Source organism: Sciurus carolinensis, chromosome 8 (genome assembly GCF_902686445.1).
Source record: "Sciurus carolinensis chromosome 8, mSciCar1.2, whole genome shotgun sequence".
Lineage (NCBI taxonomy): Eukaryota > Metazoa > Chordata > Mammalia > Rodentia > Sciuridae > Sciurus > Sciurus carolinensis.
Window position 1 is genome coordinate 128,337,237 of NC_062220.1, and position 62,281 is coordinate 128,399,517.

At 41.5% G+C, this 62,281-nt stretch overlaps 1 protein-coding gene and 1 non-coding gene across 2 annotated transcripts; both read left to right on the forward strand.

The window, feature by feature from the left end:
• Positions 1-18,577: 18,577 nt before the first annotated feature.
• Positions 18,578-20,850, forward strand: LOC124990919 (kinesin-like protein KIF2A). Its single transcript, XM_047561460.1, is given in 2 exon segments — positions 18,578-18,632; positions 18,635-20,850. Coding segments are annotated over 2 exon segments (2,118 nt in total). The 3' UTR covers positions 20,698-20,850.
• A 38,630-nt stretch (positions 20,851-59,480) lies between these two features.
• On the forward strand, positions 59,481-59,563 carry Trnav-uac (transfer RNA valine (anticodon UAC)). Its single transcript has one exon. It is a non-coding gene; the product is annotated as a tRNA-Val (tRNA).
• Positions 59,564-62,281: the final 2,718 nt, after the last annotated feature.

Sequence of the window (62,281 nt, forward strand, 5' to 3'; positions counted from 1 at the left end):
GTGTCACTATTGCATTTATGGCTTCTTTTCCCATTAAGACCGCACGCAGGCCCGACGCAGTGAGGCACACCTGTCGTCTCAGCGGCTCAGGAGGCTGAGGCCGGAGAATCAGGAGTTCAAAGCTAGTCTCAGCAACAGTGAGGCGCTAAGCAACTCAGTGAGACCCTGTCTCTCAATAAAATACAAAATGGGGCTGGGGAGGTGGCTCAGTGGTTAAGTGTCCCTGAGTTCAATCCCCAGTACCCGTCCCCCCAGAAAAAAAGACCCCACACAGGTGACCAACTGTTTTGGTATGTCCAGAACTGAGGGGTTTCCTGGAGTCGGGTAGTTTTAGCACTTACAATAGGACAATGCTAACAAGCCAGGATGGTTGGTCACCTCTTCAGAGAAAGAAGCAGGGAGCCCATCTTAGGTACCTTTGTCCCAAGCCACTTGTGAGCACTCAGTGAGTATTCTTGGCTGACTTTGTCTCTTCAGGCAGAGCACCTGGCGGGCACCTGGTACCTCCCTAATCAGATGCACTTCTGAGGCCCAGAAAGGATAAGAATGGCACAGCCGGACACACTGACCAGTCCCTAGGGCTCCAGCACCAAACCTATCAGGCTTCTGGAAGACCTGCGTGGTCCATGGCCACCCACTGAGCTGCCCAAGATTTGAGGTCCCTTTGAGTAGTTGATACAGGCTCATTTGCCTAAAACCTGCTGGGAAACCCAGGTCTTTTTTAAAATTTTTTTTTTAAGACACTCAACCTTTGGAATGTTTTTGTGTTGTGCTTTGGACATAAATGATCATTTTGCTTCTAGAATCATTATACTATGCCTTCTGGGAACTGGGAACATTCTAGGAAGGTCACTAACTAGGCTAGCTCTGTCACTTGGGTCAAGATCCCTGACTCGGTACAACCACAAGAATGGGACCCTAATTAGAATAAGTTGTAGTCCACGTATATATAATATGTCAAAATACACTCTACTGCCATGTATGTCTAAAAATAACAAATTTAAAAAAAAGGATCCCTGGCTACTTGGGACTCTGGTTCCTCAACCTCCAAATGAAAGGCTTGGGCCTCTGTGTTCTGGCAGACAGCAGGGTGCCTGAGTGACCATCAGTGTCTCATTTGTAAAATCAATAACATGATACTTTTTAAAGTAATTGTAAATATTGAGGGTGGGGGGTCATGCATATAAACAGACCCTTAGGGGAGCTCACTTATTAACTTATTCTTTTTTTTTTTCCTTTCCCTTTAGTTCTCAAAATACAGTGGCTTTATGATTCCACTTTCAGAGCCGGTAATAATAGATTTTTTTTTTTTTTTTTTTGAGGTAGGGTCTTGCTTTGTTGCTAAGGTCTCAAACTCCTGGGTTCAAGCAATACTCCTGCTTCAACCTTCCAAATAGCTGGGACACAGTGTGATACTGTGCCCAGCACTCATTCCAAAACTTTTTATTGTTCACCTAATATGTGCCAAATATTACATTTAGTAGAGGCTAAGGATATGGTGCTGACCAAGAACCTGGTTAGAAATGTCAGAAATTGTCCCAAATGCACCAGCAATGCAAAAGAAAGAAAGAATGAAGGAAAGAAAGAAAGAAAGAAAGAAAGAAAGAAAGAAAGAAAGAAGAAAAGAAAAGAAAAGAAAAGAAAACCTAGCAAAAGGATTCATGAAGCCAGGCACTATCATCCCAGTTGCTGGGGAGACTGAGGCAGGAGGATCGGAAGTTCAAAGCCAGCCTCAGCAACTTAGCAAGGCCCTGAGCAACTTAGCAAGACCCTATCTCAAAACAGAATATAAGAAAGGGCCGGGGGGCTGGGGTTGTGGCTCAGGGGTGGAGCACTTGCCTAGCATGTGTGAGACCCTGAGTTTGAATCTCAGCACCACATCAAAATAAATAAAATAAAGGCCTATCGACAACGAAAAAAATATTAAAAAAGAAGAGAATTCACAATAATAACACCTTCAGAAATCACATGTTTTATGATTGTTTCAAATGAATTCTGAGTAGGAGTCACTTCGCAGCTGGTCACAGTCCTCCCTGTCGCTGTGCTTCTTGTGTTTGAAACACCTGCTGCTATTTCCCGGATGCTAACATTTACTTTGGTCTTTATGTCAATGTCACTGGTAGAGAAACGCCAGCTGCGGGGCCTTTCTTTTCCAACATTGCCCACGAATTGTGCTTTGTTGATAAGAACACACACACACACACACACACACACACACACACACACACAGAGCTCACACAGGGCCAGAGCAGCCTTCAGGACTGGCGTTAGCAGGGCCCTGTGCTGAAGATGAGAGGAAGCTCCTCTTGTCCTTAGGAATGTTTTTCTTCTGGGCGTGATCTCCCGGCTGCTTTGTACCTCCTCTCCCTTGGCTGTTTGTCTTCCTCCCTCTCCCTCTTCAGAGCCGGAGCCCCTTTTTAATACTTCCTCTCTGCTTGTGGGATTTTACCAGACAAGAAAAAAACACTAATGACCCATAAAAAGGAAAAGATACATGGAAAGCAGACCGGGGGTGGCCAGGTGCTGGGGTCAGGGAGACGGGAGAACCACAGCTTCATAGGGACAAAGTCTCCTTTGAGCAATTAAATTTAGGAAAGTTTATTTGAGCAAAGTGAATCAAAACAGATGAGTTGTGATTTGGGAATTCCCGGGACCAGAGAAGGTTCTGACAGCTCCAGCCAACAACCAGCCCAGGCAGCCTTTGTAGGAAATCAGGCGAGTGGGGTTGGGGCTGGGGCTGGGGCTGGGGCTGGTGCTGGGGCTGTCACTCGCCTCTCGTGGGCCATAACCTGACTGCAGCCCAGCAGAGCAGAACAACAAAAGGAAAACAGGTGAAATAGAAAACAGCTGAGTTGGCTACTGCTCAGTCAGGCAACCTGTCAACTGGTTACAGCTTCATGAGTTCATTGCTTCCAGGTTCATTAGTTAATTGGCCTCCCGGTCTTCCACAACCAACTGAAGCTTAATTACTACAATGAAATTCTATGTTGGCTTGGTCTTTTGGGCACAGTGCAGGTGCCCAATCCAAATTTTTGGCTTTCTTGCAAAAGACCACTTAATGAGATCAGTGCCACAGCACATGCCTGTAACCCCAGTTGCTCAGGACACTGAGGAAGGAGGATCACAGGCAACAGCCTGGAGAACTTAATGAGACCCTACCTTAATTTCTTTCTTTCTTTTTTATTTTTGGTACCAGGGATTGAACCCAGGGGTGCTTACCCACTGAGCCACATCCCCAACCCTTTTTATTTTTTATTTTAAGACAGGCTCTCACCAAGTTGCTTAGAGACTTACTAAGTTGCTGAGGCTAGCCTCAAACTTGGGATCCTCCTGCCTCAGCCTCCTGAGCCACTGGTATTACAGGCGTGCTCCACAGCGCCCAGCTGAAACCCTATCTTAAAATAAAATAAAAAGGGCTGGATACTTAAACTCAGTGATAGAGAACTTACCCAGCATACACGAAGTCCTGGGTACAACCCCTAATACTGCTGAAAAAAAAAAAAAAAGAATGTCCTGGAAAGAGGACATTTTACTTAACAAATGTATCTGGGCTCCATCTGTTTTATTATTTTAGTTTTTTCAGTTGCAGGCAGGTTCCCCCCACTTTAAAAAATGTTTAAAAACATATAAAATTTGTGTTTACTTACCATGTGATGCTTCAATATATGTTGGTCATTCATTTTTTTTAAATATTTTGTTGTTGTTGTTGTAGGTGAACACAATACCTTTATCTTATTTTTTAAGATATATTTTTGTAACTTTATTTTTATTTTTTTGCGTGGTGACGAGGATGGAACCCAGTGCTGCGCATGTGCGAGGAGGTTGCGTTACCACCTCCACGTGGGGCTCTTCTGCGTCCACTTATTTCAGAGCATTTTACATGCGTTGAGCGCAAGGAGCCTCACCCCAGGCACGGTGCTGAGCCCCACCGTCTCGTGGAAGGGACTCTAACGCAGTGGCCACTCGTGGTGGTTTTGCAGTTGGCGGCCCTGGATGCCAGCCGTTTGACTCTTGCCTCATCCATCTGCCTCGGCCACTAGTTCGTTGTGTGACTTTGGTCAGGTTGCTTCACCCTCCCGGCAGGACTTCCTGCTCGACACACGCTGAGACGGGAACAACCCTCCTCAGGTCTTTGTAAGGATCAAGTTGACCCCCAGAGCCTGGCACCGGGCTCCTGCAGGTGAAGGCAGCGAGAAAGCCTGACTGTGTGCGTGAGACTGCCAGGGAGAGGCGGGGACATCCAGCTCAACGCGCATTTCAAAGTCTTGTCATCCTTAAGGGATAACGTGGGATGAAATAGCTGGTGAAACGTGAATAGATTTCAGTCCTCATTTGACTCCGTAGAAACCTTCCATATGGGAATATGCAAAAATTGGGTCTAAGAGGCTCCTGATATAGGAACCTGTGTTTGTCAGCTTCTAGTCACCATAACAAATACCTGAGATGATCAACTTATAAACAGAAAAGGTTTATTTTTGCTCATAGTTGTGCAGGTTCCCTCCATGATTGGTTGGTCCCATTGCTTTGGGCCTGTAGCAAAGCATATTGTAGAGGGAAACCACTGCCCTTACGTCCAGGAAGTGCAGGAGAGGAAGAGTCTGGGGTCCCACAATCCCCTTGGAAGGCACAACCCTAAAAGGCACAACCACTAGGCCCTGCTTCTCTAAGTTTCCTCCACCTCCAGAAGTTGCTAAGCTCCAGAACAAGGCTTCGGAGGATATTCCAGACCCAAACTATAGCAGAAGCCCAGAAATGGCAGAGAATGGAGATAAGACTCAGAATTAAGAACAAAGGGACTAATTGAAAGATAGCATGATAAATACTTAGGCTTCCAGTCCTTTTCATTTCTCCTACTTCCAGAAAGTTGATCACCAGACCAGAGTATTGAGTTTCTTTTCTAGAAAAACTGAGTTGTCCCAGATAATGACCCCTCACACCATCATTCTGGGGGTCTCCAACTGAAGAAGACAATTCTCCCCTTGACCATGTTATGGGGAAAAGTGGTCAACAAGCCCCTCTGCATATATACAAACTTAGAATCAAGTTTCTATTTGAATTCTTAAATTTGAAGTGAGGCCAAGGAACCACCAGACACTGAAGGAAAACCTTTGATATGAAGGACTGAGAACAAAACAAGAACAAACACACAAAGAAGGTCCCCAGGAAACAGACGATGCCAGAGCATGAGAAAACAAAACCATAACAATGAACAAATACTCCCAAATAGAGAATTCTTCACCTCAAGACATACGGAAAATATTGCATCCACCAAACAGAACAGGATGCTATGAAAGGAACAAAACCTAAAAGGACTTCTTTGTAATAAGAAGTATGACAGCTGAAATTAAAAATAATAATAATAATAATAGAAGGCTGGGCGTGGTGTCACACGCCTTCATCCCAGCAGCTCGGGAGGCTGAGGCAGGAGGGTCCCGAGTTCAAAGCCAGCCTCAGCAACAGAGAGGCGCTAAGCAACTCAGTGAGATCCTGTCTCTAAATAAAACATAAAACAGGTTGGGGATGTGGCTCAGTGATAGAGTACCCCTGGGCTCAATCCCCAGCATGGGGGGGAAAAAAAAAAAAAGAGGCTGAAAAAGAACATTAAAAGATGGGCTGGGGTCGTGGCTCAGTGGTGGAGCGCTTGCCTAGCATGTGTGAGGCACTGGGTTCAGTTCTCAGCACCACATATAAATAAATGAACAAAATAAAGGTCCATCAACATCTAAAAAAAATTTTTTTAAAAGTGATAATGGATCTTTAAAAAAAAAAAGAACATCAAAAGATGCTCATCGTCTTAAGTCATTAGGGAAATGCAAATCAAAAACAATGAGAAACCACTTCACTAGATAAAATACCTAGTGATGATACTACTGGGGTGGCCATAATACAAAAGACAGATAATAATAAGTGTTGGTGAGGATGCGGAGGAATTGAAATCAACCCTCAAACACAGCTGAACGGAATTCAAAATGGTACATCCAGAGACTGAGGGTAGAGCTCCGAGGTAGAGTGCCTGCCACGCGTAAAGCCCGGGGTTCCATCCCCAGCACCACAAAAACTAACCAGCATAATGATACATCTTGCTTTGGAAAATAGTCTGTCAGTTCCTCAAAACATAGAGTTACCATGCAACCCAGAAATTCCACTCCTAGGCATGTGCCCAAGAGGAATGAACACATTCACCCAAAACTTGTACACCAGTGTTCATTCTACCTTATTGATAATAACCTAGAAGTAGAACAATCCATGACTCCATCGACTGAAAAATGGATAAATCAAATGAGGTGTATCTACACAATGGAATATTATTCAGCAATCAAAAAAGCAAATGAATATATACTCGAAAGAATTTAAAACAAGGACTGAAGATATTTGTACATCCATGTTCATAGCATTGTCATCATCATTCCTATTATTATTTTGGTATCAGGGATTGAACCCAGGGATGCTTAATCACTGAGTCACATCCCCAGCTCTTTTTATTTTTCATTTTGAGATAGGGTCTCTCTAGAGTACCATGGCTGACCTTGAACTTGAGATTCTCCTGTCTCCATCTGCTAAGTAGCTAGGATTGTAGGCAGGTGCCAGCACACCTGGATAGAAGGAAGGAAATTCTGACACAAGCTACAGCGTGGATAAACCTTGAAGACATCATGCTATGTGAAATAAGCCAACCACAGAAGTTAAAAAAGATGTGATTTCACTTACAGAAAGGATCTAAAGTCGTTAGATTCAGCCAACCGGAGTGGCACATGCCTGTCATCCCAGCAACTCAGGAGGCTGAGGCAGGAGGATTGCAACTTTGAGTCCAGTCTCAGCAATTTAGCAAGACTCAATCTCAAAATGCAACATAAAAAAGAGTTGGAGGCTAGGGATGATACCGGGGCTGTAGCTCAGTGGTAGAGCACTTGCCTCACATGTGTGAGGCACTGGGTTCGATCCTCAGCACCACGTAAAAATAAAGATATTGTGTCATCTATAAGTAAAAGCTTTTTTTAAAAAAAGAGGAAATTAATTGATCATTTGGAAGTCAATTAATCAATTCTAAAAATAGATCAAGTAGAGCAATGTAAACTTATTGTTTAGACAAAAGGATAGAAATGGATCATTCTAGGCCATGTAAACTTATTATTTCAACATATGAAGTAATAGCAAAGAAGTCGCCTTTGAGGAATACGACTGTAGAGCTGGGCAGGGTGGCACAGCCTTTAGTCCCAGCTACTCAGGAGGTTGAGGCAGGAAGATCCCAAGTTCAAGGTCAACCTGGACTACTTAGCAAGACTCTGGAAATAAAAAAGTAAAAGGGTTGGAGATGTAGCTCAGTGGTAGGGCCTGGTTTGATCTCCAGTACTGAAAAAAGAAGAGGAAAAGGCTGAGGAGACCTGGTTTGTGTGTGTGTTGCTAGGGATCAAACCCTGGCCTTGAACTTGCCAGGCAAATGCTGTTCCACTGAGCTGCACCCCAGCACTGGTTTTTGCTGTCAGCTTTAAAAAAAATCTGCTTTGACTAAAGAGGACACAAACTACAGGCACATATTACTTAAATACAAAAAAATATGTTTTAGAAATGGAAAACTAGAATTAGGATGATCAAACTGCAGGCTCCTGAACGATTTTGCATGCCTATTTCCTATTTAGTAAAACTGAGGTTAATTTTAGAACTCTTAGCACCCAGAGGGAGGAGGGAAGAGAAGATGGAAGGGTTAGGTGAGGGGAGGTTCCCCACCATCTCGCCCACGGTCACTAACTCCTGGGGACTTCCAGAGAAGCCAGGAGGTTGGGTCAGCCTCTTATCCTGCAGCCCCTTATGATCTGATGTTACAGATTCTGGGTACCACACAGTGACCCCTTCTAAAATTCGTTTGCCCCTTGACCCCTGTGTCTCTGGGAATCTCTCTGGCCCTGCCTCCTGACCTTCTGGCCTGTCTTGCTGTGAGCTGCCCAGTCCCGGCTCCTAATCTGACTCTTGCTTAATATTAATTTTCTGAAACTCCACCCTTGGGTCCTTCCCTGGATTTCCTCATCCAGGGCTCAGACTCCAAGTCCTCCTTACTCTGTGCCCACACCCTACAGCTGCAGTTCACCCACGCACAGCTCAGCTCCTGGAACCCTGGCCTGGACAGAACCTGGATCAACTTGCATGACCCAAAATGGGAAAGTCACATCTTTGTGAAAAATTACTCAGCAGTCTTGGTGTCTCCTTCATTGAACACTTGGGAGGAATTATTCATATTGTGTAGACCCAAAGTGTGTGGCAATTAGAACTGTGACCAGCACATAGTAGGCCTAAGGAAATTGTTAGTTCAAGAAACACAGAAGTAGCTGGGTGTGTCGGTTCACACCTGTAATCCAACTTGGGAGAATGAGGCAGGAGGATGGCAAGTTCAAGGTCAGCCTCAGCAACTCAGCAAGACTGTCTCAAAATAAAAAAGAGTCGGGCATGTAGCTCAGTGGTATAACATTCATGGAGTCATGGATTCAATCTCCAGGACAGGGAACCGGGAGGGGACTCGGAGAAGTAAAATTTCAAGCAAGGCCAAGAAACCACAGCCCAGCTGTTGTGGTCTGTGCAAAGCAGCAGGAGTCAGTGAAGACTTATAGAAAGAAGGCCATGTAGAGCATTTCAAATTTCAATAGTTTTTTTTTTTCTTTTTTTTGTACCAGGGATTGAAGTCAAATGTGCTTAACCATTGAGCCACGCCCCCAGCCTTTTTTATTTTTTGATCTAGGGTTCTGCTAAGTTACTTAGGGGCTCACTTAATTGCTGAGGCTGGCCTCGAATTTGTGATCCTCCTGCCTCAGCCTCGCAGTCACTGGGACTATAGGCATGCGCCACCGTACCCGTCTTTAACAGTTCTAAAAACAAAGATCAAATAAAACTTCTGTGTCTGATAACTGGATCATCTTCTATACTCATCCTGGGGCTTTGATGTCTTTTGGCCACATCCGGAGACCTGGACACTTGGACACTCAACAACTTTTAAGTGCAAAACAAAAGACCATATTCATCTGGGATTCTCTTTTCCATCCCTTCCCAACCACTTTGGAACACCCCCAAACCCTGCAGCTCTAAGCGTTCTCAGTCAACCCCTCAGCTGTGCCATGACCTTTGATGCACTGAAAGATTTCCCACTTTAGTTTCTCTAGAACCAACTTCCCATATGTTGTACCTTCTTGATGCTCCAAGTATTTAATAAATGATGTCAGTATTTCTCCCTGGGAAATTCCTACTGCCTCTGAGCCTCCTTGACTTCAGGATTTTTTTTTTTTTTTAGTTGCAAATGAACACAATACCTATATATTATTTATTTATTTGTATGTGATGCTGGGAATCAAATTCAGTGTCTCACACATGCTAGGCAAGAGCTCTACCACTGAGCTATAATTCCAGCCCCATTTCAGGATTTTTTTATTTATTTTTTTTTGGTACCAGGGATTGAATTCAGGAACACTCAACCACTGAGCCACATCCCCAGTCCTATTTTTTTTTCCTTGTATTTTATTTAGAGACAATGTCTCACTGAGTTGCTTAGCACCTTGGTGTTGCTGAGGCTACCTTTGAACTCACAATCCTCCTGCCTTAGCCTCCTGAGCCTCTGGGATTACAGGGAAGCGCCACTACACCCAAATAGGAATATTTTTAAGCAACATTTTTTTCATTTTTTCATCCACAAAGGTGGGATAAGAGCTTCTAAATATGGTATCTATGTTTAACTTGTAGAGGGACCTTAGTGTGGAAGGCTGGAAATCTTTTTCTTTTAGGTGTTGATGGACTTTATTTTATTCATTTACTTATAAGCAGGGCTAGGAATCAAACTCAGTACCTCACACTTGCTAGGCAAGTGCTCTACCACTGAGCCACAACCCCAGCCCAAGGCTGGGAATCTTTAAATCACATGAAGACATTTGACTTGGGCTGGGGGTGTAGCTTAGTGGTCGAGTACTTGCCTACCATGTGCAAAGTCCTGGGTTTGATCCCCAGCATGGTGCACAACAAGAAGTAGGTACTTTACTGATACCAGACTTTCAGAATTCAGTTTAGTAATATTTTAAAAAAATGTTGGAGAGGCTGTGTCTAAGATAGATCAGTTTTGCCAAGAATATTTGCCAAGGAACAATCATCTATTACCACTCAAAAGAGTGGAAAGGACATGATCTCAGAATACAGGATTGCCTTTTAAATTCAGTACATTAAACTTTTTGGAAAGGATCCTACCTTGCCCTTAATTTTCTCATTTCTCTGTTCTCTCTTGTTTTGGCCCCTGAGAACCATCAAATCACAAAGTGCTGCAGAGCCATCTAGTGGTCAATTGTTGTCACTGCACATGCAAATGATTTCCATTCCGTAGTTTTCCCCCAAACTTTATTCACATTTAGGGTTTCTCCCCAGTGAGGATCAGTGATACCACCATATAAAATTTTTGAAATTTATTTTACAAACGTTCCCACAGTTTTGGACTCAAAAAGATCGCCTCACTATAAATCTGATCATTGAGAGGTGATGCTGAGGACTGTTTTCCAAGGCAGTTTGGCTGGAGTTGGGCTTCCCATTGAGTGACTGTGACCCCTTGGCTTCCTCTTTCAGATGGTGGTAAATAACAATGAACAGTACTGTCACGAGAGGGAAAAAAAAAAGTACATGTAATGTACTTGTCACTATTCCTGATAAATAAACCATTGTTAATGCTTCTAGAAAGATGGTGTACTAGGACAAATGAACTAAAGGAAAAGGCTTACCATGAGAAATGGAGCTGCATTTCAGAAAACCTTCAAGGCTTTTAAAAATGTTTTAGTTTCCAACCAGGTGTGGTGGCACACACCTGTGATCCCAGCTGCTCCAGAGGCTGAGGCAGGAGGATGGCAGGTTCAAAGCCAGCCTCAGCAACTTAGCAAGGGCCCTCACCAACTTAGCAAGACCCTGTCTCAAAATAAAAAATAAAAAGCATTGGGAATACAGCTCGGTGGTAAAGTGCCCCTGGGTTGAATCCACAGTACCTGCCTGCCCCTCCAAAAAAAAATTCTTAGTTTCCAGATTTTTTTGTATAGAGATCACGCTTTTTTTTTTTTTTTTTTTTTTTTTGGTGGTGCTGGGGACTGAACCCAGGACCTTGGACTTGCAAGGCAAGCACTCTACCAACTGAGCTATATCCCCAGCCCCAATGCACATATTTTTTATGGTCATTGCTAAACCTTGTTTTCCAGCACTAGGGATTAAACCCAGGGCCTTGTGCACACTAGGCAAGTGCTACACCACTGAGCTATACGTCCAGTCCTAGATTTTTAAACTTTTGATGCTATTGTACATGATGCTTTTTTACAACTCATTTTGTTCACCTCCAGGTCCACTTCCTACTCTTAACAGTGGTCACAGCAGGATGGGGGTGTGGGGTGAGGGACGCAACAACATGGGACACTTCGTTCTAAGATATCAATTAATTTAATAACTGAATAATTTACATGCAGTTAATATACATTTCTTTTGTCATCAGGAACAATAAAACCAAAGGGCATTTTAATTAAATTGATGAGACATAGTATCAATAATAAAATAGATCATTCTGATTAAATTTTGTGAAGAGCCATTCAAGTTCAAACTTTTCACTAATCCTTTCCTATCATCATAATGTTCCAACTGAGTCTCAGACTTTGCTCAGAATATTTCTTTCTAATTCACATTATGCTAAGCCCATGGCCAACATCATTCTTAATGGAGAAAAACTGAAACCATTCCCTTTAAAAATGGGAACAAGACAGGGATGTCCTCTTTCGCCACTTCTATTCAACATTGTCCTCGAAACTCTAACCAGAGCAATTAGGCAGACTAAAGAGATTAAAGGGATACGAATAGGAAGAGGAAATTAAGCTGTCACTATTTGCGGATGACATGATTCTATATTTAGAGGATCCAAAAACCTCCTCCAGAAAACTTCTAGACCTCATCAATGAATTCAGCAAAATAGCAGGCTATAAAATCAACACGCATAATTCTAAAGCATTTTTATATGCAAGCGACAAAACAGCTGAAAGGGAAATGAGGAAAACAACCCCATTTGCAATAGCCTCAAAAAAAATAAAATACTTGGGAATCAATCTAACCAAAGAGGTAAAAGATCTCTACAATGAAAACTACAAAACATTGAAGAAAGAAATTAAGGAAGACCTTAGAAGATGGAAAGATCTCCCATGTTCTTGGATAGGCAGAATTAATATTGTCAAAATGGCCATACTACCAAAAGTACTATACAGATTCAATGCAATTCCAATTAAAATCCCAATAACGTACCTTACAGAAATAGAGCAAGCAGTCATGAAATTCATCTGGAAGAATAAGAAACCCAGAATAGCTAAAGTAATCTTTAGCAGGAAGAATGAAACAGGGGGTATCGCAATACCAGAACTTCAACTATACTACAAAGTAATAGTAACAAAAACAGCATGGTATTGGCACCAAAATAGAAAGGTGGATCAATGGTACAGAATAGAGGACAATGACACAAACCCAAATAAATACAATTTTCTCATACTAGACAAAGGTGCCAAAAATATGCAATGGAGGAAAGATAGCCTCTTCAACAAATGGTGCTGGGAAAACTGGAAATCCATATGCAACAGAATGAAACTAAACCCCTATCTCTCACCATGCACAAAAATCAACTCACAATGGATCAAAGACCTTGAAATCAGACCAGAGACTCTGCATCTTATAGAAGAAAAAGTAGGTCCAAATCTTCAACTTGTTGGCTTAGGATCAGACTTCCTTAACAGGACTCCCATAGCACAAGAAATAAAAGCAAGAATCAATAACTGGGATAGATTCAAACTAAAAAGCTTTCTCTCAGCAAAGGAAACTATCAGCAATGCGAAGAAAGAGCCTACAGAGTGGGAGAATATCTTTGCCACTCGTACTTCAGATAGAGCACTAATTTCCAGAATATATAAAGAACTCAAAAAACTCTACACCAAGAATACAAATAACTCAATCAACAAATGGGCTAAGCATATGAACAGACACTTCACAGAAGAAGATCTACAAGCAATCAACAAACATATGAAAAAATGTTCACCATCTTTAGTAATAAGAGAAATGCAAATCAAAACTACACTAAGATTCCATCTCACCCCAATTAGAATGGCGATTATCAAGAATACAAGCAACTATAGGTGTTGGAGAGGATGTGGGGAGAAAGGTACACTCTTACATTGCTGGTTGGTTGCAAATTAGTGCAGCCACTCTGGAAAGAAGTGTGGAGATTCCTTAAAAAACTTGGAATGGAACCACCATTTGACCCAGCTATCCCACTCCTCGGCCTATACCCAAAGAACTTTTTTTTTTTTTTGTAAACAAATGGGATACATGTTGTTTCTCTGTTTGTACATGGCGTAGAGGCATACCATTTGTGTAATCATACATTTACATAGGGTAATGTTGGTTGATTCATTCTATTATTTTTCCCTCCCCCCCACCCCTCCCACCCCATTTTTCCCTCTATACAGTCCTTCCTTCCCCCATTCTTGCCCCCCTCCCTAACCCTAACTCTAACCCTACACTAACCCTTCCCACCCCCGATTATGTGTCATCATCCACTTATTAGCGATATCATTCGTCCTTTGGTTTTTTGAGATTGGCTTATCTCACTTAGCATGATATTCTCTAATTTCATCCATTTGCCTGCAAATGCCATAATTTTATCATTCTTTATGGCTGAGTAATATTCCATTGTATATATATGCCACAGTTTCTTTATCCATTCATCAATTGAAGGACATCTAGGTTGGTTCCACAATCTGGCTATGGTGAACTAAGCAGTTATGAACATTGATGTGGCTGTATCTCTGTAGTATGCTGATTTTAAGTCCTTTGGGTATAGGCCAAGGAGTGGGATAGCTGGATCAAATGGTGGTTCCATTCCAAGTTTTCTAAGGAGTCTCCACACTGCTTTCCAGAGTGACTGCACTAATTTGCAGCCCCACCAGCAATGTATGAGTGTACCTTTCTCCCCACATCCTCGCCAACACCTGTTGTTGCTTGTATTCTTGATAATCGCCATTCTAATTGGGGTGAGATGGAATCTTAGGGTGGTTTTGATTTGCATTTCTCTTATTACTAGAGATGTTGAACATTTTTCCATATGTTTGTTGATTGCTTGTATATCTTCTTCTGTGAAGTGTCTATTCATTTCTTTAGCCCATTTGTCAATTGGATTATTTACATTCTTGGTGTAGAGTTTTTTGAGTTCTTTATATATTCTGGAAATTAGCGCTCTATCTGAAGTATGATTGGCAAAGATTTTCTCCCACTCTGTAGGCTCTTTCTTCGCATTGCTGATAGTTTCCTTTGCTGAGAGAAAGCTTTTTAGTTTGAATCTATCCCAGTTATTGATTCTTGCTTTTATTTCTTGTGCTATGGGAGTCCTGTTGAGGAGGTCTGGTCCTAAGCCCACATGTTGAAGCTCTGGACCTATTTTTTCTTCTATAAGATGCACGGTCTCTGGTCTGATTCCAAGGTCCTTAATCCATTTTGAGTTTAGTTTCGTGCATGGTGAGAGATATGGGTTTAGTTTCATTCTGTTGCATATGGCTTTCCAATTCTCCCAGCACCATTTGTTGAAGAGGCTATCTTTTCTCCATTGCATATTTTTGGCCCCTTTGTCTAGTATGAGAAAATTGTATTTATTTGGGTTTGTGTCATTGTCCTCTATTCTGTACCATTGATCCACCTTTCTATTTTGGTACCAATACCATGCCGTTTTTGTTACTATTGCTTTGTAGTAGAGTTGAAGATCTGGTATTGTGATACCCCCTGCTTCACTCTTTCTGCCAAGGATTGCTTTAGCTATTCTGGGTTTTTTAATCTTCCAGATGAATTTCATAATTGCTTGCTCTATTTCTGTAAGGTACATCATTGGGTTTTAATTGGAATTGCATTGAATCTGTATAGCACTTTTGGTAGTATGGCCATTTTGACAATATTAATTCTTCCTATCCAAGAACATGGGAGATCTTTCCATCTTCTAAGGTTTTCTTTAATTTCTTTCGTTAGTGTTCTGTAGTTCTCATTGTAGAGGTCTTTCACCTCTTTTGTGAGATTGATTCCCAAGTATTTTATTTTATTCGATGCTATTGTGAATGGGGTAGTTTTCCTAATTTCTCTTTCTGAAGATTCATCACTTATATATAAAAATGCCTTAGATTTATGTGTATTGATCTTATATCCTGCTACTTTACTGAATTCACTTATGAGATCTAAAAGTTTTCTGGTGGAATTTCCTGGTTCCTCGAAGTATATAATCGTATCATCAGCAAATAGGGATAGTTTGTGTTCTTCTTTTCCTATTCGTATCCCTTTAATTTCTTTGGGCTGTCTAATTGCTCTGGCTAGACTTTCAAGGACGATATTGAAAAGAAGTGGTGAAAGAGGGCATCCCTGCCTTGTTCCAGATTTTAGGGGGAATGCTTTCAGTTTTTCACCATTTAGAATGATATCAGCCATGGGCTTAGCATAGATGGCCTTTACAATGTTAAGGAATGTTCCCACTATCCCAATTTTTTCTAGTGTTTTGAGCATGCAGGGGTGCTGTATTTTATCAAATGCTTTTTCTGCATCTATTGAGATAATCATGTGATTCTTCACTTTAAGTCTATTGATATGGTGAATTATATTTATTGATTTCCTGATGTTGAACCAACCTTGCATCCCTGGGATGAAACCCACTTGATCATGGTGCACTATCTTTTTAATATGTTTCTGTATGCGATTTGCTAAAATTTTGTTTAGAATTTTTGCGTCAATGTTCATTAAGGATATTGGTCTGAAATTTTCTTTCCTCGATGTGTCTCTGTCTGGTTTAGGTATCAGGGTAATATTCGCTTCATAGAATGAGTTTGGGAGGGTTCCCTCTTCTTCTATTTTATGGAATACTTTGAGAAGTATTGGAATGAGCTCTTCTTTAAAGGTTTTGTAGAACTCGGCTGAGAACCCATCTGGTCCTGGACTTTTCTTTATTGGTAGGCTTTTGATGACTTCTTCTATTTCATTACTTGAAATTGGTCTATTTAAATTGTGTATGTCCTCCTCGTTCAGTTTAGGCAATTCATATGTCTCTAGAAACCTGTTGATTTCTTTGAAATTTTCTATTTTGTTGGAGTATAGATTTTCAAAATAGCTTCTAATTATGTTTTGTATTTCAGTCGTGTCTGTTGTGATATTTCCTTGTTCATTCCGAATTTTAGTGATTTGGGTTTTCTCTCGTCTTCTCTTTGTTAATGTGGCTAAAGGTTTATCAATTTTGTTTATTTTTTCGAAGAACCAACTATTTATTCTGTCAATTTTTTGTATTGTTTCTTTTGTTTCAATTTCGTTGATTTCAGCTCTGAGTTTAACTATTTCCTATCTTCTACTACTTTTGGTGTTGGTCTGTTCTTCTTTTTCTAGGGCTTTGAGCTGTAGTGTTAGGTCGTTTATTTGTTGAGTTTTACTTCTTTTATTAAATGCTCTCCATGAAATAAATTTTCCTCTAAGTACTGCTTTCATAGTGTCCCAAAGATTTTGATATGATGTTTCTTTGTTCTCATTTACCTCTAAGAATTTTTTAATTTCCTTCCTAATATCTTCTGTTATCCATTCATCATATAATAGCATATTGTTTAATCTCCAGGTGTTGGAGTAGTTTCTGTTTTTTACTCTTTCATTTATTTCTAACTTCAATCCATTATGATCTGATAGAATACAAGGTAGTGTCTCTATCTTCTTGTATTTGCTAACATTAGCTTTGTGGCACAATATGTGGTCTATTTTAGAGAAGGATCCATGTGCTGCTGAGAAGAAAGTGTATTCGCACTTGGTTGGATGGTATATTCTATAAATGTGTGTTAAGTCTAAATTATTGATTGTGTTATTGAGATCTATGTTTTCTTTGTTCAATTTTTGTTTGGAAGATCTGTCCAGTGGTGAGAGAGGCGTGTTAAAATCACCTAATATTATTGTGTTACGGTCTATTTGGTTTCTAAAATTGAGAAGGATTTGTTTGACATACATGGATGAGCCACTGTTTGGGGCATAGATGTTTATGATTGTTATATCTTGCTGATTTATGCTTCCCTTAAGCAGTATGAAATGTCTTTCTTTATCCCTTCTGACTAACTTTGGCTTGAAGTCCACATTATCTGAAATGAGGATGGATACTCCAGCTTTTTTGCTGAGTCCATGTGCATGGTATGTTTTCCCCCATCCTTTCACCTTTAGTCTATGGGTATCTCTTTCTATGAGGTGAGTCTCTTGCAGGCAACATATTGTTGGATCTTTCTTTTTAATCCAATCTGCCAGTCTATGTCTTTTGATTGATGAATTCAGGCCATTAACATTCAGGGTTATTATTGAGATATGATTTGTATTCCCGGTCATTTGGTTCATTTTTTAAATTTTATTTATTTATTTATTTATTTTTGACACAACTTGGTTCCTCCTTTATTTGACAGTTCCTTTAGGATAATTCCTCCCTTTGCTGATTTGTTTCTTTGTTTTTTATCTCTTCCTCATGGAATATTTTGCTGAGAATGTTCTGTAATGTTGGCTTTCTTTTTGTAAATTCTTTTAGCTTTTGTTTATCATGAAATGATTTTATTTCATCATCAAATTTGAAGGTAAGTTTTGCTGGGTATAAGATTCTTGGTTGGCATCCATTTTCTTTCAGAGCTTGAAAAATGTTGTTCCAGGCCCTTCTAGCTTTTAGAGTCTGGATTGAAAAATCTGCTGATATCCGTATTGGTTTCCCCCTGAATGTAATTTGGTTCTTTTCTCTCACAGCCTTTAAAATTCTGTCTTTATTTTGTATGTTAGGTATTTTCATTATAATGTGCCTTGGTGTGGGTCTGTTGTAATTTTGTGTATTTGGAGTCCTATAAGCCTCTTGAACTTGATTTTCCATTTCATTCTTCAGATTTGGGAAATTTTCTGATATTATTTCATTGAATAGATTGTTCATTCCTTTGGTTTGTTTCTCTAAGCCTTCCTCAATCCCAATAATTCTCAAATTTGGCCTTTTCATGATATCCCATAGTTCTTGGAGATTCTGTTCATGATTTCTTACCATCTTCTCTGTTTGTTCAACTTTGTTTTCAAGGTTCAATATTTTGTCTTCAATATCTGAGGTTCTGTCTTCCAGGTGTTCTATCCTATTGGTTATGCTTTCTATGGAGTTCTTAATTTGGTTTATTGTTTCCTTCATTTCAAGGATTTCTATTTGTTTTTTTTTCAATATCTCTAACTCTTTATTGAAATGATCTTTTGCTTCCTGTATTTGCTCTTTTAACTGTCGATTGGTGCTGTCATTCAATGCCTGCATTTGCTCTTTCATCTCATCATTCAATGCCTGCATTTGCTCTTTCATCTCATCGTTTGCTTCCCTGATCATTTTAATTATGTACATTCTGAACTCCCTTTCTGTCGTTTCTTCTGCCATGCTGTCATTGGATTTTATTGATGTAACATCTAGATTTGTTTGGGGCATCTTCTTCCCTTGTTTTCTCATATTGTTCAGGAATTAGTGGATCATTAAGATATTGCAGCTCCAGATGAGGTGATGGCAACGGCCAACTTCCGCAAGATCCAGATAGGGATTTACGTGGAGATCAAGCGAGCGATGGCCGAATACACCAAGCAATGGTAACATCTTTAAACGAAGATAATGAAAGTGTAACTGTTGAATGGATAGAAAATGGAGATACGAAAGGGAAAGAGATTGATCTGGAGAGCATCTTTTCACTTAACCCCGACCTTGTACCTGATGAAGAAATTGAACCCAGTCCAGAAATACCTCCACCTTCAACATCTTCAGCCAAAGTAAACAAAATTGTAAAGAATCGACGAACTGTGGCATCTATTAAGAATGACCCTCCTCCAAGAGATAATAGAGTGGTTGGTTCTGCACGTGCACGGCCTAGTCAACTTCCTGAACAGTCTTCCTCTGCACAACAGAATGGTAGTGTTTCAGATATATCTCCAGTTCAAGCTGCAAAAAAGGAATTTGGACCTCCTTCACGTAGAAAATCTAATTGTGTGAAAGAAGTGGAAAAACTACAAGAAAAACGAGAAAAAAGGAGATTGCAACAGCAAGAACTTAGAGAAAAAAGAGCCCAGGATGTTGATGCTACAAATCCAAATTATGAAATTATGTGTATGATCAGAGACTTTAGAGGAAGTTTGGATTATAGACCATTAACAACAGCCGATCCTATTGATGAACATAGAATATGTGTTTGTGTAAGAAAACGACCACTCAATAAAAAAGAAACTCAGATGAAAGATCTTGATATAATCACAATCCCCAGTAAAGATGTTGTGATGGTACATGAACCCAAACAAAAAGTAGATTTAACAAGGTACCTAGAAAACCAAACGTTTCGTTTTGATTATGCCTTTGATGACTCAGCTCCTAATGAAATGGTTTACAGGTTTACTGCTAGACCACTAGTCGAAACTATATTTGAAAGGGGAATGGCTACATGCTTTGCTTATGGGCAGACTGGAAGTGGAAAAACTCATACTATGGGTGGTGACTTTTCAGGAAAGAACCAAGATTGTTCTAAAGGAATTTATGCATTAGCAGCTCGAGATGTCTTTTTAATGCTAAAGAAGCCAAACTATAAGAAGCTAGAACTTCAAGTATATGCAACCTTTTTTGAAATTTATAGTGGAAAGGTATTTGACTTGCTAAATAGGAAAACAAAATTAAGAGTTCTAGAAGATGGAAAACAGGAGGTTCAAGTGGTGGGATTACAGGAACGGGAGGTCAAATGTGTTGAAGATGTACTGAAACTCATTGATATAGGCAACAGTTGCAGAACATCTGGTCAAACTTCGGCAAATGCACATTCATCTCGGAGCCATGCAGTGTTTCAGATTATTTTTCGAAGGAAAGGAAAACTACACGGCAAGTTTTCTCTCATTGATTTGGCTGGAAATGAAAGAGGAGCTGATACTTCCAGTGCAGACAGACAAACTAGGCTTGAAGGTGCTGAAATTAATAAAAGCCTTTTAGCACTCAAGGAGTGCATCAGAGCCTTAGGTAGAAATAAACCTCATACTCCTTTCCGAGCAAGTAAACTCACTCAGGTGTTAAGAGATTCATTCATAGGTGAAAACTCTCGTACCTGCATGATTGCCACAATATCTCCAGGAATGGCATCCTGTGAAAATACTCTTAATACATTAAGATACGCAAATAGGGTGAAAGAATTGACTGTTGATCCAACTGCGGTTGGTGATGTCCGTCCAGTAATGCACCATCCGCCAAACCAGATCGATGACATAGAGACACAGTGGAGTGTGGGAAGTTCCCCTCAGAGAGATGATCTAAAACTTCTTTGTGAACAAAATGAAGAAGAAGTTTCTCCACAATTGTTTACTTTCCATGAAGCTGTCTCACAAATGGTAGAAATGGAAGAACAGGTTGTAGAAGATCACAGGGCAGTGTTCCAGGAATCAATTCGATGGTTAGAAGATGAAAAGGCTCTCCTAGAGATGACTGAAGAAGTAGATTATGATGTAGATTCATATGCTACACAACTTGAAGCGATACTTGAGCGAAAAATAGACATTTTAACTGAGCTGCGGGATAAAGTGAAATCTTTTCGAGCAGCTCTACAAAAAGAAGAACAAGCCAGTAAGCAAATTAACCCCAAGAGACCCCATGCCCTTTAAATTGGTATTCGCTGCTAAAGGATCCCCAGAACCCTCACTACTTACTGTAACATAAAATGGTTCAGCTGTAAGGGCCATTTGAAAGTTTGAAATTTTAAGTGTCTGTGGAAAATGTCTTGTCCTTCACCTGAATGACATTTCAATTTTGTGAAACTCAAAAGTGTACAAAATGCTTCTAATCCAGGAGGCACAAGGAAGAGTTGGAATTAGTGAAGCATTTTGTTTCTTTTACCCAAATAGTGATTTACTTTTGGAGATCTTTGCCAATTTTATTTTCTATATGATGAAGTAAGATTGTGAACTTGATCCAGAGGTGAATAGTAGGGAGAAGCCACAGCATTTCCTGTTAACTCAGTTCAATTTTCATAGCGAGATTGAGCAGTTTTAAATCCTTTGCGTGCATGAATACCTCATCAGTGATTGTACATACCTTGCCTACTTCTAGAGAGCTGTGCTCACCTTTTCCTGCTCTGTGCCTTGATAAAGGCTATTGACCCTAAATTTCTGAAGCACAGCCATGATAAATTACATTCCTTATTTGTCATTGTAAATTACCTTTATTGTGTGTACATTTCCACTGTGTTTTGAGACATTTTTTGTGTGTGACTAGTTAATTTTGCAGGATGTGCCATATCATTGAAAGGAACTAAAGTCTGTGACAGTGGACATAGCTGCTGGACCATTCCATCCTATATATAAAGAAATCTGGAATTATGATTTTAAAACCATAACATGTGATTTTAATTTTCTTAGCATTTTCTTTGTAAAAAAAAAAAAAAAACTAAAATATAAACTAGTTGGTGTATAATAAAAAGTAATGAAATTCTGAAAAAAAAAAAAAGATATTGCAGATTTCCTCTATTGACTTATAATGTTCCTGAAGATTGCTAGTATATCCCCTCTTATCCTTCAGTAGCCTGCAGTCTTGGAGGAAGTTGATAATGCAGTCCTCCACAAGGAAGCTGCCTCTCTAGGGTTGGTGACCCTCAGGTGGGGTATATTCCCTGCTAGTGGGCAGAGGTGCCTCCACTTGTTGACCAATGGTCATCCAAAGGGGAACTAGGCTGCGGGCTGAGGCAAGGCCTGTTTGTGCCTGTGTCTCTGGTTTTACCGTCCTTGTGGGAAAACCTTACCCGACAGGGAAGACTCACCCGGTGGGGAGGTCTCGCTGGTCAGTTCCCCTCCTAAAGGTTCCCCTCAATCTACAACTACCGCCTGGGCTGGGCTGTCTTCCTCTGCAACGTTCCCAGGGGCCCGGACCTACCTCCTGGGCCTGGGAGCCTCACCCTTCGCAGGCGAGTCTCCTTAGGCTGCCTCTCCCAGAGAATCTGCCCGCAGTCCTGGAAACTTCGCTCCGCCCCAGGCGTGTCTCGGTGCAGCTCTTCCAGCAAGAAGCCACCTAGCTCCTGGGACCCTGCTCTACACCTAATCACCTGGCTATGCGGCCCCTCCTCTGAGCCGCCACCTGGAGCCCCGTACAATAGCTCCGAGACCCAGACACCCGCCACACACCTCTTCCTCTGGACAGCTGCCTGGTGTTCCGACGCAGACACTAGGAGTCCAAGCAACTCACTTCGCATCTCCTCCTCCCGCCAACCGCCCGTAGCCCTAGGCAGTCACTCCGAGTCCAAGTGACTCGCCCTGTTCCTCCTCCTCCTCGGGGTAGCCCCCGGGTGTTCAGGCCCAGTCGCTCAGAGACCAAGCGACCCACCGCGCTCCTCCTCCAGGCAGGCCACCGGTGTTCAGGAGTGGTCGCTTTGAGTCCAAACAACTCACCACTCACCTCCTCCTCTGGCAACCACCTGTGGCTCTGATGCAGTCACTCCTAGACCAAGCGACCCGCCGCACTTCTCCTCTTCCTCTGGGCAGCCCCCCGGTGTTCAGAAGCGATCGCTCTGAGTCCAAACAGCTCGCCACGCAGCTCCTCCTCAGGCAGCCGCCCAGAGCCCCAGTGGTTGCTCCAAGTCCAAGCGCTGTGCAGAGCTGCCTCCTCTCCGATGTTCCCAGTGGTCCGTGTTTACCGCTCCAGCAGGGGGAAGGGGCATCTCGCCGGGCAACTCTGCTTCACAAAGTTCCCTGCATTCCAGGGCTACCGCCCCATCCAGCACGCCTCCCCAACGGGAGAGACTCACCCGGCGGCTTTGAGTTGGTCCCAAGTCTCTCACTATCTCCTCTTTTGAATCCTGTGTCCTGGAGCAACATGAAATGCAGCCGCCCTCTAGTCCGCCATCTCCCCAAAGGACTTAAAATAGCATACTACAGAGATACAGCCACATCAATGTTCATAGCTGCTCAATTCACAACAGCCACACTGTGGAACCAACCTAGATGCCCTTCGATTGATGAATGGATAAAGAAACTGTGGTATGTATATACAATGGAATATTACTCAGCTATAAAGAATAATAAAATTATGGCATTTGCAGGCAAATGGATGAAATTGGAGAATATCATGCTAAGTGAGATAAGCCAAACTCAAAAATCCAAAAGGCGAATGGTCTCACTGATAAGCGGATGATGACACACAATGGGGGGTGGGAGGGGGGCAAGAATGGAGGAAGGAGGGACTGTATAGAGGGAAAAGAGGGGTGGGAGGGGTGGGGGGAAGGACAAAAATAACAGAATGAATCAAACATCATTACTCTATGTAAATGTATGAATATGCAAATGGTATGCTGTTACTCCATGTACACACAGAAACAACATGTATCCCATTTGTTTACAATAAAAATAAATTAAAAATAAATAAAAATAAATAAATAATTCACATTGAACTGAAGTGAGACTGTCTCAGTAGTGGATGCTGTTATCTCTCTGGTAGGTAGTGTTATCTCTGCAATAGGAGCTATTGTCTCTATGGTCAATGCTGCTGTCTTGTTGATAGATGCTGTTGTGTCTGTGGTGGATGCTTTTATCCCTGTGGTGAATGCTCTTGTCTCAGTGCTAGACACTCTTGTCTCGGTGGTAGATTCTGTTGCCTGTGTGGTGAAACACTGTTATCTGCCTGTGTAGTGGATGTGGTTGCCTGTGTGGTGGACACCCTTGTCTGTGTAGTGGATGCTGTTGCCTATGTGGTAGACACTGTTGTCTAACTGTGTAGTGGACACTGATGTCTGTCTGTGTAGTGGATGCTGTTGCCTGTACGGTGGACACTGTTGTCTATGTAGTGGATGCTGTTGTCTGTGTAGTGGATGCTGTTGTCTGTGTAGTGGATGCTGTTGTCTGTGTAGTGGATGCTGTTGTCTGTCTGTAGTGGATGCTGTTGTCTGTGTAGTGGATGCTGTTGTCTGTGTAGTGGACGCTGTTGTCTGTGTAGTGGACGCTGTTGTCTATGTAGTGGATGCTGTTGTCTGTGTAGTGGACGCTGTTGTCTGTGTAGTGGACGCTGTTGTCTGTGTAGTGGATGCTGTTGTCTGTGTAGTGGATGCTGTTGTCTGTGTAGTGGATGCTGTTGTCTGTGTAGTGGATGCTGTTGTCTGTCTGTAGTGGATGCTGTTGTCTGTGTAGTGGACACTGTTGTCTATGTAGTGGATGCTGTTGTCTGTGTAGTGGATGCTGTTGTCTGTGTAGTGGATGCTGTTGTCTGTGTAGTGGATGCTGTTGTCTGTCTGTAGTGGATGCTGTTGTCTGTGTAGTGGACACTGTTGTCTATGTAGTGGATGCTGTTGTCTGTGTAGTGGATGCTGTTGTCTATGTAGTGGATGCTGTTGTCTATGTAGTGGATGCTGTTGTCTGTGTAGTGGATGCTGTTGTCTGTGTAGTGGATGCTGTTGTCTATGTAGTGGATGCTGTTGTCTATGTAGTGGATGCTGTTGTCTGTGTAGTGGATGCTGTTGTCTGTGTAGTGGACACTGTTGTGTATGTAGTGGATGCTGTTGTCTGTGTAGTGGATGCTGTTGTCTGTGTGGTGGACACTGTTGTCTCTGTAGTGGATGCTGTTGTCTGTCTGTGTAGTGGATGCTGTTGTCTGTGTAGTGGATACTGTTGTCTTTCTGTGTAGTGGATGCTGTTGTCTGTGTGGTGGACACTGTTGTGTCTGTAGTGGATGCTGTTGTCTGTGTGGTGGATACTGTTATCTGTCTGTGTAGTGGACACTGTTGTCTGTCTGTGTAGTGGATGCTGTTGTCTGTGTGGTGGACACTGTTGTGTCTGTAGTGGATGCTGTTGTCTGTGTAGTGGATACTGTTATCTGTCTGTGTAGTGGACACTGTTGTCTGTCTGTGTAGTGGATGCTGTTGTCTGTGTGGTGGACACTGTTGTGTCTGTAGTGGATGCTGTTGTCTGTGTAGTGGATACTGTTATCTGTCTGTGTAGTGGACACTGTTGTCTGTCTGTGTAGTGGATGCTGTTGTCTGTGTGGTGGACACTGTTGTGTCTGTAGTGGATGCTGTTGTCTGTGTAGTGGATACTGTTATCTGTCTGTGTAGTGGACACTGTTGTCTGTCTGTGTAGTGGATGCTGTTGTCTGTGTGGTGGACACTGTTGTGTCTGTAGTGGATGCTGTTGTCTGTGTGGTGGACACTGTTGTGTCTGCAGTGGATGCAGTTGGTATCCTACCCAGGTCTTTGTCAGTCCAGTGTGCCCGCTCCCCTGTTATTCTGGCTGCTAAAAGCTTATGGTTATGTCTTTGAAGGATTGTCTTAGCTAATGGGACCTGCCTTTCCAGGAGATGCCTGGGAGGTTAACATGCACACAACATGGCCAATGACTGACTAATGGGGTGAGGCATAAAAACCCAGCTCCCTCACCGAGACGGGAAAAACTCTGTAGTACAGTAAACACTCGTGAAATCCCTATGGGCTCAGACTGTGGTTAGACACTCCTGAAAGTGCTGTTTGCTTAACTTCTTCCCCTGCCCCACTCTACTTCCCTCACTTGCTTACATTTTTCTGCTCAGAGTCTAACCCTCAATGAGTCAGTTGCTTGAGAATGCCTACCTCAGTCTCTGCTTCTAGGGCACCCAACCTAGGCCTCTGCTGTGGTTTGGATATGGTTTGAGTGTTTCCCCCCAAAGTTCATATGCTGGAAGCTTGGTCCTAGTGTGGCATTGTTGAGAGGTGGTGGGATCTCTAGGAGGTGGGCAAAGAAGGTGAAGCTTAGATCATCAGGGGTACTACCCTACAAAGGGATAGTTCTCTCAGAACCCTGTTAGGTGGGGCATGGTAGCACATGCCTACAATCCTCGTGAGTTAGGAGTCTGAATCAGGAGGTTTGCAAGCCAGCCTCGGCATCTTAGTGAGGCCCTAAGCAACTTAGTGAGGCCCTGTCTCAAATTTTTAAAAAAATTTAAGAAAAGGGCTAGAGATGTGGTTGAGTGATTAAACACCCCTGGGTTCAATTCCCAGTACCAAAAAACAAAACAAAACAAAAAACACAAAAAAAACCCCACCCTGGTTAGCTGTCTCAAGGGTGTATTGTTATAACTGGGCACAGTGACACACACCTGTAATCTCAGTGGCTCAGGATGCTGAGGCAGGAGAATCATGAGTTCAAAGCCATCCTCAGCAAAAAGTGAGCGAGGTGTTAAGCAACCCAGTGAGGCCCTGTCTCTAAATAAAATACAAAAAGGGCTGGGGAAGTGGTTCAGTGGTTCAGTGCCCCTGAGTTCAATCCCCAGTACCCGCCCCCCCAAAAAAGGGTGTGTTGTTATAAACCAAGGCACACATGTTTCCTGGCCCTTTCTGTAAGTGGTTGTTTTCCTTTCTGCTTCTCTTCCATATTGTGACACAGCCAAGGAGGCCCTCACCAGAGGCCAAACAGACAAGGCCATCCAATCTTGGACTTTCAGCCTCCAGAACTATGATCTAAATAAACCTCTTTTCTTTATAAAGTACCCAACCTCAGGTATTTTGTTATGGCAACAGAAAATGGACCAAGTCAGCTTCTTACAAATGGGTTCCTTTTATCAGGGCTGAGCCATCTGTGATTTGGGCTGGAGTCACAGTTAAGCAGCTAGGGCAGAGCTGAGGGAGATGATTTGGTTGATGCTGGGCCTCCTAAGGAGGGGTACCCATTAAGGACTAGGAGGAAACACATCTTAGAGGGAAAGTCAAGTCTGACGCTAGATCAGTCTGACTCTACTTCCTATGACCTCCTTGTACTACTCTTCACTCTCTGCCTATAAAATTCATTTAATTTTAAACTGAGACTAAAAGCCTAAGAATCATCTTCTTTCATTGACATAGCTCCCACGGTGCTCAAAGGCCAGGATTCTGTGGCCAGGAGAGCCTCCTGGGCACCCTCAGGCCCCTACTGAATCTGCTGAACTGGCCCACTCTGACTCAGTCCAGAAAAGAGAAAGTGTTGGAAGACAAAAAACAAAAAAAACCTTCTCCTGAAAACTAACTGGGATCCCTTCCAAGGACAGGACCCCAAGGACCTCCAAGTAAGTTCCTCGTCTTAAAGGTTCTACCATGGTGGTGCACGCCCCTGATCCTAGACACCCAGGCTCTACCACTGACCTCATCCCCAGACACTTGTCATTCTGAAGCAGGGTCCCACTAAACTGCCCAGACTGACCTGGATCTTGCCATCCTCCTGCCTCGGTTGCATCCTGCCTCCCCCTGGTCTGTCTGGAACATTTTTCTAGAACTTTGGGCCTTCTGCAACTCTTCTCACCCAGGCCTCCTTCCTGCCCCTCCTTTCACAGCTGTGAGGCCTGCGTCCAGGGCTCAGGGCTCTTCCTCTGCCCCACCCACCCCTTATCATCCTCAGGTATTTCTTCCACAAAGCTCTAGCACATCTAATCTCTTCTTGGCATCCGCTTCCTGAAGAATGTGAAAAGACATGTCTGTATTTTTGGAATTTTTTTTGCAGTAGAAGTAGGCATTTCCCAGGACTTGGAAATTCTATTAATTCTTTCGGTTTCACCAGGGGATTTATGAAACCAACAAACATCAGTTGAAGATGTGAGTTGTTCCTGACTGGAGCCTAACATCTATTAGGTTATGCCCAGTATTAGAAAACCCAGGTGAGTGGGAGAGGCTATCGCCAGGGAAGCAAAGTTGAAGCAAATTCTATAAAAATGTTGATGAAGAAGAGAAATAACATCCTGAGGTTCTTTTTTCTTTCTTTCTTTCTTTCTTTCTTTCTTTCTTTCTTTCTTTCTTTCTTTCTTTCTTGTACCAGGGATGGAGCCCAGGGGTACTTCACCACTGTGTTATCTTTACATCACTCTGACCAAAAGAATAACATAGAGGAGAATAACATAGAGGAGGAAAAGTTCATTTTGGCTCACAGTTTCAGAGGTTCAGTCCATGGTCAACTGACTACATTGCTCTGGGCCTGAGGTGAGGCAGAACATCATGGCGGAAGGTGAGGCAGAATATCATGGTGGAAGGTGTGGCAGAACATGGTGGGAGGTGAGGCAGAATATCATGGCGGAAGGTGTGGCAGAACATCATGGCGGAAGGTGTGGCAGAGGAAAGCAGCTCAGGATGTGGCAACCAGGAAGCAGAGAGCAAACTCAGAGCCCCATTGCCAGGGACAAAATATAAATCCCAAAGGCACACCTGCAATGACCTATTTCCTCCAGCTACACCCTACCTGCCTTCAGTTACCACCCAGCTAATACGTGTCAGTGGATTAGGGGACTTATCTGGTCACACATCTAATGATCTAATCATTTCTCCTCTGAACATCCTTGCATGGTCTCACACATGAGCTCTTGGGGGAAACCTCATATCTAAACCATAACAACCACTAAGTCACATCCTCAGGCCTTTTTATTTTTTATTTTGGGACAGGGTCTTGCTAAATTGCTGAATCTGGCTTCAAATTTACCATCCTCCTGTCTCAACCTCCAGAGTCACTGGGATTATAGGTATCTGCCCAGTACCTGGCTAACATCAGGATGCTCTTGCAGTGAACATCACATCCATCATAATCAGCTAAAGCAGGGACTGAGTAAAAATCAAGTGCAAAAACAGAAAACTTGAACTTCAGCAAAATTTAAAACTTGTGCATCCAAAGACACCATCAAGAAAGTCAAAAGATAATCTGCAGATTAGCAGAAAATATTTGCAAATCATGTATCTAGTTTAGCATCTAAACCACACAAAGAATTCTTATGACTCAACAATAAAAGACAAATAATAATTTGTTACTAAAATTCAGATAAGGACTGCAGATCCCACAGGGTGACCTCAAACCATTTAGAGACTTTCTTCATTTTTTATTTTTGGCGGTGCTAGGGGTGGAACTCAGGGCTACATGCATGCTGGTAAGTGCTCTACCACTGAGCCACACCCACTAGAGGGCGGTGCAGCCAGGCGTGATGCACGCCTATAATCCCAGCAGCTTGGGAGGCTGAGGCAAGAGGATCGCAAATTCAAAGCCGGCCTCAGCAATTTAGGGAGGCCCTAATCAACTTAGTGAGACCTTGTCCCCCCAAAATAAAAAGGGTTGAGATGTGGGTCGGTGGTTAAGCACTCCTGGGTTCAATCCCTGGTACAAAAAAAAAAAAAAAAAAAAAAAAAAGAGTAGACAGTTCTGTAGTGTTCGTGTTAAATATGTTTACATTGCTGTGCAGCCGATGTCCAGAACTCTGTTCATCTTGTACACCTGAACTTCTGAACCCATTTAACAATAACTGTCTGTCCTCTGCTCAGCCCCTGGCACCCACCATTCTGTCCCTGTCTCTGAATTTGACTACTCTAGGTTTTTCATATAAGTGGAATGATGTGGTACTTGTCCTTTTACGGCGGGCTGACTTAGCGTGATACCTTCACGGTATCACCGGTGTTGTAACATGGGACAGGATTTTTTTCCTTTTTATTTTTTTAATTTTTTTTAATTTTTTTTTGCCTTTTTAAGGCTGAAGAATATTCCACTGGATATGTATACCACACTTTGTCCGTTCATCAGCTGATGGATAATTGATGGCTTTTCTATTTTAAAACATTTTTTTTTGTCCATATTAGCAATTGGATGCTATACCTGTGAGCTATACCCCCTGCTGTTTTTATTTTTTATTTTGAGTCCAGGTTTAGGTATGCTGCTCAGATTGGCCTTGAACTTGCAATCCTTCTGCCTTAGCCTACTGAGCAGCTGACATTATAGGTGTGTGTCATCATGCCCAGCTAAAATAATTTAAGTACCCAAGAAACACATAGATTATTTGTTCTGGTTATTTAAAAAAATTTAAGTCTTTTTTCTTAATGCTAGTATTTTAAAAAATATTTTTGGTTATAGATGGACACAATATTTTTATTTTTATATTTTTTATGTGGTGCTTAGAATTGAACCCAGTGCCTCACATATGCTAGGCAAGTGCTCTACCACTGAGCCACAACCCCAGCCCACATTATTTTTTTATTTTTTTTTATATATGTATGCTTTATTTTATTTATTTATTTTTTTAATATGGTGCTGAGGATTGAACCCAGTACCTCAAATGTGCTAGGCAAGTGCTCTACCTCTGAGCCACAAACCCAGCCCTGGTTATTAAATTTTTTTTTTCTTTTTCTTTCTTTCTTTCTTTTTTTTTTTTTGGCACCAGGGATTGAACTCAGGGGAACTAAACCACTGAGTCACATCCCCAGCCCTATTCTGTATTTTATTTAGAGACAGGGTCTCACTGAGTTGCTTAGCGTCTCACTTTTACTGAGGCTGGCCTTGAATTTGAGATCCTCCTGCCTCAGCCTCCCCAGCCACTGGGATTATAGGTGTGCGCCACCAAGCCCAGCAGTTATTAAAGTTTTCAACAACAAAAAATGACAACATAAAAAACCATTCCGTCGCATTCCCAGGCTCCTCCTCAGAGATCTGCCCTCCCTCTCCTTCTTTGCATTTATATCCAGGTTCACAAGCTGCAAACACAGGTGAGCAAAAAGACCCTTCCTCATTTTCATACAAGAGAACTTAATTGTTGTCCAAAGTCATCTTTCCACCTGATAGCTCAAAACAATCTTGTTCAATCATTGAAAATTTTCTTAGTCTTTGGAAATTTAAACCAATTCAGAATTCTCTCTCCTTTACTGCTTCTTCTGCTTACCTGAGGCTGTGACCTAGGTAGGCAAGGGTATTCAGGTTTGGATTCTGATATATCCTGCCTCCTCATTGGCCTATAAAATTCACTGAAGGGGATGGGTTTGTGGTTCAGGGGCAGAGCACTTGCCTAGCCTGTGTGAGGCACTGGGTTTGATTCTCAGCACCGCATATAAATAAATAAAATAAAAAGTCCATTGACAACTAAAAAAGTCCCCTGGAGCTTTAAAAATCATTTGAAAATGGAAAAACTTATTCTTGTAGGTTTTTGTTTTCAGAAGCCTTCATAGACACGGTTCCCACTTTGGAGCAATGTTCAATTCATATCTCTTTCCCCAAATGGGAGAGGATCCTATGCTGAAGAGACTTCTAGGAAGTGAACCATATCAAATATTATTTCACATAGTATCTTATTTTTAAATGCAAAAAAAAATATGCAGTTCTCACAATAACCAGATTGTGGAACCAACCTAGATGTCCTTTAATTGATGAATGGATAAAGAAACTGTGGCATATATATACAATGGAATATTACTCAGCTATAAAGAATAATAAAATTATGGCATTTGCAGGCAAATGGATGAAATTGGAGAATATCATGCTAAGTAAGATAAGCCAATCTCAAAAGACCAAAGGATGAATGATCTCGCTGATAAGTAGATGATGACACATAATGGGGGGTGGGAGGGGAGCAAGAATGGAGGAAGGAGGGACTGTGTAGAGGGAAAAGAGAGGTGGGAGGGGTGGGAGGGAAGGAAAAAACAACAGAATGAATCAAACACCATTACCCTATGTAAATGTATGATTACACAAATGGTATGCCATTACTCCATATACAAACAGAAACAATATGTATCCGATTTGTTTACAATGAAAATAAATTTTAAAAAAACAAAAATAAAAGTAAATGCAGTTGTAACAGACACATTGTCTAATGACTTTCTTTTAACTTAATATGTTTTAAATATTCTTTCATATAAATCTACTCTCAATCTTTAGTGGCTGCAGATCACTTTGTTTAATAGATCCCCCATTACTGGAAAAAAATAAATTTTTTTTTTATTATTTTGAAAAGAAGTGCTGCAGCAAAGATCCTTGTGCATAAATCTTTGTGGATATATACACATATATACACAAAATTCCTTAGGATAGATTGCTACACTTGGAATCTTGTGCCAAATCTTAGGTGCATTTTAGAAAGTGTTGCAGATTGTATATTCCAAGATGGCGGCAACATCTCCCACGTGCTCTTCATTATGTGACTTTGACTTTCTTCCCATCCAAACATGGGATCTGAATCCCCCTTCCATTGAAACTGGTGACCACTTGTGACTAAGTCACCAATAAAGTACAGCATTTGTGACACAACGTGACTTCCAAGGCTAGGTCACAAAAATTACATGCCCTTCTACCTTGCTGTTTTGAGACCAAATCACTTGAGCCGTCATACAACTGTAAACCTGACATGCTGTGAGGAAGCCCAAGTTCATCCACACGGGGAGATCACCGGAAGGGACCCTGAGATCATGGGAGTAAAGAGATGCCCGGACGGTCCCCCTGGATTCCAGCTCCAGCTACTTTACTGACTAGAAACACCGTGTGAAATTCCTGAGCCAGAACCAGTCAGCAGAATCCCTGACCTTTCAAAATCCCTGACCCACAAAACTGTGAGATGTAGCAAAACAATTGTTCTAAACCACCAAGTTTTTCAGTGATTTTTTAAAACAGTAATAGATAATCAGGACAGGTTCTGTCAGGTTGCTCACAACTGCTCTCACCAGTACTGTAAGAGCAAGAAGACAAATCCTTTTTTTGTGGGGGTGGGTGCTGGGGATCAAACCCAGGGCCTTGTGCTTACAAGGCAAGCACTCTACTGACTGAGCTATCTCCCCAGCCCCCAAGACAAATCCTTTACTGAGCTTTTCCACTAACCTAGAAAAGCTTCACATGGCTTTTTATTTTAAACATGAAAAAATATTTAAAGCAATTATGCACATATCATAGTAATTTTGGAAAATAAAACAGTTCTATAAAGCAAGGACCCTATCTGTCTTATCAGCATAATAGACCCTGCACCTAATAAAAGGCATGGCACATAGTAGGTGCTCAAGAAATATTTGCTGAATGATAAGCGAATTGTAGATACAGCCCTTGAGTAGCACAAATTTAAGCATTTGGGTGCCTTCCCTCCTTTTAAACATTAGTTTCATTTGTCATTTTATTACTTTTATTCTAGCTATTAAAACAATGCACATTCATTGTAGAGAATTTGGAAAATTAAAAAACAAATCAAGAGGGAAGTTAAAATCACCAGTATATTTACCACTTAAAGAAAAACTCTCTTTAGCACTTTTTGTTTTCCCTTCTAGTTTTTCTACTGGGTTTATGTATGTTTATATTTGTGCATATGTTTGGGGAGATTTTGAGTTTAAAAGTATCAAGATGAGGAGCTTTATGGAATTTAGAAGTTTGACAGGAATACAACACTGAGTTCCTTAGAAGGAGCAGCACTTTGAAATAAGGTACAAATTTATTGAATTTTTTAATTTATACATACCTGGAATTGAACCCAGGGGCACTTCTATACTGAACCACATCCTTAGCCCTTTTTATTTTGAGACAGATTCTCTCTAAGTTGCTGAGGCTGGCAGTCCTCCTGCTTCAGCCTCCCAAACCGTCTTTCTTCTTTCTTTCTATCTATCATCTATTTCTATCTATCATCTATCTATCTATCTATCTATCTATCTATCATGGATCGTCTATCTAGCCTATTGGTTCTGTCTCTCTAGAGAACCCTGATTTATACAGTGGGACTGGACTGAGGGTCCAGAATATCTGCTCTCTTCCAGATCAGTTAGGAAAGTAAAGATGAACTCGCTGAGGCTCTGCTCTCAGAATTTGGAGTGGGTTGCATTTTTATACACTATAGCATATGACAGTCTACATAAATTCAGATATTTGCTAGGGTCTGTCCTGTGCCAGCCAAAAAGCATATGGAGATCACCAAGACAACAGTCCTTGCCCTCGAAGCCCAGCCTAGACAGGGAAATATGAAATCATGAAGTCAAGGAGGACTTTGTGAAGAATGTTGTTAGGCTTTGGATCGTAAATGTCCCCCAAAGGTTCCTGTGTTGAAGGCCTGGTCCCCAGCTGGTAGGGCTCCTGGGAGGTGGCAGAACTTTTAGGAGGTGGAGCATAATAGAAAGAAGCTACATCACCATGGGGAGTGCCCTTAAAGGATATATTGGGACCCCAAACCCTCTTCTCTTTTTGCTTCCTGGCCACCATGAGGTGAGTGGCTTTCTCCACCATACTCTTCCCACCGTGATGCGCTGTGTCCCTCCAGACCCAAAACAATGGAGCCAGCCGACCAGGAACTGAAACCTCTGAAATCATGAACTAAATTTTTTTTTCCTTTCAAGTTGACTATCTCAGGTATTTTGTCACAGTGATGGAAAGATAATTAACACAAAAGGAAAGTGAACTGGAATTTTTTTCAAAAATTTTTTGGGGGGGTACCAGGGATTGAACTCAGGGGCACTCAGCCACTGGGGCCACATCTCAGCCCTGTTGCTTAGTGCTTCACTGTTGCTGAGGCTGGCTTTGAACTCGTGATCCTCCTGCCTTATCCTCCCGAGCTGCTGGGATGACAGGTAGGCGTCACTACACTGAGCTTTTTTTTTGAGGATTTTTTAAAAATAATTTTTATTAGTTGTAGATGGACACAATACCTTTATTTTATTTATTTATTTTTATGTGGTGCTGAGGATTGAACCCAGTGCCTCACACGTGCTACGCAAGCGCTGTACCACTGAGCCCCAGCCCCGGCCCCTCACCAGGAATTTTTGTAGATGGTTGAGTGTTGGTTATATGAAAGGCATTATTGCTACAAGGAACATCTTATCTGAAGACAAGGGGCCTGTGGCAGATACTGCTGGTTAGAGATCTTCTAATATCGATTTTCTTCTTTCTTACTAAATAAGAATCACATAATTCTGATTTAATTTAGGACACCCACTTGCCTAGTGAGAAAAACTCTACCTCCCAGATGTTTTTAAAAATATTTTATGAGTTGTAAATGGACACAACATCCTTTATTTATTTATTTATTTGTTACGGGGTGCTGAGGATCCAACCCAGCACCACACACATGTGAGGCAAGCGCTTCTCCACTGAGCCACGACTCCAGCCCGTCTCCCAGCAGCTGTGGGTGACCATATGACAAAGATCCCACCAATCGGACGTACACAGGTTCAAGAAGGGACTTTTGAATAAATATTTTTATTTATTTATTTTAATTAAAAATGTTTTTCATACATGTATACAGGGTAATAATGTCTGTCTCATTCTATTGTCCTTCCCATCCCCACCGCCCCACCCCTCCCTCACTCCCCTCTGCACAATCCAGAGTTCCTTCCTTCTTCCCTACCCACCCCCCTCTATGAATCAGCATCTGCTTATCAAAGAAAACATTTGGTCTTTCTCTGGGGAATTGGCTTATTTCATTCAACATGATATTCTCTGTTCCATCCCTAGTACACACCCCCCACCCCCGCCTCCCCAAAAAAAGGAATTTTCAGGGCCCTGATAAGAATTTGGGTTTATTCTGGAAATTTTGTTCTCCTAACTGAATAATGTATAAATGAAATTTTTTTATGGTGCGGGGGTACTGGGGATTGAACTCAGGGGCACTCGACCACTGAGCCACATCCCCAGTCCTATTTTGTATTTTATTTACACATAGGGTCTCACTGAGATGCTTAGCATCTCTCTTTGGCTGACACTGGCTTTGAACTCGGGATCCTCCTGCCTCAGCCTCCCAAGCTGCTGGGATTACAGGTGTGCATCACTGTGCCCAGTTTAAATGAACTTTTTTTTTTTTAAAGGAAAAAACTTCTCTTAACCTTCTCCCCACACCCAAAGTAAACACTGAAAATATATATACATTTTTTTTTTTTTTTTGGAACTGGGGATCGAACCCAGGGCCTTGTGCTTGCAAGGCAAGCACTCTACCAACTGAGCTATCTCCCCAGCCCCTGAAAATATTTTTATAGTAATGTACAAAATATAATACTAATATAAAGTCCTGACCGGACTACTTTATAAATAAGAATTACAATTATCAGTAACTTCATGAGACAGATGAGGTTGTTTTGCTGAAACAAAATAACCACTCAAAACAAAGAAATGATCCTGACTTTGAGTTTGCCCTGATGATAGACCGTGGGTCATGATGACTCTGTTTCTCTGCAACTTTTCTCTATTTGAATATCGACAACCTCTGTCTTTAGATGGTAGTATGGACCCTGCCGTCAGGCTGCCTAAGGTAGATCCAGGATTTTAGCTGTGCATCTTGGGCAAATGACTACACCTCTCTGAGCCACAGTTTCATAGGAGTAAAATGGTGTGGTGGTGAGTATACTGTAGGGAGAGGGAAGTGAAGTAATTCATGTGAAATGCTTAGCCAATGCTTAAGTACTAGTGGAAATATTGAGAGGAGGAAGAGAAGAAGGAGGGGGACTCTGTACCCTGCTGAAATGTCACCAGCCTGCACACAATGCAACTGCAAATGTCAAGCATGGAATCCACCTCTGTTCTTTCCTTATTTGCCAATGATAATCAAAACAAATGCTGTCTCATTTCCACAATGGTCAAAAACACAAATAAAACCTTGGGAGTTGCGGTGGTCATTGACTCTGTTTGCCAAGATTTCTGTTTGCCTAACTTTGAGCACCTAGAAGTTTTTTGGTCAAAGAGTTGTGAGTCAGAGCATTTTATTGCTGGCGTGAGATTTTCAGAGGTCTAACTCCCTCTGTCACGGCAACCAGCAGTATTCAAAGCGAGAGTGATCTTGGTATCATCCCAGCTTTTGGAGGGAGGTGACATGGAACAAAATACCAGCCAATGTGTGATGGATATGTAGCATGAACTAGCAATACACTCTATTGTTATAGAACTCTGAGGTTTGGGGGCTGTTTGTTCCTACAGCATAGTCTGACCTGTACTGTCTAATTTCAGGAATGGTACTTAATATGAAGAGTTATGAGGATGGTCCAGAGCATATTCATATAAGTGATCTGGAATATTAAAACAAAAATTGGAATTATTGTAAGTATGGTGCTATTGTGGTTGTGTAAGAAAATGTCCTTATGTTTATAAAAAATGGCTCAATAATGGTGAAACAGAGAGAACCAAAGGTAGGCCACGGGCAGCAGCACACACCTATAATCCCAGTGACTCAGGAGGCTGGGGCAGGAGGATTGCAAGTTTGAGGCCAGTCTGGGTAAGTTAACAAGACTTTGTCTCAAAATAAAAATAAAAAGGGCTGGTGATGTAGCTTAGTGGTAGAGGGGCCCTGGGTTTAGTCACCAGTGCTGAAAAAAAAAAAAAAAAAAGAAAAAAGAAAAAAAAAAGTTTTTAATAAAAAAAAAAGAAAAGAAAGGAAAAGTCCAGAAGTTAATAACTTGCAATGCAAAATGAAAGCTGTACATACTGTTCTTTCCACTTTCATGTAGATTTGAAACTAAAAGAAAGGAAATAAAAATTATCATAGAGAACTCAGGGGATCCCAAGAATGTTATTATTTCCTGGTTTGAGGAGTAGCTGTAGTTAGTGGGAGGACCGTATTTGTCCATTTTCTGTTGCTATTAACACAAAGTCACAGGCTGGGTAATTTATAAAGAGAGGAAGTTTATCTTTGCTCACAGTTCTGGTCCAAGGTCAAGGGGCTGTATCTGGCGATGGCTCCTTGTGGGCAGAGTCCCAGGGTGGTGCAGGACATCGCATGGTGAGAGATGAGGAGAACGTGTGTACGCATCCTCTGGTCTCTCCTCATGAAGCCACCGCTATTCAACCATGGGGACTGGACCCTGATGCCTTGATCTCTCCCTAATCACGTCCCCAGAAGGCCTCACTTTGAGAGACCATAGCTGGATCAAGTGTTCCAGCCTCTTAACTACCTCACAGCAGGAATCAAACTATGATATTGGTTTTGGAGGCAACCAACCTTCCAAACCCTCCCCACAAAACAAACATACTAAAACCCCTTAGCCGGGGCGCAGAAGTATATTTGGTAGAGAAGTCACAGGATCAGGTTTTTGACCCCAGGATCAATCTGGAAGCAGAACAACCTGAACCAGTTTGTGGCAGTAATCTAGGCACGAGTGGCTTAGGGATCAGAGGGGACACTGGATGTGGGACGTATTGGAGAAGAAGAGTGGACAGGGCTTGAGTTGGTGGTCCGTTGCTTTCCTCTAAAGTCTACCCCTGTGCAGACCAATATAGTGATCCCTTGTTTCATATGGATATTTAAATTTAATTAATAATGATTACATACGATTAAAAATTCAAGGCTGAAGGGATAGCTCCGTGGTAGAATGCTTGCCTAGCATGCATGAGGCCCTGGGTTTAACCCTAAGCATTGCAAAAACAATAATGGTAAATGAATAAAGTAATTAAAAATTCAGCCAGGTATGGTGGTTTATGCCTGTAATCCCAGCAACTCTGGAGGCTGAGGCGGGAGGATAGCAAGTTTGAGGCCAGGCTCAGCAACTTGGGAAGATCCTGTCTCAAAATAAAAAATAAAAGGGACTGGGGATGTAGCTCAGTGGTAGAGCATTCCTGGGTTTAATCCCCAGTACCAAAAACAAACAAATAAATATTTTAAGAAGAACCTAATTAAAAACTGAATGCCTCCATCACACTAACCATATTTCAAGCACTCAGTGATCATGCTCAGCATAGTAGCCTGCTTTCTGTTGCTTTTTTTCTCATAACTTCTTTTCTTTACAAAGCGCCCATCCTCATGTATTTTGTTAGAGAAATACAAAATGGACTAAGACAGCAGTAGTTGCCAAACCTAAATGTAAATATACTCTATAACTCTGCAATTCCACTCACAGAAGTGAGTATTATGTAAGAACATGATCAAGAATTTTCTTCACTGCCAAATGTGGTACTCATACCTGTAATCTCAGCTATTCAGGAGGCTGAGGCAGGAGCATCGCTTGAAACCAGGAGTTCAAGACCAACCTAGAAAGCTTAAGTGAGACCTGTCTCAAAATAAAAACGAAAAGAGATAGGGTATAATTTAGTGCCCCTGGGTTCAATTCCTAGTACTAGGGAGAAAAAAAAAAAAAAAGATCTTTGAGGATTTATATGTAATAACCTCAAACTGGAAAGAATCCAAATGTCCATCAACATCCTACAGCAGTGAATGGAATTCAAAGAAGTTAGGAAACAACCAAAATGAATCCATGCTGAAGGAAGTCCGAATAATGGTTACCATTAGGCGGGTGCTGATTGGCAGGGGGCTGGAAATATTCCATAGCTCGATCTGGTGGCTGTTTGGAGACAGTGGAAAACGTAAAAACTCTCTGGAGCTACATAGCCATCACCTTCTTAGAGAGGCCTGTCCTTTCCTTTCGGGGAAGTAGCATATCACCTTCCACTCTCCTCATGCCTGACCCTGACTTCTTTTTCTTCATGGTAATCATGACTACCTGTTACCTAGCCCAGGCTGCCATAACACAAAACTATAGGCTGGGTGACTTAAACAACAGATATTTATTTTCTTATAGTTCTGGAGGCTGGAAGTCCCAGATCAAGGTTGCAGCTGATTTGGCGTCTGGTGAGGGCTATTTTCTTGGTTTGCAGAAGCTCACCTTTTCCCCATGTGGTCACATGACCTCTTCCTTTGTGTGCTTGGAGGTGAATGGAACTGTCTGATGTTTCTTCGGTATATTTTGTCAGTGCTGGAGGTAGCAGCCCAGGGTCCTGTGCATACTGTGCACCCTACCACTGAGTCACTTCTCCAGTTCCACGGTGTTTCTTCTTATAAGGGGATTAGTTCTCTCAGATCAGGACCTCATTTTACCTTAATGATTTCCTCTTAGGCCCTATATCCCAATGTAGGCACAGTGGGAGTTAGGGCTTCTTCACTATGTGAATTTGGGGGGTCACAAACATTCACTCCACATGCCTATATTCCCAGCAGCTCTGGAGGCTGAGGCAGGAGGATCCCAAGTTCAAAGTCAGCCTCAGCAACTTAGTGAGGCCCTAAGCAACTTAGCAAGACCTTGTCTCAAAATAAAAAATAAAGTTAAAAAAGGGCTGGAATGTGGCTTAGTGGTTGAGCACCCCTGGCTTCAATCCCTGGTCAAAAAAAAAAAAATTTTTTTTTTCACTCCGTAACACCAACACAGCCTGTGTTTAGTTGTTAATATATTTATCACCCTTCTCCCCAGTTAGCATCTAGTCCCCCTGAGTGCAGAAACTCCATTTTGGCCACTGTGGTATCTCCAGCACCACAGGAGCCTGGCGTGGAGGAGAGCTCGTTGATATTTGAATGAGTGAGAGGTGGATGATAAGCGGGGAGGGGTAGTTGGAGCAGGAGAGAGTTACTAAGCCCAGCATCTGACAAATGGGAACCGGGGTGATAGTCACTGTCATTCTTTAAAACTTAAATTTATTTATTTATTTTGGGGGGTGGGTACTGGGAATTGAACTCAGGGGCACTCAACCCACTGAACCATATCCCCAGCCCTATTTTGTTTGTTTGTTTGTTTAATTTTGTTTTAGATGTTGATAGACCTTTTATTAATTCATTTATTTATATGTGGTGCTGAGAATTGAACCCAGTGCCTCATACATGCTAGGCAAGCGCTCTACCGCTGAGCCACAACCCCAGCCCCCCGAGTCCTTTTTTGTATTTTATTTAGAGACAGGGTCTCACTGAGTTGGTTAGCACCTCACCATTGCTGAGGCTGGCTTTGAACTCACAATCCTCCTGCCTCAGCCTAAGCTGCTGGGATTACAGGTATACACCACCGCACTCAGCTAAAACTTAAATTATTTATTTATTTTTTTTTGGGGGGGGGTGCTGTGGATCGAACCCAGGGCCTTGTGCTTACAAGGCAAGCACTCTACCAACTGAGCTATCTCCCCAGCCCCCTATTTATGTTTTTAAATATTGTTTTAGTTATAGATGGACACAATACCTTTATTTTATTTATTTATTTTTACACGATGCTGAGGGTGGAACCCAGTGCCTCATACATGCTAGATGAGCGCTCTACCACTGAGTCACAACCCAGCCCCTTAAATTTATTTATTTATTTATTTTTTAAATTTCTTTTTCTTAGTTGTAGATGGACACAATATCTTTATTTTTATGTGGCACTGAGGATTGAAACCATTGTCTCACATGTGCTAGGTAAGTGTACGACCACTGAGCTTCAACTCCAACCCCTTAAATTTATTTTTAAATGATATTTTAAAATGCAAAAGAGCACATATTTATGGGGTCACATGTGATGTTCTGGTACATGCATATATTATGCAGTGTTTTGTTTGCTGTTTTTTGTTTTGTGGTACTGGGGATTGAACCCAGGGCCTTGCACATGCTAAGCCAACCCTCTACCACCAAGCTACAACCCCAGCCCTTTGGGTAGTGGTCAAATTAGGCTAAGCATATCTATATCCTGAAACACTTATCTTTTCTTTATGGCAAAGCATTCAAAATTCCTTCTTCTAGCTTCTTTAACCACTTCTTTTTTTATTGAACTCAGGGCCTTAGTGCTTGTGAGGCGAGCACTCTACCAACTGAGCTATCTCCCCAGCCCCTTTAACCACTTCTTAATCATTAGGATACATGGTACCTCAGCCAAAGTTATGGCTGTAAGGAACTTACATTGTGAAAGAGGAGAGATTTTTAATGTGCATTTTAAAAGACAATTCTTAACTTAGTTATCTCTCTGTGGTCAGCATCTTCAATATGGGAGTGTGAAAGTTTAGTACTTGGTTCCAGTCTCGACTTCACCAGCAATTTGCTCACCTCCTGGTGATTTCCGTTCCTCCTATGCACTTTGCCTTCTCAACTGTAAAATAAAGGGCTGCAATTGAACATTTGTCACTGGAAACTGGTGCAACTTGCTTAATGTGCTGTTCTTCTCTCTAGCACTAGGGGGCAATATAACCAGTACATTGGAACACGTTCCGTGAGACACTTGGTGCTATTAGATAAAGGGATTGATACAGAAAGGTTATTGCTCTCTCTCTGCTTTGATTCCAACTGCTCCCCGCAACCTTAAGCTCATAAAGTCTAGCCTGCTACCTATCTAGAAACATGAACTTCCACCAAAGAAAACAGGGCTGGACTGGCCATGAGACCTAGCCTCCATCACTTCTGTATCTGTCGTGGGTAATGGATACAACGGTTGAGGAGACAGCTTACAGCTAATACATTGTCATTGACAAAAAGACCCAGAACTGGGGAAAACTGAGGTGAAGACTGAGATTTTGTTCAGAAGAAAGAAACAATTTATTAGTACTACCTTGCTACAATGTTTCACTGACAGCAGTGTGAGTTGGAAGGTCCAAGAAGGCTGTGTGTAGGCAGGAAGAGCCATGCCCTCTGCTGGGAGACTAACACTGAAGTCCCAGCTCGTCCAATGTTGGGTGACCTTGAGCATGTCACTCCCTTCTGAGTATCAGCTCTGTTCCTATGAAATGAGGAGGGACCTATACCCAGCCACCTCCAGTACCATGACAGGCAGCTCTGACCAGCTGCAGGAGCTTTTCCCACCAAGTCCCCACACACACTACCTCCGAATTCTTTTCAACACAGAAACCAGTAAGAGTTGGCCCATGAGGGGAAGTCTTTTTGCTATCTCTGTGGACCTTCTATGATTTCTGAAGTTGCTTCCAGTATGTTAATGAGGTTATAACAGCAAAGACCCCTCTAAGGTTGACCAACTTCAGCTGGTCCTGGATGATTTGGCATCAATCTTTCTTCTCTTTCTTGTTTTTGCAGTTTCGGGGGCTGAACCCTGGCTGCACCACATCCAGCTGGCATCCATTCTGCAATGTATGTGTACTTTGGGTAGAGATGGAGAAGTTCTCTGCTTTGCACGATTATAGTGGTGGTCAAGGGTTGATGGACATGATGCTCTAGCCCAATGGTTTAGCAAAAAGACTGTTTTCATGGAAAGGTTAGAAGTGAAATTCCAAAGTAATTAAGAGATACTTAACTTTGTCCTTGACCTTTAAAACTCCTTTTGGAGTTTTCAGATATGAGTACAGAACATGATTACATTTAGGCACATAGATTAGATTTTTTTAAAGTAAATGTGGATTAACTCAGACTTTGTTATGAGGTGATATCTCCATCATAAGACATAGTCATCATCCATTTTAAGTTAAGTGTAGGTGAACATGGCCTGATTAATAGTATCATTGACCTAGTAATCAGAAGACCTGGGTTTTAGTCCTGGTTTCACCTTTTACAAGCCAAGAGATTAAACCTCTCAGAGCCTCAGCTTCACCCCACCATCTGTAAAATAGGGGTAATTATACCAACCCTTCTAGCTCAGGTCATGAGGGTCAAATGAGATCATGCCTCTGAAAGTACATTGCATGGGGCGAAATACATCATACAACTCCAAGGAAATGTGATACAGATTTTTTTTTTTTTTTTTTTTTTTTGTACTGGGGATTGAACCCAGGGGCACTTAACCACTGAGCCACATCCCCAAACATTTTTATATTTTATTTAGAGACAGGGGCTTGCTAGGTTGCTTAGGGCCTCATTAAGTTGCTGAGACTGGCTTTGAACTGGAGATCCTCTTGCCTCAGCCTCCCCAACTGCTGGGATGACAGGTGAGCACCCCCGCACCCAGTTGATACAGATTTTTGTAGGGGCCTTTAGGGATATTTGCATCTTAAACTCAGTCAAGGAACTTGAGATTTTTGAGCTCTGATGCATCACTGGTACAATTGTAAATTATTGCAAATTTCTGGAAGTCTATTTAGGTGATATGAATTGAAATGTGCATGTCATATACCCACTAGAGCAGTTAAGAGGTAAAAGGCAGATGATGCCAAATGTTGTGGAGAATTTGAAACAAACTTTCATGTTCTGTTGGTAGGAGCAATGATTTGTACAACCACTCTGGAAAACTGACAGTAGTCACCAAAGCTGATAATATATATGCACCCTATGTCCCCGAGATTCCACTCCTAGGCATGGCCTCAACAGAAGTGTTTACATATGTTCACCAAAAGACATGTCCTAGAGGGTTCACTGCAGCATGCTTTGTAATTCCCCAAACTGGAAGTTGAGAGCCGGATACAGTGGACATGCCTGTCATCCCAGCTACTGAGGCAGGAAGATCATATATTCAAGGCCAGCCTCAGTGATTTAGCAAGATCCTGTCTCAAAATAAAAAGTCGAAAGCGTTCGGAATGTAGCTCAGTAGTATAGCACCTTTAGGTTCACTTCCTAGTACCAAAACAAAACAAAAAACCTGAAAATTGCTGCACAACTCATCAGCAGTAAAATAGATAAATTGGGTAATGTTCTCACCATGCGATTCTATCTTGCAACGGGAATGAAGGAAATCAAATTACTTGCTGCAGCTGGGTAAGGTGCATATATGTAATCCCAGCTACGTGGGAGGCTGAGGCAAGAGAATCACAAATTTGAGGCCAGCCTCAGTTTAGTGAGTAAGTAACTTGGTGAGACCCTAAGTTAAGTGGTAAAGTGCCCCTATGTTCAGTCCCCTGCATCAAAAAGAAAAAAAAAAAGTTATTTTTTATGTAATAAAAGATCTATGAAGCAATTGTGGAGGGCAAATAGTTTAGACTCAACAATGTGCCACTTGGCAATAGTATTGCTGTTGTTTTTTAATACAATTACTTGACTTTCTTTGTTTTTAATTTTCTCTTTGTTGTTGTTATGGTATTTGGAATTAAATCCAGGGCCTCAAACACGTGTGGCAAATGCTCTACTGCTGAGCTCTCTCCAAGCCCTTTTTATTTTTTATTATTCGACAGGGCCTTGCCTCATATTTTTTATTATGAGACAGGGTGGCCTCAAACTTGGGATCCTCCTGCCTCAGCCTCCTGAGTTGCTGGAATCACAAGTGTGTAACACCACTTCCAGCTTTGATTTGCTTTTAATTAGAATTTACATGGCTTATCTTTTTCTAATCCTTTTACTTCTTTGGTAATTTTATTTTATTGAGATAAAATATATACAACATAAAATTTACTACTTTCACCATTTTTAAGGGTGCAATTCAGTGACATTAAGTTCATTCACAGTGTTGGGTAACCATCATCTCTATCCATTTTCAGAATGTTTGTGTGTGTGTGTGATTCCCAAACAGGAACTCTATACCCAATAAACAGTAACCCTTGATTTCTTCTTCCACCAATCCCTCAGAATCACAGATGACCTTGTCTCTTTGTGAATTTGCCTATTTTAGGAACTACAAAAAAGTAGAATCACATAATATTTGTTCTTTTGTGGCTGGCTTATTTCATTTAACATATTTTCAAGGCTTATTTAGTTTGTAGTGTGTCTGAGAATTTGTACCTTTTTTTTCCCCCCGTTGGTACTGGGAATATAACCCAGGGAGACTTTACCACTGAACCACACCCACAGCCCCTTTTATTTTTTATTTTGTGGCAGGGTCTCACTAAGTTGCTTAGGACCTTGCTAAGTTGCTGACGCTGGTCTTGAACTTGTGATCCTTCTGCTTCAGTCTCCCAAATCTCTGGGATTACAGGCATGCACTACTGCTCCAGGATGAGAATTTGTACCTTTCCAAAACTGAATTAGATTCTCTTGTTGCTTACACATTCATTGTTGATGGATAATTGGGTTATTTACACCTTTTGGCTATTTTGAATAATGCTGCTATGAACGTTGCTATATAAGTCCCTGTTTTTGCTTCTTTTGAAATAGATCTAGAAGTGAAATGCATGGATCATACTGTAATTTCACATTTAACTTTTTTTTTTTTTTTTTTTTTTGGCGGTACTAGGAATTGAACCCAGGGACTCATGCATCTTAGGCAAGTGGTCTACTACTGAACTTTTACATCTCCAGCCTTCTGGTTTTTTTATTTTTTTTTGTTTTTGTTTTGTTTTTTGGTGCTGGGGATCGAACCCAGGGTCTTGTGCATGCAAGGCAAGTCCTCTACCAACTGAGCTACATCCCCAGCCCCCTTCTGTGGTTTTTGAGACAGGGTCTCCTTAAGTTGTCCAGGTTCATCTCCAACTTGTGATCCTTTTGCTTCAAACTCCCAAGTAACTGGGATTACAAGCGTGGGCCATCGCGCCTGGCTATGTTTAACTTTTTGAGAAACCGCCAAACTGATTTCCATAGCAGCTGCACCATTTTACATTCATACCAGTAAGGCACAAGATTCAATTTCTCTGCATCCTTGCCAACACTTGTTATTTTGTTTCTTTGATCATGGCCCTTCTAGTGGGTGTGAAGTAATGTCTCATTGTGATTTTGATTTGCAATTTCCTGATGGCTAGTGACTTAGGGAATTGTTTCACTCACTTGAGCTTTGTTATCACCTCTTTCTATAAAATATTTCACATACCAAAAGATATAAAAGATAATATAGGCTAGGCTTGGTGGCGCACGCCTGTAATCCCAGTGGCTTAGGAGGCTGAGGCAGGAGGATCGTGAGTTCAAAGCCAGCCTCAGCAACCCAGCAAGACCCTTCTCTAAATAAAATACAAAATAGGGCTGGGGATGTGGCTCAGTGGCTGAGTGCCCCTGAGCTCAATCCCCAGTACCACCCCCACCAAAAAAAAGATAATATAATAAATATGTGTATTCCTACCACACAGGTTAAAAACTAAAACATCAAGAAACTGGAGTTATATGTAGCTCAATGGAAGAGTGCTCTAACATGTGTGAGACCCTGGTTTGGTTCCCCAGCACTAGCAAAAAAAAAAATTTAAAAAAATGGTGGGGAGATAGCTCGGTCGGTAGAGTGCTTGCCTTGTAAGCACAAGGCCTTGGGTTCAATCCCCAGCACCCCCCCAAAAAAAAAAAAAATGGAGCTGGGATTGGAGATGTGGCTCAGTGGTAGAGTGCTTGCCTAGCATGCATGAGGCCCTGGATTTGATTCCTAGCACAGGAAAAAAAACAAAAACAATTCATGAAGCTTGGGTGGGATAGTGGCATGAAGTCCAAGCTACTTGGAAGCTGAGGCAGGAGGATAAATTGAGGCCAGGAGTTTAAGACCACCCTGGGCAATATGGCAAGATTCTGACTCAAAAAACAAAAGAAAATAAGATAAACAGCTAGGCATGGCAGTGCAGGCCTGTAATCCCAGCAACTTGGGAGGCTGAGGCAGGAGGATTGCAAGTTCAAGGCCATCCTCAGCGATTTAGTGAGGCCCTAAGTAAATTAGTAAGACTGTCTCAAAATTAAAAACTAAAAATTGTTGGCTAAGGGGTAAATCTCCAGTGGGTTCAATCTCCAGTCCCTAAGTAAAGTCGTGGGACTTGTCTTAGAGTTGTGGTTCAGTGGTACAGTGTTTGCCTGGCACGTGTGAGGCCTGGGTTTCATACTCAGCACCACATATAAATAAATAAAATAAAAGATCCATTGACAACTAAAAAAAAATATTTTAAAAAAGTAAATAAATAAATGAACATCTTCCAGACTAAAGAATTCCTGTGGGTCTTTTCAATCCTACCTCCTCCTCCCCAAAGTAAATACTATCCCCAGTTTGATTTTATTCCCATAATAAAACCTTTATACTTTTATTACATCTACATGTATGTCCTAACAAGAAGTGGTATTGTTTTGCACGTTTATACAGCTTGTTTATTTTTTAAATACTTTTTAGATGTTGACAGACCGTTATTTTATTCATTTATTTGTGTGTGGTGTTGAGAATCGAACTCAGGGCCTCACACATGCTAGGCAAGTGCTCTACCACTGAGCCAAAACCCCAGCCCTGACAACTCGTTTAAATGAAATCCTGCATTGTGTATTCTTTACCTTTTTATTCAGCAATTATGAATCAACCGTTACTGCATACAGCTATAGTTCATCCCCTTTCCTGACTCTATGCTACTTCACGGTGAATGTGCCACATCTGTCCACTCTCCTGTTCATGATCATTTATTCCCCAATTTTTAGCCATTGCAAACAATACTCCTCTGAACATTTTTGTACCTGCCTCTTTATTGGCATGAGCAAGAACTTTTTGCAGCTATACAAACGTAAGAGCAGGATTGAGAAGTTGTTGGTGTATGTATCATCAGCTTTAGCAGATACAGGTTGAATATTTGTTATCCAAAATGCTAAAAAAAAAAAAAAAAAAAAAAATGCTTGGGACCAGAAGCATTTTGGATTTTTGTTTTTGTTTTTGTTTTTGTTTTTTTGGAACAACTGCATATACATAATGAGACGTCTTGGGGATTAGATCTGAGTTTAAACACAAAGTTCATTTATATCTTACATAGAAATACCTTATATACAACATGAAGGTAATTTTAGACAATATATTTAGTGCAGTTGTATTTTTTTTTTAGTTGTAGATGGACACAATGACTTTATTTTATTTATTCATTTTTACATGGTGCTGAGGGTCGAAGCCATTGCCTCACATGTGCCAGGTGAGTGCTCTACCACTGAGCCACAACCCCAGACCCAGAGTTGTGTTTTACTGTAACCTGTCAAATGAGGTCAGATATGGAATTTTCCTCTTGTGGCATCATCTCCACACTTAAAAAGTTATGATTCCGCAGCGTTTTGGATTTTGGATTTTCAGATTGAGATGCTCAACTTGTACTGTGAAATTGCTCTCCAAACCCATCACGCCAATTAAAATTATTACATTATATTATAATATTATATTTTTAGTTGTAGATGGACACAATGCCTTTATTTTATTTATTTATTTATATGCGGTGCTGAGGGTCAACCCAGTGCCCCACATGTGGGTTCCACCCTCAGCCCCCAGTGTGCCAACTTACACACTCCCAGGGATGTGAGAATTCCCAAGACCCACGTCACATCAACACTTGCTCTAGAGTGATTTTTGCAACTTTGATGGTTGTGAACTGGATCTTACTGTGATTTTAATGTGCTCTTTCATGTTTTTTGGTACTGGTAAGGGAATTTTATGTTGTCACTGAGTTCTATCCCCAGTTCTTTTTCTTTTGAGACAAGATCTCGCTAAGTCACTGAGGGTCTAAGTTTGCTCAAACTGGTCTTGAACTTGTAATTCTCCTGCCTCAGTTTTTTGAATCGCTGGAATTTCTGGTGTGTGCAACTCTGCTGGGCTTCTTCCTTGTTTCTGAGTGAGGTTCTTTGTGCATTTATTGCCCATTTGGGTTTGCCCTTCTGCGGTTTTGCCCAGTTATGTTCTGCCTACTTTTCTATTGGGTTGCTTTATCCTATGTATTGATACATGCTCTTCATGTATTCCCAATACATGTTGCAAAAATCTTCCCATCTGTGGCTTATGTTCTCCTTTTTAATGATGTCTTTTGTTTAACTGAAGATTTTAAATTTGATTTCTCTCTTTTCCTTCATGATATGACTTCATTAAGAAATCTTTAGGGAGCCTAGTGTGGTGACCTACACATAATCCCAGGTATTCGGGAGGCTGATGTGGGAGGATTACAAGTTCAATGACAGCCTGGGAAAATTAGTGAGACCTTGTCTCAAAATAGAAATTAAAAGGTCAGGCATTGTGGCTCACACCTGTAATCCCTGGGGAAACTGAGGCAGGAGGATTGCAATTTTGAGACCAGCCTGGGAAACTTAGCAAGGCTGTCTCAAAATAAAAAACAAAAAGGGCTGGGGAAATATACCTCCGTGGTACGCACACACAAAACAGAGGAAGATGGGCTGGGGTTTAGCTCAGTGGTAGAGTGTTTGCTTAGCACATGTGAGGCCCTGGGTTCAATCCTTAGCACCATGTATAAAAATAAATAAACAAAATAATGGTATTGTGCTTCTGAGGTGGTATTCGTCTGTAATCCCAGCAGCTGGGGAGGCTGAGGCAGGAGGATTGAGAGTTTAAAGCCAGCCTCAACAACTTAGACCTCGAACAATTTAGCGAGGCCTCAAACAACTCAGCAAGACCCTGTCTCTAAATAAAATACAAAATAGGTTGGGGATGTGGCTCAGTGGCCAGGTACCTCTGAGTTTAATCCCCCCACCTCCCTCCCAAAATGGTACTGTGTCCATCTACAACTAAAAATTTTTAAAAAGAGGAAGATAAAATATCTATCAGGGCTAGAGGTGTAGCTTAGTGGTAGTGTGTGTCCTTCACATGTTAGAGGCCCTTGGATCTGATTCCCAGACACACACACACACACACACACATGCACACAACCCTAAAAAAAAAAAAAAAAAAAAAAAAAAAAAAAACCTTAACACTAAAGTCAAAACAGTGTTTGCTCCTATTTCCTTCCTAACTTTGAGGTTTGAGGTTTTGCCTTTTACATTGAGGACTTCAATCTTCTTGGAATTGATTTTTTTGTCTGTGTTGTGAGGCCCTCCCCCTCCCCCTGGTCCTTCTTTTTTCTATTTGGATAAAAAGTTGTCACTTTCTTAAATGTTCAATAATCGATGATAATTAGTTAATGCCATTCCCCTACTTAAAACCCTCCCGGGGTGCTCCAGTCCACGAGGTAGAGCCCCCATCTCTTTGCTTTGGTCTGTTCAATATTGCAGGAACCTGCTCAACCCCCACCTCACCTCTCACCTGTCTTCTTCAGCCACACGAAGCTTCAGCTCTCAGGGGCTGGGCTCTCTCTTGCCTCTAGCCTTTGCTGGTTTTATTTTCAACCCTGGCAATCCACAGTTCTCCTGGTTTCAGTGAGCACTAGTAACAGGTTGAACAGTGGAACTCTACAAGATAGAATCTGTAGTGATCTCAGTTTTGCAAAAGCGCCTTTGCATATGTAATTTGGTTAAGGATCTTAAAATGAATGCATCCTGGATTATTGCCTGGATGAACCCTGAATCCAATGTCAAGTATCCTCATAAGAGATGGAAGAGGAAAAGACACAGAGAAGGAGACAGCTATGAGAAGACGGGAGCAGAGGTTAGTGATGGAATGAAAAGCTAAGGGACCCCAGCAACCACCAGCAGGAGAGTCACCAGAGATTGGGAGAGTCAAGGACTGATCCTGTCTAGAGTCTTTGGGGAGAATAGGGTCCTGGTAACACTTGCATTTAGATCCTCCAGCCTTTCAGGCTGTAAGAAAATAAAATTCTACTGTTTTATTTATTTATTATTTGTTTATTTTGGTCCTCAGGATTGAACCCAGGGGTGCTTAACTACTGAGCCACATCCCCAGTCCTTTTTAACGTTTTATTTAGAAACAGGGTCTTGTTGAGTTACTTGGGACCTCACTAAGTTGCTGAGGCTGGTTTTGAACTCGCGATCCTCCTGCCTCAGCCTCCTGGGTCGCTGGGATTATAGGCATGTGCCACCACACCCAGCTGTTTTAACCATGGTGTTTGTAATAATGTGTCACTACAACCCTGAGAAAATACTATAGGCAGGAAACGGGAGTAAGGAGCCCAGACTAGAAGACTAGAGAAGACCAGATGGGTCGTGGGATGAAGTGTGTTCAAACCCTCAGCCTGCGGCAGCAGTCCTCTTACTGAGAGGCACGTCACTCTTTTTTTTTTGGTGGGGGGTACCAGGGATTGAAAGGGGCTCTCGACCATTGAGCCACATCCCCAGCCCTATTTTGTATTTTATTTAGAGACAGGGTCTCACTGAGTTGCTTAGGGCCTCACTTTTGCTGAGGCTGGCTTTGAACTTGTGATCCTCCTGCCTCAGCCTCCTGAGCCACTGGGACGACAGGCGTGCACCACTGCGTCCAGCTTGGCATGTCACTCTTCCAGGTCTGGGAAGGTAGACAGTGGTCATGAAGGTGCCAAACTAGAAGGACTCTGGCTCCCAAAGTCCTCCACGGAATGAATGAATCTGATTAAGACACCTCTAGACACCTCACCCGTGGTGGAAAGAGAGAGAAGGGAGTCGAAGGCGGCCCAGGAGCACAAGCCGGTGGGAGGCACATGGCTTTCCCCCAAGGGTTGCAGGCTAATCTTAAAGAGAAGGGCTAACTAAAGCACGGCTACAGGCAAGGTCAAGGGGCAATGGTGCAGTGGTGCAGTGTCGCTGCCAGCAGGCTAAAGGACAATTCCGGGACAGGGCAGTGGGAGGGCTCTGGTGTCTTTTGGTTTCTTTGATCTCTGAGCCACTTTGGCAGGGACAGAGCCTTGGGCACCAACAGGGTCATGTCTGTTTAAACAAAATTAAACACTGGAGGTAAATCATTAACTCGTGGAAGAAACAAACAGGAGTATAAGGCATATTTCCAGCACTAGGACTCCACAGGGATGTTAGGAACTGTTGCTCGTCAGTCATGCCTGCCACTCAAGATTCCCCTGAGCTAGTTTGCAAGCATCTGCACCTTCTATAAGCAAGGCTCAGTGCCGGGTTCTGAAGGAACAGGTGTATAAAGACAATCAGAATCTATCCTCAGCTCAGAGGTGGGGAAAACAGAGCTCACAGGCACTGTAAGCACCCATGTGTCAATCACCTTGCCCACCATGACCTGTCCATCATCTCGTGTAATCCTCATGCTGACCCTCTCAGGAACCTGTACTTCTTAGGCTCCTCGCTCAGAGAAAGAGAGCAATTTGTCCTGGTCACACAGCTTGTCAGTGGTGGAAGACAATAAGCAGGAGGTGGCTTTAGCAAAAAGAGGAAGAGACTGGTAGGTTAGAGGGTGTGTTCAGGAATATATGGGCAGCAAATGTATGGGCCTTCTAAATGACAGGAACAGCAAAGCAATCAGGAGGCAAGGCAGCCAATGTCTCTTTCTGGGACCACATAGCCTCCCAACACTACATTTATTTTTATTCTCCCTTCTACTTAGGGACAGGGAGGTGGGTAAGAATAAGGGCTCTGGCATCAAGTCTAGTGCCAGTCCTGGCTTCACCATTTATTACCTCTGTGACCTCAGGCAAGCCCACTTTCCCTCCACTTCCCCACCTGTAAATTGAGGATACTACAGTCCCCATATAGAAATCAAAGAAGAAAGCATGTGCAAAGCCGTTGGCACAGTGCCTGGCACATAATAAATGCTCAATAAACATGAGTTGTCCTTATCATTCCACAGGTTGGGCAACAACCTCCCCAGCTGTCCCCAGCTCCAGCACTACCCATCAACTTATTAGGACCACAACTCTGATTTCTCCAACCAGTGACTCCAACTGTAGCCTGGGAAAGAGGTGGGCCCTTTCATTCAAACACTGTCTCGGATGTGTGTGGATTAGCTGAAGGAAAACCGGAAACGAGAAGTTGAGCAAACTAGTTAAAAGGTTTCTTTTATAGAAACTTCAACTGCAGGGTCTCGTGATCAGAAAACTGGTTTGCCAACCTTTCTAGATCCCTCCATCATGAACCCTTAGGAGATGGGGCAGGGCCAACAGTCAGCCTAGGGATAGCAAGATGAAGAGGTGGGAAAGGGGCTGGTGAGTTTGAGGCAGATGCTGGCTTAGTATAGGTTGTGGAAGGTGCAGAAGAGGCAGAATAGGTGGTTTGGGGGCCAATCAAGGAAAAGCTTTGCATGTCAAGATTTTGTTTTGGCATGGACTCAAGAGTCAATCATTCATTTAGCAAATATTTATTGTATGTCAACTGTATCTAAGGCATGTTGCCAGGGATTACCTACCTAAGCAAAAGACCTCGTCCTCAAGGAGTGAAATGGTCTCATAGGACAGAACGGGCACACAACGTGATGAGACAGAACAGGAGGGGAGGCCCCAGTCCGCCCATGATGGGGGTCCAGGGAATATGTTAGAAGAGGCGACTACCGAATCTATTTTTGCTTTTGTGGGTTTTGCCTGCCTAGCATCCATTCCCCCTTTCCAAAGGGGAAACAGCCAGTGCAGGTCCATATGGTGGAAGAGACTGACCCAGGATCCCAGTATCAGTTCCCAGCTCCCAAGAAAGGCGGATGAAACTGGTCTAGGTAATCAGCATATTCCATCCTTCTGGCCGTGGTGATTGGCTCAGTGAGGTGTATATCAACCAGGTGTGGCCAATGAGAGTCAAGCCATGACTTGGCCTGGTGAGAGGAAAGAAGGTGTCTTTTCCCAGTGCGTTGGCAGGCTTGGGTGATACGGAGCCTCAAAGAGAGCGGACCAGTGTAGAACTTGGGGGGGGGGAAATGACATCCCAGAAAAAAGGAGAACCTCAAACCCGAGAGACGTGGCTTCTGATACCATCCTTTCAGCCCCTGGGCTTAGTTGTGTCTGGAACCACACACATTTACACTTTTATAGAACCATTAAATCTCCTTTTTTTGCTAAAAGCGTTCTAACTTGGGTTTCTGTCACCATAAGTGAAAGGGTTTCAGTATGTTCCATCTCTTTCCCATCCCAAACTTCCAATTTTTTTAAACAATTCGAATAAATTTCTTCTAAAACACACACACATATGCACACACACACAAATATTTTTGTTTTACAAAAAAAAAAAAAAAAAAAAAAAAAAAGGGAATATCCATAAGATTTCCTTTTCTAATACTAAAAGTTTTATTTTTAACTTTGGTTGCTTTTAGATTTGAGGGGTGGGAGGGTACTGGGGATTGAACTCTAGGGGTACTCAACCACTGAGCCACATCCCCAGCCCTATTTTGTATTTTATTTAGAGACAGGGTCTCACTGAGTTGCTTAGGGCCTCTCGATTGCTGAGACTGGTTTTGAACTCGCGATCCTCCTGCCTCAGCCTCCCGAGCCACAGGGATGATAGGCGTGCACCACCACTGCCCGGCTTGCTTTTGGTTTTATAAGAGTATCATAATGAATAAAATATTTTAGAATCTTAATTTTTTCTGCTTAGTAGTTTATTGCTAATATTTGTATCATTATGATTCATTGAAGTTCATATCTTTTAATTCTTGTATAGTATTTTCTTGAACAGATAACTCAGAGTTCATCCATTTCATTCTTTTGTTTGTGGCCATTTAGGCTATCTCCAAGTTTTTGCTCTTGCGAGGAATTCTTTTAACATATGGAACATGACATATTGCAGTTCTAGTTTTTATTTTGGATGGTGGGATCATGGATGTTTATTATGTTGTTAAAACTAATGAAGTAACTAAATAAAAGCAGATCATACACGGACTAATAATGTGAGTGTACCATGACTAATCTAATTTTATACACTAGAGGTTCAAAGAGAAAAACACTACACATGTTGTGATGCGTAAAGCGACGTGCTAGAACTGTCGCTGTATCCGTCTCTAAAGCAGATTTATACATTCTTGCACATATAGGTCTACTCTATTTTTAACCGCTACAGAGTGTTTCATTAATGGATGTATCATAATTTAAAGTTTAAAAAATGTTTTCTTGGAAAATTTCACACATATACAAAGGAGTGAATGGTATAATGTACTTTCATGAACCTAACACTCAGTTTTAATATTAGCAACATCTGCCCGATCTTGTTTCATCTTTCTTTCATCTGTTCTCCCTTCCCCCATTGTATTATTTTGAAGCAATTTTAGGCTTTTACCTCATTCATCCATAATTTGCTCTCTGTTGCTGGATGCAGACTGTGTGTATTCTCTGGTTTCTACGAACATTGCTACCATGAATGTTCTTGTAAATAAATCTTTGCAGACAGATGTGAGAGATAGTTGTAAAATAAGTTTGAGTGGGCTTGCTTGAATTATGAATTCTAAGATCTGATAAGTTTTGTCAGATAGTCCTTCAAAGGGGATGCCCCACTTTCTGTTCTGCATCATCAATTCTTTGACCTTTTTTTTTTTTTTTTTAAACAGGAGATTGAACCCCCAGAGCTCTTATACCATGGAGCCACATCTCCAGTCCTTTTCGTATTTTATTTTTGAGATAGGGTCTCACCAAATTGCTGAGGCTGGCTTTGAACTCAAGATCCTCCTGCCTCAGCACCCCTGAGCTTCTAGGATTACAGGCATGCGCCACTGCGCTCACCCGGCTTCTTTGGCTTCTTTCAAACTTCTTTCTTATTACTGCTTCAGTTCAGGTTGCTGTTTCTTGATTTTTTTTTTTTCCTTCTATCTTAGATGGAAAGAAAAAAGATGTCTGGAGGAAGAGGAAAAGTAAGAGCAACGGAAGTAAGGCTACTCATGGCCATTCCTGGAGAGGGACTGTCCTCAACTCCTGAGAACCTGGTGGCTGGGGCTTACAAGAGTCTCAAGGCTCCAGCAGACCAGTGCCAGAGAAAGTGGGGCTGTTGTCAGTCAGTACTCCAAACACAAACAAATTAAGCTTACTTGTGGGGTATTTGTTTTCCAAGTCATGGCTGGACTCAGTGTTTACCTGTTGCTAGGAACCATCTGAGTCTAAAAGAGAATGCACAGGAGGCTGGGTACCTCCATTGTATATAATCTCATTGATCTATTAGGTCATTGCAGGTTCTAGGTCTTGGTTTTCTCATCTGTCAAACAAATGACAGCAACAAAAATAATATTATGTGGGATTGGGGTTGTGGCTCAGTGGTAGAGTGCTTGCCTAGCACGTGTGAAGCACTGGGTTCGATTCTCAGCACCACATAAAAGAATAAATAAAGATATCATGTGCATCTACAACTAAAAATATTTTAAAAAATAATAATATTATGTAATGTCTAAAGTGTCTTTCAGCAATAAAATGGGAGGTCTACCTAAATTCTATGTTATATTTAGAAATTACAGTTTTGTCCTCTTCTACCTAGTGAGTTATTTCTTCTAAGTGCCCTCAAACTGAAATGATAAGAAACTTTAAGTATTCATTTATTCATTCACTTAATAATACATCTAGCACTTCTTTATTTTAGGTAGTTTGCTTTGGAATTCTTTGTTCTTTCTTTTGTTTCACAAAAGATATTTTAGTACTAGAGATCTTGAAATGAAACTGTTCAAGACTATTATTTTTAGCAAAATTCATGTTTCTTAATGTACCTCAACCTCAGAGTTTCTTTGGTTTTATGGTGTGTGTGTGTGTATGTGTGTGTGTGTGTGTGTGTGTATGTGTGTGTGTTTCCTACTGCTGATGCAGTTGTCACTAAACTAGGCAGATTTGGGCCGGGGTTGTGGCTCAGTGGCAGAATGCTCACCTGGCATGCATGAGACCCTGGGTTCAATCCTCAGCACCACATAAAAATAAAATAAAGGTATTGTGTCCTCCTACAACTAATAAAAAAAAAAAAAACTCAAAACAAAAAACAACTAGGCAGATTTAATGCTGTGTTTATGAGGAATCTTTTGTTACAGGGATGGATTCAGGTGCTGGATTGCAGCCAGTGCTCTTTCTCTTCTTGTTTTTCTTAGCTTAGCTTGTCTTTGCTCTTCTTTTCACTCACAGTAGCATTTTCTATGTGGTTGAGGAAAATAGCCACAAACAGTTTAATATTTACATAATTCTTACAGTTGGAAAGCCCAAAGCAGAAGATAGATCTTCCTACTAGGTTGCAGTAGATAAAATTTCAAGGAAGGCTTTGATTGGCCCTGCTTTGGTCACATGCTCACCTCTGAACCAATCATTATAGCTAGGGGAGTGGAACACTGAGATTGGCCATTCTGGGTTACATGCTCAACTAGGTTAGAATGCTGAGTTCTGTGATTGACGGCCCCGTGGGCATGGGCAGGAAGGGTTGGTTACCCATGGGAACAGATGCTGAGTCAATAATTCCTGTTCATTACCACCTGCCTTCAAACCGATGTATTCTAGGCATTGTGAATGGAGTGTACATTTCTACATTGTCACCTGAGCTCTTTTCTGTCCTATTAACTCACTTCTGAGCTGAGCCATCATGTCCAATACAGTTGCACAAAACAAGTACTTGTCCTTTATTTCTTTCTAATGTTTTCTCCCAATCCTTTTTTCTTTATCTTCAAATAGAGGTATAATCAGTGTAAAAGCAGCCTGACTTATCTCTTTTTCAAAGGTTTAATGACCCCTCATCCATCATTGGTCTTTCTTGGCCAAATGGGTATGTGATTACATATCTACTTCAATTAAATATTGCATCTAGATACGTGTGCCTCTGGTGAAAGGTGCTGCCCACAAATACAATTATCTCCTATGTATAGTGCAATATTTATATTTCTCAGATCTTGTAGCTTTTTCTTCCTCTACCTCGATAGCCTAGCAGAGACAGATATTGTAACTACTTGTTAAAATCCATATTTACTCTGTCAGATTTCTCTTCTGTCTCTGGAGCCAAAATTGGCCTATAGATATGTTTATTTAGCCCCCCGTAGTAACACAAATCTCTAAAAACTATTGCAAACATTGAAGAACGAGTAGATGCTGCAAATAAATCTGGATTTTGTGCTTCTTTGGAACAAATCAGAATATCTGCGAATCTGGGGCCCACGTTGCCCAGAGCAACCATGTGCTAAAATAGCCCTCTGGACCAGTCAAGTGTTCCCCAGGCCACACTCCCAAAGTTGTTCCCATTCGAAGCCCCAGTCCAGTGCCATGTACCTCCTCATTTGAAAGTTATTTTTGCTTACACCTGGCCCACCTCACTCAGTCACATTCCCTGCCTGGACCCTGGAGCATTGTTTGAGGAGTTTGTGACTCCTGGTTGGGTGGCCATTGCAAATCAGGGACAGGTTGAAGCAAGGTTTAAACCACTGATGGGTTGGGGCCTAGATTGGCCTTCTGCCTTAAGGCTCAAAGTAGACGTGGATTGATGGTGTACTTCAAAGGCGAAACAGAGACTTCTAAGGGTTTTGAAAGAACTGCTGCTACTTGTCAGTATAACAACTATTGTACCTTTCAAGAGAATTATATGATGTTTAAATACAATAAATGAAAGTTTCCAGAAATAGATTTAAACACTGTGGAAGGATTCTAGCATGTCTTAAATTTGAATCACCTTAAAGAAGCAAGATGAGATTCGAAGTCTTAAATTATTTTGTAAAGCAGTTAATGTATACTTATATTTCACTGAAATCTTTTATTGACTTCTTTGTCTGTCTCATACAGTAATAAATGTTTGCAAAAGGAAGGAAATTACTTGAATACAGGCACTGGCTGATCCATTTTTAGATTTACTTCTTACTTTATAATTTTTTGGTAACAGGGGATTGAGCCTGAGGATACTTTACCACTGAGCTACATTCCTAGTCCTTTTTAAATTTTTATTTTGAGACAGGATCTCACTAAGTTGTGGAGGCTGACCTTTAACTTGTGATCCTCCTGCCTCAGCCTCCAACTCTCTGGGATCACAGGCATTTGCTACCATGCCTGGCTTAATTTCTATCTTTAAATATTTAGAAGTTACAAAAATTGTCCAGGAGGATCCGTGTGCCCATTACCTGGCTTCCCCCAACAGTGACATCTTCCATAACTAGAGACCAACTCCTTTTCATCTTCCGATGGCACGTCTTCCTGTGGCACAACTTTATTGGTATTTGATAAAGTTTATTGAATGAATGTGTTTGCATATAGAAAATAAGTGTTATCTATTGATTTAGTATATTAGTTTCTTTATTTTATTATTTTGAGTAGGTAATGTATATAAATGGAGCCAAATTCTGTAAGTACAAAGAATATTCAGGGAAAAGTAGATATCACTTTCTCTCTTTCTTGCCTTCCAGTCACCCAGATAGCTGTTGAGAGACAGTCATTTATTTATTTCTTATGTCTCCTTCCATATGAAATGTTCGCAAACCTTTGTGTGTCTATTTTCTCCCTGCCCACACCCGCCTTTCCGTTATAACCTACCATATGCACATCTTTTTCACTTAGTGGTACATATTGGAGATCATTCCATACAAGTTCATAGAGTTTTCAATTTAAAAATAAATAAATAAATAACATAAGATAAAGGTATTGTGTCTATTTACAACTAAAAAAATAAAAAAATATATAATATTAAATGGATGCACCATAACTTAACTAATCCCCTTTTGATGGGCAATTAGATTGTTTTTGACTTTTATTATTAAAAACAGTCCTGCAGGGGCTGGGGAGATAGCTCAGTTGGTAAAGTGTTTGCCTTACAAGCACAGGGCCCTGGGTTCAATCCCCAGCACTGCAAAAACAAACAAACAAACAAACTGTCCTGCAGTAAATATCCATGTCTTGTTTTTATTGAGCACAAATATACTCTATTTAGGTACTAAAGTTTATATTTATGAATTTGAAATGCCTGGACCTCATACAAATAGGACTTTTGGTCCATAGGCATAGGAGGCTGGGTACGTTCATGGTGTTTATGTAAAACACATTGCATGGTGTATGTGTAAAACACATAGCGGTTTTAAATAGGGTAGACCTTGGTGAGTTTGTGATATATATATCACACACACACACACACACACACACATATATATATATATATATATATATATATACATATATGTGTTATACAATACCCTTATTTTATTTTTAATTAATTAATTTATTTTAAATATTTTTATTAGTTGTTGAAGGACCATTATTTTATTTACTTATTTATATGTGGCACTCAGAATTGAACCCAGTGCCTCACACATGCTGGGCAAGTGCTGTACCTCTGAACCACAACCCCAACCCCTCTTTATTTTATTATTTAGTTTATTTATGTGGTTCTGGGGGTCAAACCCAGTGCCTCATGCATGCTAGGCTCCACCACTGAGCCACAATCCCAGGACAAGTTTGTGAGCTTTGAGTTAAGACAGGGTGCTTTACTACTAAGCTATATCCTTGGCCCTTTTTATTTTTTATTTTGAGACTTGGTGGTGATAAGTTGCTGAGGCTGGCCTTGAACTTGTGATCCTCTTGTTTCAGCCTCCTGAGTTGCTGGGATTAGAGGCATGTGACACCATGCCCAGTCACAAATAGAACTTTGATGGTAGAAAATTTCCTAAAGCTTTGTATGGTGTTTGGCCTGAGTTTGTGAGTTTTGCCAAAGGTCTGGCAACTTCAACTAATGCTAATGCACCTGTTCTCAGTTATTTTCATCTGAACTGTGTCTGATAAGTACAGAAAGGAATATGTTAAATCCAGGATGATTTACTAGGGATGTGCCACACAAGATAATGACAGTACATCACTTCTCCTCACTCCTATCATTTGATCCAATTTGCTGATCCCATCCTTCCCCCTAACTGATGGGTCTTATCTCTTATTTATTTGAAGTTATTTTCTATTTCCCTTTTACTGTCTGCCAGATTCTGGGGTTTGATACCTCCACTTCTAAACAGTTTCATGCTGCTGAGAGATGAATTGTTACCTGTGGTGCCGGCCTATGTCTCATAAACCATCTTTCTTTAAGCAGAGTTTTAACACATCAAAACTAGTTTCTTTTCTGATCCCCATCTGGATTTTTATCCAGTTTTTGAGGGAAGTACCGTTGTTCTTCTCCACATTCAGAATTTATTTTGGTCCCATGAAGCATAGTACTCCTAAGCAGCTGTTAACAAGCGGCTCCAAATGTCTGCAAAACGGGAGGGATACACGCTGATGAGCTTATCACTCATTCATTTAGTCATTAATTCATGCAACAAATATTTGTTGAGTGCCTACTCTGGGTCAGGCAGCTTTGGCCTCTTGGTGAACAAGACAAAGGTCTCTGCCATCATAGTTTCATTCTCTGGCATGTGTAGATGTGGGAGGAGAGACAAAAATAAGCAAGCAAATTATTTAGTATGTTAGAAGATGATAAATGCCATAGGAATGGTAGGAGGCTGACTAAGGGGGTTTGTGAGTGTCGGGGGGTGGGCACATATAGTCGTTTTAAATAGTGAGGGTAGACTTGGTGAGGGTGTGAGATTTGAGCTAAGACAAGGAAACAAAGAACAGAGGGTTTCCTTATATAGTATCCTGTGTGTATGTGTGCGCACACATGAAAATACAACTGAAGACTTTTTTTTTTTAATACCCATTTCAGGGTCTCAAGCACAATTAGCAAGAGCTCTACTTGCACAGTGGGGTTACACTGTGCTGCCCATGCTGTGTTGCCCAGGCTGGTCTTCTCCATGGCTCAAGTGATCTTCCTAACGTAGACTCTCAAGTAGCTGGGTCTGCAAGTGCATGCCACCACACCCAGCTAACGGCTTAATTATTTTTATAGGTGTACTGAGATAGATACAATTCACATACCATAAAATGCACCCTTTGAAAGTGTAGAACTTTGTGGTTCTTAGATATTTACAAAGTGTACAACTCATCATTATCTAATTCCAGAATATTTTCATTACTCCCCCCAAAAAAACCATTAGCAGTCACTATCTATTCCTATTCCCTGCCCCATCCCCCCAACCACTAATCTACTTTCTGTCCCCGTTCTGTGCATGCCACATAAATGGAAGCACACTATATATTTCACTTAGCTTATTTTCAAGGTTCATCCAGGAATGTAGCATGTTTCAGTATTTCATTTGGTTTACCCATTCATCATTTGGTGATGACCTTGAATTTAAATAATATAAAGGGTGCTGCGTGATTGCCCTCCCCTTAGGATGGGGATTGTCAGGACTGAGGGTGTCAGGTCAGCACCAGAAGCTTGGTTTTAGGGGAGCCAAGAAGCCACTCTCCACAGAACCCTACTTTCCCGGGTGCCTCTCTTCTGAGCTGAATCTCTGGGTGGTCCAAATGTGGTAACAAATCTGTGTATATCTTTTCAAGTCCAGATTTTGAAATATTTTTTCTACTTTTAAAATGTAACCTTGGTAAGTTGTTTACTCAAGAGAATTCTCAATGAGTTTTCTTTGGGTCTTTTTAATATTTTGGGTGTAGTCACAAGTAGAAGTAGATCATCTTAACCAAATATTTT